We start from the raw sequence: 65,182 nt of genomic DNA on the forward strand, positions 1-65,182 counted from the left end.
CCGTAGGCTTGCCAATGAACAGGAAGGGCCGCGATATGAAACTCGCAATTTTTGAGGACGCTCCTTTCCATGAGTCAAACCATCCCATTCCCCTTTCCAAGACAACTTGGGAGACCGTCCAATTCCTGCAGGCAGGAACTCCAAAAGCGCGCGAGGACCTGCCAGCCACTGCCTCGCCTCGCCATTGGCTAGAAGGGCTGGGCGGACTCCCCGCATTCATGAGCTCTCCGGGCGTGGGAAGACAAGGGGGCCTATGAGGGGGGCGGCTCCGGGTGGAATGTGGGGGCGGGGCCGGGCGCCAGGCGCCAAGAATTACGGATCCCTGAGTTCTTTCTTCGGCCGGCTCGCTGTCGAGTGAGCAGCAACAGCGGCACGGGCTCCCCTCTCGAAGCATCCGCAGCTCCGCGCCTCCGCTTGCCGCAAGTCCGCCTCTCCGCCCGCCAGCACTTCAGACGGCTCCAGTGAGTGGACGCATCTCTTCGCCCCCTCGTTCCTTCTCCACCCCTTCTTTCCCCCCATACACACGCGCGTGCGCGCGCGCGGACAGACTCCACTCGGCGGGCGCCTTGCCTAGAACTGCCGGGCGAAGCGAAGTTTCCCTCCCCTCCACTTAATGAGGCTTCCCGCTGAGAGCTGGGAAGGGATTTTAAAAAAAGCAGCATTCCGTGGAAAGTATTTCTTTCCATGAGCACGTGGGGACAGTTTATTTAGGCACGGGAGGTGACGGGAGGAGAGCAAGGCAGTGGAAAGAGGGCGCTCTTGGGAAAAGCAGATTGCGTGGCACGGGAGGGGGGGTGAATGGAGAGCGAAAAAGACCGGGCGTTGCTCACCAAAAGGCTGAAAAGCGTGAATGGGGTTAAGGATAAGGTGTGAATCACTTGCTGGTCTCTGAACTTTCTCCTTTGTCGCGATCCTGGATGTCACCGCATGTCGTCTTGTGCCAGTAATACCCGCGTGGCTGGCAGATGGACAGCTGATGCAATTTCTCCTGTCAGCGACTCTTTCCGCCAGGGAAATACCGCTGTTGAATCTGGGCTTTTCTTATGCGGCGGGTGTAAAAGAAAATCGGAACCCCACCCCCAGGAAAAGCTGGCTAGTTAGCTTAGGATCCCATGCAAAAATCCCTTTGATTGCACTTTCTATTCTGCTGCGCTGTTCCAGAGTCCTATGAAGGGATTCTGTTGCCAGGTACTTGTTTCAAAGTCAGTTTAGAGGAGAAGTGAAATGTATGAGGCAGGCACGCTAGTCCCCATGAAGGGCATAAAATGGTAGGAATGTTAGCAACTCAACCACCGCCCCTTGTTTACTTCTGCTTTGCCTGATCTATATACTGTGGGTGAGGTAAAGGACAGCTTGGGGTGATTTTGTCCTGTTCCAGAGATGAGTTGGTTCAAGCTGGTTGCAAGGTGTATTTATAGTTAAAACTTCATGACAGTGTGTGGTGTTTACACAAAGACAGGAAAAAGACAGGAAATCATGCGGTTGTCTGATTAAAAACAAAAGTTGTGATGCCTCATGTAAGAATGAAGTAAAACACCAGGGCATTTCACTTCACAATGGTTAAGTGTGAGTTGGAGAAAAAAGAGGCCAGAAATATTCTAAGCAAAGTTCAAAATTGCCTATCAAACTTATTTCATCCTTAAAGGTCATTTGAACTGCTTTAACTAGGGCTAAGTGATTGTATACATTGCTAAGAAGTGTATATCTGATCTGGGGAAAGCCTCTGGCTTTCTCTGGGCTCTCTCTTCCTCAGAGCAAGAACAGGATGCAGATAAACCCTTTTCCTTGTTAGAACTGGCTTTGCTGGAGGAGATGAATTCTCCTCATTCTCTCTCTGAGGTACTAGGTCACTTGGTCTTTGGGAAGCTAGCCCAAACCAGTTTTTTTTCTCTCTTCAAGCACAATCTTTCATACATACTTTAAATAAGAAAGAAATTAGTGAACACAGGTGGTATCCTTCTTAAGGGTCAGATGGGAAATCCCAGTAAATTGGTCTAGATCTGTTTTACAATAATCAAGAGTGATTAAGCATGAGAGAGAAGTGGATCAGTGACTATACATTGGACATCTTGCATTCTTCCTGTAACAAAAATACATAAAGAGCCAAGGTGGCGCAGTGGTTAAATGCAGCACTGCAGGCTACTGCTAGATCAGCAGGTCAGCGGTTCAAATCTCACTGGCTCAGGGTTGACTCAGCCTTCCATCCTTCCGAGGTGGGTAAAATGAGGACCCAGATTGTTGGGGGCAATATGCTGACTCTCTGTAAACCGCTTAGAGAGGCCTGAAAGGCCTATGAAGCAGTATATAAGTCTACTGCTATTGCTATATATTGCTATAATCTGTATTTACCATCACAGCCTATAACTTTGGTTTTTGCTGTTTAAAACTCTTTGGAGGATCACACTTCCTGCTAGAACAGGGGTGTCAAACTCGATTTCATTGAGGGCTGTATCAGGGTTGTGTTTGACCTCGGGGGGGGGCGTGGCCAGGGAGCGTGGCTAGCTGGACGTCACTTATGTTGGGGCGCCTGTGTCAGCCCAAATGATCTGCCAGTGAAAACGGGCTCATGAGCTCCATTTCCGGATGCAGTGGCCTCCTGCAACCCTCTGCCAGCAAAAACAACTTGGGAGGGCCACACGTTTTCATTGGCAGAGGTACCATGGGCTGCTCCTTTGCTGTTTCCAGCACCCTATGGGCCGGATCTGGCCCCCGGGCCCTCAGTTTGACACCCCTGTGCTAGAACATAGATTATTTTTAAAAGCCTTCATGTCTTAATTCATGCATGGTTTATAAAAGTGGCTGACTTCACATAGCACACTTTTCCAAAACTTGCTAAACAAAAATTGCAATGATTTCAATATATAGATATTCCTTATTCAGAAGAATTGAGCAAATAGTGCAGTGCCTTCAACACGCACACAGCTTATATTCACCTTCTTTGTATATGTGTAATTTTTTTACTTCCAAGTACTGTTTACAAGTCACGTCATTTAAGTTATGTTGGCCAATCATACTGAGTGGCATTTCAAGTCATATGGCAAAACAATGCTCTTTTGTTAAGGATTGCGTTACTTATGTTGACATTGCTTGGTCTGAACAAGGAACTCAGAGTAAAATCTAAAATCTGTTAAATTTGCTGTAAATCACAAAACTGAATAGCCAGTTTTCTTGAACACCTTGTTCAAGATGGTTCTCTCTATTCCAGAGTGCAGACCTCAGATTGATTTAAATTGGTCTGTGGGTGTGTGTTTTTGTGTTTAGGCCTGCCACATTTTCTACTGTGGGAAAATGGGAGGGGGGATTATATGGTGTATGAGTGAACACACACACAAACACACACACACACACACACACACCAGATTTGGGTTTTCCCAGATGTGCCAATATGACATCCCTAATAAAATGGAACTTGGAGGAAACTCAAGCCTCAGGAGTCTTCTTTCGTTGGGGGTATTACTTGGAACCCTGACAGGGACATCTTAACAGTAATCTAACAGAATGATATATAGCGACTATCTTCCCTTAAATTCTCAGAACAGAACATACAGATGTTATGTAATTTCCCTACCAAGGTTGTACTATACTACACTACTTTTACACAGTGTATGTTCCATTCCCCCCAGTTGCACTGGCAACCCAATGTAGGACAAAGCCTGTATTATGCATACATATTACTTACTGACATGAAGTAATATGCATACATATTACTTACTGACATCAGAGAGGTGTTCGGTTCCCTTTCATTGGATTTTTTTAATGTTAGATAGCGGACAGCTATTTGTCTTTGATGTTTTAATTTGTCTTCTGGCACTGAGAAAAGTATTGGCTTGTTTGGTGGCCTAAATAGACCATTGCATGTTCAATATAGTTTGATATAATTACTGGCCTCAAGACAGTCCTTTTCAAATATATTCTGTTGGCAACTATTCTGCTAGGAATGTGTTGCATTTGTTTATTTGTTTTGTTCTTCTGAAAGAATAACCACCTTAAACCATTACGGCAAAGCTGATTCTACGTAAATATGCAAAAACAAAGAAAGCACACATTTGGATCTAGGAGCATTTTGATCTCAAACAATTATAAACCCATCGTGGTTGCTTTCTGGTTATAATACAGCTTCTTAAAATTAAAAAAAGCTTAATTCAGAATGCAATGAGTTCCTTGGTTTTGTTGGGATTTACCAAAAGCATTTCTTGAACAGCTCATGTAGTTGGAATTGTTTAGGCCCAAATTATCATATTTAATACATTATTACAAGTTTTATATCTCACAAAATGAAGTTATGTGATTGTGATATATACCAACATTTATTTTGCTTTATGGAAAGCCAAATCCATGCTATAACATACAACATTGCTTGTTCAGTTGACTGGTATAAAAAACATGATTTCAGTGGGATTTCTAACACTTTGGTTATTTATTTATTTTATCCCTTGTATACTGACAGATGGGGGTTACACTTAGCCCAGTGAACCAAATTAATGAGCAGAACCTGCATTAATTTACTGTTGATGTTGCACTTTGTGTCTGCACACAAAGATGGTGCAGAACTAATCTGCTTAAAGTGAATGTTTATGCAGTATTTGTTTTTCCTTGGTGGCCTTTCAACATAATATTAGATGCTAGAGCTGGAGGGGACTCTGTGGATTGGTAAGAAATCAGGATGTGAAATCTGATGTCGATAATGTCTGGTTCTTTTTTAGATTTACAAACCACCACTGAGAGCAGTAATTTCACTATTAAGTTTTTTGATAGTCTTGTTGCAAATAGTTAAGGATGGCATTTTTAAAAAAATAGATAATCTTTATTTTTCACTGGGCTAGTTGGAATGAGTATTTCAAATCAACCCGCATTCTGTTTTGTATTGTACCTTAAATCTTTAGTAGAAAATGTGATATTGAACTGGTAGCTTTTAAAACATTCTTGCTTTGACAGCAGTGCCTTCTCTGTCTCATAATGAGGGATCCCTTTTCCCATTGAGAATTATTTCACTTCTCTCTTATTTATGCGCTCTGCTTTTCTAGGGACATTTCTATGAATTTTGTATGGTTCTGTAGCAGTCTACTATAAATGACAGTTTCATAAATCCTTTTGGACATAGGAAACAAAATATTTTTGGACATTGGCTAACGTTTTAAATGCAGTTATATTGAACCATAAGATAACTACACTTTAGTTAATTTTTTAGGCTAAAACTAACTGAAAGTGAACTTGGTAATCTACAGTTTCTGTTGTTAAAGATGTTTGTGTCAGAAGCATCACACTTAAAACAAGACATACTATACAAAAGTTAAAAGTACAAGATTAAAATATGTACAAGATAAACAAATCTTGCCCAGAAATTAACAACATTAATTGCGTTCTGTCATGCTGCCATGAGGTCCTCAAGTGTACACTGATCAGGACACATAGGACAAGTGTACACTCTACAAATACATTGTTGTCTGCCTGCCACCAGAATTGCAAAGGGCAGAAGAGAGCCCATTTGTTGAGGATGTCTCTGGATCTTGTTTGTGCGATCTATTCAATGATATTTCCATACTTTCCAGCTTTCATCAGGACCAGTTGCCAGTTCCTCCATTGGTTCATCCAGTATTGGTTCTTCGTTGCTTTCCATAGGTTCACTCTGCTTTCAAATTCTTCAGCCTAAGGAAGTTTTCCTGGATTTTAATCTCTGATGAGCTGGTTATAGGCCATAGGGAAGGTGTTGTCTAGATAGAGATGATTTCAGCCTCTCTCTGTATGCTGCTAATTCTTTGCGAACAGTAGGTGGGGCAGTGCCTTAGGCAGCGCCAGCTAGGTGGTAGATCTTATCTAGAGGAATAGATTTAAGGCAGGGGGTGTCAAACTCATGTTGTCACAGTGGCATCGTATGACGTATCTGGACTTTTTCCCCCTTGGCTAAACCGGGCGTAGGCATGACTAGCGCATGGTGTATCCATCCCGCAGGCCGAGAGTTTGACAGCCCTGATTTAAGGCATATCCAATAGCAATTTTGCTAGCTTCATTCAAAGCAACATCTTTTTTCCCAGCATGTGCTGATTTATACCAGACTAGGCAGGCATATTCACCTGTCAAGTAGTAAAGAGCCAAGGCCGTTGTCTTAAGGACCCTTAGAGCTCATTAATGTGAATGTTGTTTTGTCCACTGACTTTCAGTTTAGTGTTGGGGCAGTGCTGCTTTTATGTTAGGGCCCTATCTAGTGTGACAATGCTCCAATAACATCCCTTTCCATATAATATGCAGCAGCCTGCTTATTGTAATGATGAAAGGCGTATACCTGAGTTTTTGCTGGATTTGGTCTTAACTGATTATCGTAATAGTATTGTTTCACTTAAATGTTGGTCAACCTCCTCAAATGTTTTTCCCTGTACAACCATTGTTGTTTTTGATTAAAAAAACTATTGTTTAAAAGCTACAGCTTTATTAAAGGATGATTACATTTTTCCCTTGCTAAATTATGGTACAGTGCTCTATTTGGACAAGTTGGAAGAAGCTACCATGATGTGAAACAAGATAGTTCATGTAATTATCTTTGCTGAGTTTGTAGTAGATTGTACAGTTCTAATGGATTCCATTTCATCTTATCCATTTCTTCTAAAAAGCCCAAAAGCAGAGGAAAGGACCTGTACCTCATATAAATAATAATAACTACAAACTGATAGTCTTTGACTTATGGCTATAATTGAACCCAGAATTACAGCTTTAAGTCATGCCAGTCATTAATTACATGACTGGAGCCAATTATCTTTTGTGAGGTAACTCATTAAGTAAATGCAACAATCGTAAAGCAACACTGCAGCCCTTAAACAAATCAAGTACATGGCAGTTTCCAGCAAAAAATGTAAATTGTTTATATGTGATTGCAGGACACTGCAGACGGCCATAAATGTGGGCTGGTTGCTGAGAGCTCAGAATGCAATCCCATGACTATGGGTGGTGCAGCTGTCAGAATTTTGAATCTGGGTCATAGCTCTGGGGAGGCCCATTGTAACATCAAAGAGCCATTAAACAACTGGTTGTAAGTCAATGTCTATCTCAGGGGTGTCAAACTCAAGGTCTGGGGGCTGGATCCAACATGGGGTGTGCTTAGATCTGGCCCATGGGGCTGCCCTGGAAACAGCAAAGGACTGGCCTGTGGTGCCTCTGCCAGTGAAAATGGAGCTCGGGAGCCCTCCCGAGGTCCATTTTTAATGGCACTGGGTTGCAGGACGCTGTCACAGCTGAAAATGGAGCTCGGGAGCCTGTTTCGCTGGTAGAGCGCTTGGGCTACCACAGGTGCCCCCGACACGAGTGACGTGGAGCTGGCCATGCCCATCCTGGCCCCCAACTACAACCCTGATGTGGTCCTCAATGAAATCAAATTTGACACCCTTGGTCTATCTGCACATAAATGTAATAAATAAATAAAAACCATCAAGAAATACTTGAAGTTATATTTTTAGCACATTGGGAAAACTAGCAAATAAATGTGATATATTTATTTTTCTGTTACTATTTAGAATTTTTATGGTCATCATGTTAAAGACTGGTTTTGCACATTAAGCTGAATCATAATACAGTGAACATGCTTTGTGAAATCGAACAATATAATTTGTAAATCGCAGTTTATGATTGGTAGTATATTATATGAGTCCAGTTAATTGAATTCTTTAAAATAAGTTGTATTTAAATAAACTAATACACTGTATGTACCAAGTCGTCATCTATCTCAGATTAAAGGTAATGATGTTTAAAAAAAAGGAAACTATGTCATTGATTTTAATAGGCTCCTTTGCAACTTGAAGATTTTCCTAACACAGCTTGTCATGATTCCCCCTTAAGAATCTTGGATTAAATTGAATTTAATAAAATATACTCTTCTTTTTTGGTATATGTTGAATAGAAAAACTCTGCTTTCTGAAACACTAGGTAAACATCTGGAACGTTTGATATGCAGATTGAACAAATGACCTTTAAACTTTCCTCTATAACATTATTCTACAAAATTTGTGTGTTACTTACCTTACATTGGAATGCAAAAGAGTTCTTGACAGATTTCTAAAATAATTCTATGTTGAACCATATCATTAGCTTGTTTATGTCATCTATTACTAACTTTTCTGATGCATTGGACTTTGTCACAGAACATTTTCACTGTATTGGCTTTTGAGAATTTCTTTTATGTTAACAACTTTATATAATAATAAATTTATAATACGTTTAGATGTGTTTACGTTCTACAAAGCAATACACCATATACATATGTATGTATGTGTGTGTGTATTTGTATATGTGTATATAATTACAATACAAATGTAATCTTACAATTATTTAAGATAAATTGAAATTTAAGCATATTTTGAAAAACAAGTTCTCTAATTCAGTGGGAGATTGCTAAGATAAACTTTTGCAGAACACACACCCTGGATACTTCACTGTGAAATTATCACAATTAACAATAATTCAAAGTACAATTACTTTTCCATCACACTGATCCTGTATAAAATCTTACATTCAAATCATTATCTCCTATTCCTAATACAGCTGGCACCTTCCACCTGTATCTGGCACACACCCCTCCCCAGAAGACTGGAGAAGAGGAAGACCAGTTGAAGTAGTCCATTTTTCAGAATGTGTTCTTGTTCCTGTGCTTGGATTACTTAATTTCAACCTCTCAAATTTCCTATGATGCATTTATTTTGCAGAGTTAGCGTCTGACATTAAAAAAGCAGACATCCAATCCATTCCTTCACATTTAATCTGTAATCATCATTTCAAGATAATATAAATTATCCTTGGAAGTAAAAGAAACATGTATTTATATCTTAGGCAACTAAAGCCAGAGAGTTCCTTTTTCAAGGTGCATGCTTTACTTTAAATAGCACTTAATATATCAGTAACAGCATGGAGTATTTTCCTTGCAAGCATAAAAGCAATCACTTGAATGTTGCTTCCTATACAAAGTTAGGACAGCGTGGAAATTAAGTTCCACTCATTTTTAACTGTTCTGTGCAGGTACAATTATATGGCTGTTTATTTTAAACCATGTACCTTATGAAATACATTGGGAACTTGATGAGAGATTTTCAAGCCGATCACATCATGCCTGCGTCAAATGACCTTCTGCTAACCCAAGCATATGTTGCAACTTTCTCCACTGACTGAAATAACCATGGAACAAGCCTGTCTGGAGCCAAAAGAAGGTTGTGGGTTTGCATTCAACACATGCATAGAGAAAATACAATATTTGAAATCTTCCTGTTATGTGGCACTAAACATTTCATGAACCACATGTTGTAAGAATGAAGGATGTGGTACCTCCAAAAGTAGCTGAAAAATAATGCCTACTTTGAACATCCTGTTTACAAAAAGATGGTAATAACTGCAGGATCCAATCTGGGTCGGTTACAGGGACCAGAGCAGGACTTAAATGCTACCGGTTTGGACCGGTTTACCCAAACCGGTAGTAAAAAATGCTACTGGTTTAGGAGAACTGTTATTTCCGACGATCAGCTGTGATGCACAATTTATATTAGCTAGAAAGCAGATTTTCTTCCTTTCTAGCTAATATAAATTGTGTGGCACAGCGGATCCCCCCCCCCCGCTGTTCTACTTACCTTTGCAGGCACACCCGGTAGCAGGCTCCGCCCACCAACCCGGATGTCATCACATCCATTTTGACGCTCTGTGCATGCGAACCGGTAGCGAAGGTAAGTAAGATTTCACTCCTGAACTAGAGGTTTAGTGTACCACATTCTGGTAAAGAGAAGTTCCCTGAAGATGGGTTCCAGCACAAGTCTGAAAGATCCGAAGACTAAACCACTGATCCTGGGGGCTGATTCAGATTGGTATGCTGTAACATTATCCCGGGACACGTATATTAGCCTTCATTCGATAGTAACAACTACTAAATAAAGAAATCAGAATCTTATATTGTTTGTTTGTTTTTTCCTGCATTTATTATTTTACAAATAACTCAAGGTGGTGAATATATCCAATACACTTTCCTCCTCCAATTTTCCCCACAGTAAAAACCATGTGAGGTGAGTTGGGCTGAGAGTGAGGGACGGCTCAAGGTCACCCAGCTGGTTTTAATACCTATGACAAGACTTGAACTCACAGTCTCCTAATTTTAGATTGGGTGCCTTAGCCACTAGACCAAACTGGTTATTATGATAGGTTGTTATTTCTTCATGTTGGAATGCAGTTGACTTCTAATGATATTGCGTTGACATGGGTGCATTTGAGGGAAATAAATATTTCACTTGAATCAGTAAATGCTGTAAGTTAACCTCCTTAAAGCCCTTGACTTATGATCTCAATGGAACTTGGAATTACAATCTTAAGTTATTGTGGTCATAACTCAAGGCAAAGCCGATTTTATGACCATTTTTATCAATAGCAATAGCAGTAGACTTATATACCGCTTCATAGGCCTTTCAGGCCTCTCTAAGCGGTTTACAGAGAGTCAGCATATTGCCCCCAACAATCTGGGTCCTCATTTTACCCACCTCGGAAGGATGGAAGGCTGAGTCAACCCTGAGCCGGTGAGATTTGAACCGCTGACCTGCTGATCTAGCAGTAGACTGCAGTGCTGCATTTAACCACTGCACCACCTTGGCTCTATCATTTTTATGATAGTTGTAAAATAAGTCATCATGGTTAAATGACTCACATGGTCATTAAATAAATCCAAAATACTGGAAGGGCATTTTTTTGCCATTTTCAATCAGGAAACAGCCAAAAACTTGCAAATTGTAGTTTCCTGTAACAGGTTGTAAAATGTGAGCCTATTATCAAGTACCCAAAATGAGCACATGGTTGTAACTTCAAGGACAGATCATAAGTAACATTTTTCTAACCCATGGTAACATCAACTAGTCATGGTAACATCAACTAGTCATTAAATGGCTAGTCCTAAATCAAGCATTACCTGCATTGACATTTATGGCACCTTGTTCCTTAATACAGAACAACCCCCGTGCTGTGGCCCAGTCCAGGTTGTGGCCTATTTGGAACCAGGCTGCACAAATGCAGCTCAATGTGTGTGAGCGTCAGGCCGGCGTGATGCACATGCACAGCTCAACTTACGCAAATCAAGCTCCATGTGCATGCACATTAGTCCACCATTTGCGCAAGTTGAGTGTGCATGCGTGTGCATGTGTGCCAGCCCGCTGCTCATGCAGCCCAGTTTTCCTGTCCCCCTCCCACACCAGGCCACCAAACCACAAAGGTTGAGGGGAGGGACAGGGGAACTGGGCTGCCTTAATACAATGACCACAAATTCTTCTTTGGCATATTTGAGTTCTTACCTAGATTTTCATGCTTTTTGAATCACATGTGATCAGAAGGAGTGCTTTCCTTACTGTTTCCAAATCCAGCATATTTACAATGATTACCTTTCCCAAAAATCAATTTAAAATCTTGTTTTCTTAGCTATACATTACTGAGATTCTATAATTATTATCTATGATTTAAAAAAGGACCTAAGAATAAAACAAAGCTGCTGATCACAAAAATAAATTGCAGTAATGCTAACCCATGGGAAAAAAAGAAGAATTAAGACACTGGTTGATATTTTACCTAATTACCATGCAGATAAATCATCAGCTTATCTGGTTTATGGATAATGTCCATAAGTGCAGATAGAAGCGGTATGATGAAAATGCAATAAAAGCATGGTTTAGTTCCTTAAATTTGGAAGGACAGAAGTGATCTATTACTGACTTTATTATTTATTGCAGTGTCAATAAACAATACTGTGAAAACATTTCAAAAGCTGTTTAAATTTCATATTGACCACGCAATTTTAGGTACACAGAATTTTGTGGGTGTCCCCCCTGATGTATTGATATTCCCAGATGTTTTTCAAGAATATCTTTTCAATTATAAAAATGCCATTTTATAGAAAGACATTACAGTAGACTATTTTCAACTACTGTGTATTTCTGGGGAGGCAAGAATAAGGCAAGATCATAGACCTGTGAATGTTTTCTTATTGGCACATTTTTGTAGAAAATGTTTGCCTCTTGCAGCTGATCTCATATTGAAGTTTACCTTATTATGGGCGTAAGGGGGTAAACATAACAAGTTACTAACTAATTTGCTATGTGAATTTCGTAAAATTTGTCTCCATTATCTCTAATACTCTAAAATTCAACTTCTTGGAATCAGAATGCATTAGTCTCTCCCAAATCTTGATTGACTAAATAAAACAGTAAAAGGGTTCTAAAATGTTATTCTATTCTCTGAATAGGATGTTTCTAAAGTAGTTTACCCCCCCCCCCCCCGCGTCCTTCCCATCACTCAAACTTGCAAGTTTAAGCCATGGCATTTGCATTTTATTTGCATTTCTGTTTCCTGAGCTTATTTTTCTTTTTTGTACAAATTTTTGTATAGATAGTGCATTTTGGTTTTTCCCTCAAATAGATTTATTGAATGTTAACTACAAGATTTAATTTAAGCCTGTGCCTTTAAAGGCTGGTTCCTCCTCCAGCCTGTTTTTTTTTTTAAGTGGCTTGAGGTGGAGCTGAGTAGGGCACTGCCAAGAAAATTATAAGTAGTGGCCTCAATTTGCTTAGGAACATCCAGCACTTAGCGGATGGTACAGTAGTGGTCTAGATAGCTGATGTGGAAATCTAGAATAAATAACTGGCTTTTATGGTTTCATAGCTTTTAGATATGTCTGTGGAATACATACTCTTTTTTTCCTGTAGAGAAAAATCTACTGCCCAAATGAAATAATTTTATGAGATCACTTTTAAGTTGGAAGTATCACCTGTCAACAAAATTAAATATGCCAGTGTGATTTATTTTTGAAAACATAGCCAAGGAAAAGGAAACAATTTACAAAGTACTATTTTCCTGCCCTGCTTACGACTAAGAAAAATTTGAAAGTGCAATTGGTAAGTTTTGGTATTTATAATTTTGTTTGCTGTGTCTCACAAAATGCAGGCTCCTTTGGAAATGAAACACAAATAATTACTGTTTTTTTTTAAATAAAAGATATTGGGAAGAATGCTGTTTGTTTTATAATGGATCTGCACTAAATGTTCAAGCAACAATGGTGTATAAAAGATTACATGATTACTGTAAATGCTGTTTCTTCTTAGTTGATTTTTAGTATATCAGATTCTATATAACACATGATATACCTCTTTCAGAAATCATTAGCTTATTTACTGATTTTACAATGTACATTATAAATCACTGCTACTGTATTTTTAATGTTGTCCTCATGTATATGGGCATTGGGGTATATTCTTATTCAAGAGTTCTGATTTTTTTCGGTTTGTTTTAAACCTTAGCAGGAAGGCATATCCTTAGTGTGACTTAATTTTCACTTATATTGGGGGAGCTTGCTTCTACAGTATATACATCTGAATGTTGTACAGCAAATGTTGTTACATATTGGTATACTGTATTCACTGCTGTCTTCTGCCCAACCTAGCAGTTTGAAAGCACGTAAAAAATGGAAGTAGAAAAATAGGGACCATCTTTGGTGGGAAGTTAACAGAGTTCTGTGCACCTTCGGCGTTTAGTCATGTCAGCCACATGACCATGGAGAACGTCTTTGGATAGCGCTGGCTCTTTGGCTTTGAAACAGAGATGAGTACCACCCCCTTGAGTCAGAAATGACTAGCACGTATATGCAAGGGGAACCTTTACCTATTATTTACTGCTGTGGACATTTTAGTGGTACAAATAATGCTAGGTTTACCACCAAAACTGGGACCAGTGTTTATATTGCTAAGCAAGACAGTTGTTATGTGAGTTGCACCCAGTTTTATGACCTGTTTTTTATAGTTGTTAAGTGAATAATGCGGTTGTTAAGTGAATGTAGTTTCTTCCATTGACTTTGCTGTTAGAAGCTGATGAGGAAAATTGCTAAATGGCTATATGATGCTGTGATAGTACAACCATTGTAAATACATGCCAGTTGTCAAGTGCCCAAATTTTGATTACATGACTATGGGAATGCTGCTAAGGATGTAAATCACTTTTTTCAGTTCTGTTGTAATTTCGAACAGTGCTCAATGAATGTCTGTAAGTTGAGGACTACCTGAATTAGAAATTACATTGTGTTTGAAACAATCACTTTACTTTCAATACTTTAATGGTATGTTTTTATTGTATGAGATACAAAAAGGGTTTGGAAATACAATGGTTCTAGCACCATATTCTAAAATACAGTTTTGAGGTGGTAAGGGGTATTATGGATTTGACAAATCACATTAATACTCTAAGTTTGAATTATCCTTTTTGGGAAGGGACACAGAAGAGTTTTGTTGCATGTATTTCAGAAGTTGTATTCATCAGGTTCTGACCAGCTCTGGAGAACCAGTAGCGGAAGTTTCAGAGAACCGGTAAATACCACCTCTGACTGGCCCCACCCCCATCTATTCCCTGCCTCCCGAGTCCCAGCTGACCAGGAGGGAATGGGGATTTTGCAGTAACCTTCCCCTGTAGTGGGGAGGGAATGGAGATTTTACAGTATCTTTCTCCTGCTACTCCCACTAAGCCACACCCACAGAACCGGTAGTAAAAAAAATTGAATCTCACCACTGATGTATTTGTGGCAATGAAAGAGAGCAGCAAATAACTGTGCTAGTATTTTTTTTTCTTGAGAAAATTGTGGGATGAGTTGCACCAAGTGATATGGCTCATAGAAAAAAGAAAACTTTACTTATTCCACTGGCCAGTGAGGGAAACTGGAATCTGGAAGTCTTTCTTAAAGTGAGTCTGAACACCCTAGAAGTCTCCTATAGACAGTGGTTTAAACCAGGGGTCTCCAACCTTGGCAACTTTAAGCCTGCGGACCTCAACTCCCATAATTCCCCAGCTGGAGAATTATGGGAATTGAAGTCCGCAGGTTTAAAGTTGCCAAGGTTGGAGACCCCTGGTTTAAAGTCGTGAAGGTCCTTCTGGCATCCTTATATGCTGGTGTGTGCAGCTTTATCTTTCCAGGATGGTGTAAAAGAGATAATTTGAAAGACAGGGGAGGGGGGGAACCCAAGACATTGTAAGAGCAGAAGAGAAAAGCTGCAAATATGCATATCAGAAGCAGATTAGCTGAAGCTGTTAGTGAGAGGAAATACTTGTAATTTTTCCTTTTGTGTAACTACAAAGGCTATATAAAGGAGTGGACAACTTAATGGCCTAAGGCTACATGTCAAGTTCCTGATTGTCTGAGTAGCATCCTACATTCCCTTGTAACTATCTTTGCTGAAACGGGGGACACAAATCCTCACCCCACATTTAAGGAGGAAGCAGATTAAAATTCTAGTGCATATCCTACCATAAGGTTAATACTAATTTTTTTAAAGTAAGAAACCTACAAAAGCTCTCCCTATTCCAAACCAAGAAAAAAAATACTTCCATTGAGTTTGCCCTTCATTGCTTTTCTGTTGTGACCCTTGCATTTCCTAAAATGTCAAATTAACAGGAGGCTGGAGACTACTGTTTTAATGATTGGAACCAGCTTTCTAAACTTCAACTGCAAATGCTACAGCAAAAATAATGTCAGAGGTTCATGAGTTATTGGAAGAGACTGACTTTGAAACCTAAGTAACTGGGAAGATAAATAGAAATAAGTGTTGTTGACAGGTGACCTAAGTGGCTCAGTGCTTCTAATGTAGCCCAGTATAAATGTGAAGACATTCTTGAACCAGTCTGACAAGATATAAAAGTGGTGTAGATTGATTTCTTAAGGGTTTTCAAGAAGTCAACCTTCCTAGTCTACTTTACAATGAAAGTATGGAGTCCCATCCAAGTACTAACCATTCCAATCTTGCTTAGTTTCTCTGTTGTACAAAATCAGCTAGAGGCTTTCTCTTGCTAAGACCATTTTAAATATATACCAACATTTCAGGTTAAACTATGGAAAAATATCTGACTCTGACCCATGATGTATTTCCCTCTATCCCATAGCCTCTCTTCAACCTTGTACATTCTCAGCAGGCTACAATCTATTTCTTTGATATCCACAGCATGTTTAAGTTAGTCTGGTAGAAAAAAGACACACCCTCACTTACAAGCATAGAGGAATTCTGTATATGCATTAGTGCATGTGGGAATGGATCATGTATGTTGCCAAAAAGTCTATACAAACCTCATAAATCAAGTTTGACTGAAGAGACTTAGTACAATGAGATAAAGAGTGTAAAATAGGGATTGTGAAGTCTATTGTATATATTCTCCAGTAATAGTTATTTTTAAAGAAAGACATCATTGTTGTTCCAAAGGTCTGCTTTACAAACTTTATAAAGTACAGCAGGTATGATTTGCTAAGGGAGTGTCACATCTTTAAAAAAAAGAAAGCAGCAATGCTGTTGCTGATTAAGCCCAAAAATGTGATCTTGAGTTGGGATAAATTATTCACTTTATGTTGATTAATTCACAGCATGCATACTATACTATTCATGAACAGTTTTTCCAAAGGGTTCATTTCAGTGGTGGGTTTAAAAAAAAAAATTAGAACCTCTTCTGTAGGTGTGGCCTGTTTTGTGGGAGTGGCTCGGTGGTCATGTGACTTGGTGGGAGTGGCTTGGAAGTCATGTGACTGGGTGGGCATGGCCAACTTGGAAAATGTGGTGAAACTCACTTAACGACGCTCTTGCTTAGCAACCAAAATTTTGGGCTCAATTATGGTCATAAGTTTTCTTTCTTTCTCTTTCTTTTTCTTTCTCTTTCCTCCTACCTTTCTCTTTCCTTCTTTCTATTTCTCTCTCTTTTTCTTTCTATCTTTATGTCTCTTTTTTCTCTCACTCTCCTTTCATTCCTTCCTTTCTTTCTTGTGTGTATCTCTCCCACTTTCTTTCTTTTTCTCTTCCCTCCCCCCTCCTTTCTTTCTTTCTCTGTCTCTTTCTCTCTTTCTTTCTAAATCACTCTAAGGTTTGATGAAAGCAGTCACAAGTTAGGGTGAAATAAGTCTTTCTCCAAAACGTGAACCAGGATTTCAACAAAAACCTCTAGGTCAGCATCAAGCTCAGGTGTTGACTTTTATCCAGAGCATACCAGCTTCAAAAGTTTGGGACAGACCAGGTCTCTCCAGCTTAGATTTCCCAAATAGCCCTGGCATTTAGGAAACCATGGGTGTGTGCCACCTCTGAACCCTCAGCCACCCTTGATACTACAAGAAGACTTGAAGATTTGGTAGATGCTCAACTATCATGGGCTTTGGGAGAGTGGCCACCACAAGGGATGGAAGGCAAGCAAGGCTAGGAGGCATCACAAAGCTAGGATGAGGGATGTCTATTGGGATTCTTGGTCATCCAGGATGTCCCAGAAATGCTTTTTTTCCCAAGAGGCAGCTGGACTTTCTGCTTTTTCTTTGAAGACCTTTCACTTCTCCTCCAAGAAGCTTCTTCAGCTCCTCCAGAAGTTCCTCAGAGCTGAAGAAGCTTTCCTGTTCAAAGAAAAACCAGAAAGTCCAGTTGCCTCTTGGAGGAAAAAAGCCGCCTTTATGAGACAGATGAGGGCAGCTGGTCCTAGCCTGTGCTCCTCGTGTATGGGCATCCATCCAAGAAAGGACTCAACCCGGCTTCAAAAAGGGCCCATGCTGCACAGCCAGCCAATCTGCAAAAGCGTTGAGGTGGGCAGGGGGACGTGCGTTCAAGACCAGTCACGCCCAAGTTCCCCCAACGTAGTGTCCAGACATGCGGGGGGGTGTAGGTGGGTGGGCAAGGGATAAAAGTTGCGGGTATGGCATCCCCCCTCTCCCGCAAAAAGCTTCTCAGGCGGTTTCTTCAACCCTCAGCTGCGCTGTGCTTTTGCAAAACAAGCCTGCCCTCAACCAAAAGCGGGTGTGTGGGCAGCCGCCATTGCTACTCACATTGTTGCTGAGCCATGCTCATGCTGGCGATCTGGAGGGCAGGGGGAAGAAGTTTCTCTTCTGCTTTACGACTTCCTCTGTTCTTCCTTTACCCAAAGCGAGATGCAGCTAGCGGAGAAAACCCAGGGCCAAGGTGCCCCATTGTAAAGTTGAGCCCCTTTTCTGTGCCAAGCGGGAAGGGAGCCTAGGCAAAGGAGAAGGTGGAGAGCTGGGTGGAGGAAGGGGGAAACCTTAGCGAGGGCTGCCTGCCGCCAACTATAAGCCAGTTGATCAGGGTGGCATGCTGCTGCCCCTTGTGCCATGCCTTGCATGCGCCAGAGCTCCACGTGGACCTCTTATGGGCAACCTGGTTCTGGAATCCCCCCCCCAAAAAAAGACCGACCACCCATTGCTCTGGTTCTTGCAGCTTTTTCTGGAGTTTCTTTTAAAAAACGCCTCTCCAGACAATCTTGAAAACCTGCAAGGTTGCTTTGGGAGGGGGACAGACGGGCAGCATCATTTAAGTTCGTCTCGACTGTGTGGCCCAGAAGGATGTTTTCTCTGTCAGGGCACATTCCTTTGGAACAGCCTTAAGACCTGGATAGTTCTAACCCTGTTGGCCCACCTGGGATGTCTTGAAGATCTGGCTTTTCCCTCAGGCTTTGGGGCCAGAATATTATTGAAGCCTGGTGTGTATGTTTTGTTCAGTGCTGTGAGGCATCATGATGATCCTCAGTTATTTTGAATTGTGTATTGCTTTATGGCTTCTTACATAATTTATGTGCATATTTTGTTAGCTGCCCAGGGTGATTTGGTTAAAAATGGCAGACATATAAATAAGAATGAACAAATTTTTGTACATACCTGCAAATTAAATCTAGTTATATTCGAACAAAATACCCAAGGTTTCCCTGTAAGGTTACACTCATTAAGCAACTCTCTTCAATTAAATATATATAAGGATTAATTCCAGGTATGTTTGTTAACTATCTGGGTCCCTAGAAATGAGAACTTTTAAACTGTGTTTCACACCATGTATGTGTAATATGTGTAATACCTTCCTGCAAAAACTATATTCAAGATAATTCAGAGCATAAATGCATTACAATAGAAGATGTTTAAAATAATAGAAGAATCTGTATTGAATGGAAAGCATGCTGGAATGAAATGCTATGCTACATTGGAAGCATGCTGGGATAAAAATGTGAACATAATTGTGCAAGGATTTAATCTTAATGGAGGGGCAAAAACAACAGATGTTATTTTGCTACTCCCAAGATAAACATGACTGCAATGGAACATTTTGATAGTGTATGTGCAGTGGTGAGGTTGCTTTGTGACCTGCAGTCGTTTAACAACTTTGTCCACTGGAAAGGCTGTTTACTTTGTACTTAAAAGTAAATACCTAGTTAATAGATCATTTGCTTAGGTAAACTTCAGAACTGTTGAGGGGAAACCGTGTATTGAATTGCTCTGTAAAGCTGTCATTCTATACCATTTTCCTGAGAGTAATCTCTTTGCAGTTTGTGGGATTTACCTCTGAGTAGAATGCACAAGTTAAAATAAAGTCATAGAAGATAGAATCATAGGGCTGGAGGAGACCTTGGAAGTCTTCTAGTCCAACCCCCTGCTTAAGGCAGGACATCTTATATTTTCCAATATTTACTTGGAACTGTTGACTTAGGTTTTAGTTTAATGAATTTATAGCACTCAGGTTAAGTTTTTGGAACTGTCCCTGAAAATTGTGATGTTTCTTGTGACCTAGGTCTATATAAATAGCATTTATACAATAAGTTGCTCATTGAAGTATCTCCATTCATCACATGTGCTTGTTTGTTTGTTTGTTTGTTTTAAAAGGAAATGGTTGAAACCACTAGGTGTAAACAAAATAGGTAAAATTATACTGACCATAAAAGATAGTGCAGAAAGCTATATTGGATTATTAGGATGACATTTTTCAGATTATCTGCATTAGGGGTAAGCAGGGTCTGTTTAATATTGGGTGAGAGAGCATGAGGAAATGCCCAGTTGTAGATCAGAAGTTGGAAGAGCACTCTGGAAGAAGACAGTGGTAAGTAACATGTATATTATTGCCAAGCAAATGAAATGGATGTACCCATGCATCAGTCAGAAGTCAAGCTCAGTATGGAATATTTACTCTTATATGCTACCATAAAAATTTCCCCTGATCTGATGACCTTCAGAGGAGTTGGCCTAGGTTCTCATATTCTCAGTCAGTATAACAGTTGGCTACTAGGGTTCCTTTACACAAAATCTTAGTACCGAAACATCCTTATCTTGCATTCACTGTACTTATTCATTACATGGTAGTTCTTGTGTGGTCATTGAATTGCTTGTTCAAATCTCCCGAGGGCCTCATACAATTTGTAATGATGTCTTAAGGATTTCTACATGTTAAAATCATAGCCTTACTGAAAATTGGAGAAAGGGCCTAGCTGATTTTGTTTGTTCTGAAAATTGCTAAGCCATGTTAACCTGGTTGGCATTGAATGGAAGACCACCAGGAATGGCCTTCTTTGGGAATTCGGGGTGGGTGGGGATGCACAAAGCAGTGATGGGAAACCACTTCAGCATTGCTGCCAAGAAAACTACAAGATGTGTCCATGAAATCTTCAGGAACTGAGCTTGACTTCTAAGGTAGCATTGTTCATATATTGTGAAACTACAACTATAATTAGCTATAATATCTGTATTATGTGTGAGAGTTTAAGGCTGATTTTACGTTGCCTGCAATTGCACGTAGGCATCTCCGCATACCTACACTGCAAAAGTATTATTGGATAAGTATAGGTTGCAGATGGCTGCAGACTTGTCAACATCCCAATTGTATGTTGTTTGGAGATGCATATACCAGCCAATGTTGATTGATTGATCTGACTTCCGGTCCTGTGCTTTGCTGTTTGAGTGCCCCCTAGCCAGAACATTACATTTGCAAAAATATAAATGGAACATGTGGACCATTAGTGGGTTTCGGCTCCTGTTGCAACCAGTACACTGCAACGGGAGCCAGGCATGCACCATGGGCATGCGCGCTGCGCACGCATGCAAACCCACCACCTGCAATGCTCCAGATGCTCTGTGGAGTATTGCGCAGGCACCGTATGCTGTGCGCGCGTGTGCAGATGGCCCGTTTCCTTCAAATACAGGTAAGGAATGAGGGCGGGCGGGCCCTCCAAAGTACCGTTCCAGTACGGTGGCTGCTTCGTCCGGTAGGCACTGGTACGCGCAAACCAGGGCATACCGCCTGCAACCCATTACTGATGTGGACAACCATGCCTTATTAAGAGATGGATACCTTTCCTGATGTGTAGAAGTCTGCTCAACTCTTTCTTATTCTGTTTCATTAAAATAATCGGGGTTGTAGCTTTCTTTAGCATGGAAGATTGTCTTTCCCGACTAACTTGAACCTTTCTGCTTTTCTTCAAGTCTTTTCCCTGATCCCATACTTCATCAGAACTGAGATCAGGATCTGATGGCACACAGTGCAGCAACTTTTAGGATGCTAAAAAGTGATTAGTGACTAGAAAAACAATCTCTTTTTTTCTTCACCACATATAAGGGAATATCTACCTACCATATACATTTAGCATGGCATCAATATTTCAGAAATACTTCTTCCAAAATATTTTTGCGTGGAGAGTCATCATCACTCCACAGCATTGTCTCTATGGATAACAATGATCAATGACAATCTAACAATCTCAGTTGCCTCTATTAACAGATTTGTTGCTCTATAGCAAAATCCTTTACCTCTTTCTTGGTGACCCTTTATAGCAATAGAGTAAGGGATTAGCTTCCTTTTTCTGCAAATAACCATTTTGCTATCCATTTAGAAGTGAAATAGCTTTAGCAAACTTGGATGGGAAGATCTCATCTGGCCAGTTGGCCAGAAGATCTCCATCTCTAAATTAGTAATACGTAGAATATATTTATTACATCCTTACCTATACTGTAAAAATGCCAGTTATCCAAATCCATAGTAAAAAGAACAGCTCCTCAAATTTTAAAGGGATATCAAGTTAACATTTGGTAAGAGTAAACTCTTCCAAATAAAAATGTAATTAATTTAAAAATGTAATTAATTTAGAAAGAGAAGGGAGAAAAAGCCAGGATCTATTTACATGTTTGTTTAAATGACAAGGTTTTGCCTGATAGTTTAAGGTCATCAGCCAAGGACGATAATTGTAAAATCACATTATTTGTTTGATATTTTTTGAATCCTAATGTTGTTAACATTTTTCTTATAACTAGCATGGTAGTTAATAGGGGATAGTGTCATAGCATTGCATTGCTCCCCATGAGAAATTTATTTTCATGGTTTGGCACAACTGAGTATACATAAACCATTCTTTTGGTCATAATCCTAGGCTTGACTGACTTGCATAGTGTTTATAAATTTATGTGTTATGTTAATCAATATTAAACCTACAAAATTATTAGTCTGTTATTTATGGACATACATTTAACAGATGTCCAGCTTCCTTTTTTAAAGAGGAAAAGAAATTTGTGTGGTTGGTAAACGGTATAAATGAATACCATAACTTTTTTTATTTGTTTGCCAAAAAGGTGGGTAAACTCTGTATTATCCAATCACCTGTGGCTGATTTTTCTCCACCCCCTGAAGGCAAGCAGCTTCAGACAGCCTAACCTTTCGATTTTTTAAAAAGGCAGTTGTCTAAGTAAAAATTTCCTGCAGCCCGCATCTTCCTTACTCTCTCTGCTTGAGAAATACAGAACTTGAGTTAGGTAAGTAAAGGCTGGGCTCAAAATAAATCTATATTGAAACAAAATACTGGAGGTTGCTGGAGGTTCTCTTCTACTCACCCACTGAATGTGGAATGCTGGCCCCTATTAACAAATCTGTGTTTTTTTTAATGATGTTTTCTTATTAATGTAGATTAGAAATGTAACATATAGCATGTTAATATTCTAGTATTTTTGTAATGTAAACATTCAAAAGAAGCAAAAATTAATGTTTTAATCCTGGAAGTTCTCTAAATCTGCTGCAGTTAAACTTATTCAAAGAAATGATTTTAAAGTTCTGTGAAGTTTTTTTAATGTTACTTTCAATATTTTGTAAAGGAACATTTTAAGTTCACATTACGGGAGACTGACGTGATGGAGACTGTACTTCCAAGAACATTTACTTGGAAATATGTTTTACTAACCTGTGAAACTAACTGGAGATAATTTCTTTTTACAATTGCACAATAGATATTTTATAGTATCACTTAGGAAGGTCAATAGATGTGTTATAATGTACAAACAAATTTGTAATATTTTAAAAAGTCAATAGCTTAATAAATGAACTTTGTGAGTAAATTATTCATAACTTAAAATTGGGATTGGTGAGGTTGAAAGGTATGGGAAAGGAGAATGGTTAGAATTCAACTTTTTTTTTTAAAGATACAGATCGATGGATTATGGGAAGGAGAGAGTTGTTTACTAATCATACACATTTTATAGTAACACCCTTGATTCATAGAGCCATAAAACAGTCACATTATCATAACTTCCTTCCCTTGCAAAGAGTTATATGTAGAATTATGTGAGTGTTTGTACAATTAGATTTTACAATTAATATTTCCTTCCTTACTGCAGGATTGTGGGATCATTTGAGATATATAATGAAAGGGTGAGAATAAAGTATTTATTTGGGATTCTAGAAAAACCTTGCTACAAATACTATTTTTGACAGCAGGTATCTAAGATTTGGAAATAGAAAGCAACATCATTATTTAGTTTACATGTTTGGGAGTTCCATTCTAGTGAGAAAAAAGAAACAGTAGCTAAGCATTTTAAGGGCACTGGACTAGGAAGATGGAAATCTGAGTTCTGATCCAGATTTAGGGATGGAAGCCCACTTTGGGCCACTCAGTCTGTCTCATCCTCAGGAAAAAGACAGTGGCAAACTACTTTGAAAAATGTTACCTAGAAAACTTTATGGACTAATTGCCAGGAGTTAATACTCAAAGCTCCCTTCTAATTTTAGCTTGTTGTGATAACTGTGTAGATTATATAATAGCTAAACGCGATAACATGTATTTTAGTCATACTTAGATGTAAAGTTGCAATAAGCTTTAATAAGGTACAACAGAGAAAGGAATATATAAGCTATACATTTTGTAGTAGAATCATAGACTTTTCAGGTTATGATTGTGACATAAACTTTATCTCACTTAGCCACCCATTAAATGTAGTCAAATAAAGGAATCACCTGTTCTATAATCATAGAGAAATTGTAGGTAATTTCTCAATCACACTGTGATGAAAAGGAGACTGATGTGTGTGTGTCTGTGTGTATCAGAAAACATTTGTGTGCAGCACTGCATTCATCACTTTGATGAAAGGAGCAAGATCATAAAGACTCTCATGAAAACAGGAGTAATAGGGATCATTTTTCTTTGACCCCCCCCCCCCAATAATGAAAAAGAGCAGATTATATATTGAATATGACTAATCAAAATGTTGGTAATGGCTGTAGTGTGGTGCTTTAGCCTGGCCCATTTTGAAAGACCTTGGCATTATGGATTATAAATGTTTCCTCTTTCTGTACTAATTAATAACGTTTTGGTTGATGTATTTCTCTTTGTCAATGACGTATCTCCAAATGCAATTGCAAATAAAGCAGATCTTATAGCCATTTCCATATTGCTGCTTTTGGGGAGCATCTATAGATGCATACGTTGTAGGGGAGACCTGTTGGGATAGGTACAGTTGATTACTGCTTATGAAAAGGTTATGAATTAGAAAAATCACAAAAGGAGAGATTAGACTGAATGCTGATCTATCAGTTGTCTTCTTAAACTTCAACATATTAGTATTATGAAATACAACAAATGACATTTCATAATCATAATTTATGTACATTTTAAGTGGTCTGAGTAAAGGTAAGCATAATCCCTTAATTTTGTGCTATTTCTAAGTTATTGCATGTAAACTGTATTTTTTCTTAATTATATGAAACCTTTGATTGAAAGTTTTGGTTTAGCACACTTTGGACACAATGGATAAAATCTGCCTCGATATTAAATTGTTCTGCCTATAGATGTACAGAACAGTGAAACCTTATTCACCATTTCAAACTTGTACAAAATATGTCACATACTTTATGTAAAATCCTGTTTGATTTTAACAGAAATTTTGGTTTTACAGATACCCTTCTCCTCCATTAAGTCTGTTAGAACAAGGTTCACTGCATATAAATGGTTGTGCTATAATGAATTTGAAGATGATATTTTGGATTCTTTGTTTTACAGTCATCTCTCTTTCATTTTTAGGCTTTTTCATCCAACATGACTGGTGGCCCAGCCTTGTCATTTGCTCGGTGCCTGCTGAGGAGAAAAATTGTCACCGGGGACAGTCTTGAAGATTCCAAGCTATGCCGCTGTTTATCAACTGTGGATCTTATTGCTTTAGGAGTGGGAAGCACCCTGGGTGCTGGTGTTTATGTCCTTGCTGGAGAAGTTGCAAAAGCAAATTCTGGACCTAGTATTGTTCTTTCTTTCCTCATAGCTGCCCTAGCTTCTGTTATGGCTGGACTTTGTTATGCAGAATTTGGTGCTCGGGTCCCAAAGACTGGCTCAGCCTATCTATATACATATGTAACTGTTGGTGAAATCTGGGCTTTTATCACTGGCTGGAATCTCATTTTGTCCTACGTTATAGGTATGTCTGAAAGTTGTCAGGTTTATAAGGAAAGTCAACACAGCCTTTTGGCTTTGGATCCTGGCTGCTGTTGACTATTTTGGGTAAACCTCTGCTGTTTCTTTCTGATGAGAGAGCCAGAGAGAGGAAGAAGCAGAGGCAGAGCTTCTAGACATGCTTTGAAATGCATTTGACCTTTCTCTGTCAGTTGGCAATGGACAGAATGCAGCAACCAGCAATATGAGAGGGGTTTTAACTCACTATGTATTAGGATGATGACATAGAAATGATACGTGAACTAAGTAGAGAATACTTCAATCTCAAATATAGGTCTTGAATTCCAGTAGAAATTCTGGAAACCAAATACATTCAACAGGTTGACTCTCTTAGTACATAGGTTTGAATATAGCACGTAAGTTTGACATATATGATTTTTCAGGCACAGTGTGAATCAACAAATTGTGTGTATGTATGTAGGCTTTAAAGTATAAAAGTAGCAGACTGTAAAATATACCACTGTTCTTTCTAATTATTATTTGAGGCACAGCGTTCATGTATTACATGCCATGCTGAAGATGGAGTTGGGAAGCTTTTACAAAGAGTATGACACAAATCAGTAAAAATGTGGAGCTTTGCAAACTGCTTGATATATTAAATTTTTCTTTATCTTGATCAGTATCCAATCAAGCATTAATTCATCAATTTTAATTACAGACTGAACGATTATTTAATTCAGTCAGTTATTGAAGCTATTTGTTCTGGAATAGATGTGGATCATTCATTTACATCTTAGAAAAGATTCACCAATTATAGGTAGTGTGGTTAGTTCCTTTTTTCCTCCCCCTCCAAAATAGATAGAGCTTCACTTTTTGATATATATATATCATATATATATATATATATATCTATATATATCTATATATATCTATCTATATCTATCTATCTATCTATCTATCTATCTATCTATATCTATCTATCTATCTATCTATCTATCTATCTATCTATCTATCTATCTATCTATCTATCTATCTATCTATCTATATATATATATATATATATATATATATATATATATATGTTTAAAGTAAAGCTAAAATGTTTTTCCATTTAACATTACTCTTTTTTATACTTTAAATAGCACGCATTAGTTACTTGATAATTCTTCTGATAAAATAATTCTACTGATAAAAAAGACCCTATCCTGTTTGGATTAATCTTACTTCCCCAATATTTGGTCAATAAATTGCGATCTGTTAGGAAATACCTAGTTATGTAACCCAATGTGAAATATCAGAGAGGTGAAACAATGCTGTAAACTTATATTCTTTAGAGTGGGTTGTGCTTGTGTGTATATACTAAAGATAAGCAGTCTATTTCAAGTTTAAACTGATTTTTTATCAGCAGCATTTGTTTTCACTTTCAAAGTCAAAGTTATGCTTTGACTTTAAGAAGATTGCTTTGATATTCATCTGAATATATTGTATATTATAAAGTAAGATTGCTTTTTAAAAGTTGCAAGCAAGGACTATATTTATGCCCCTATCTACTAGAAAGCAGCTTTTCCTATGAAGTAAATTATTTCTATATACATTGGAGTGAATTACCTACAGGCTGCATGTAGTCCTCATAGCCCCTGTGCTATTCACCAATGAAATTTGATAGTGTAATTTGGTCTCAATATTTGACAATGACAGAATTGCAGTGTTCTACTAGAATTCATGATACATCCACGTTGTTTCCAGAATTTTGAGTTTTAATTTATTTATTTTCCCCATGACCACTTATGCAACCTTGGCCATATAAAAAATTGGGCATCTTTAAAATATGAATGAACAATTTATTCTTATTGTTTATTTGATATCATTTTAGCAAGATGGTGCAGGCATAAGTCTGAAAAGGTTTTTTTTTCAAATTAGTGTGATAACATAATTACAGGATGCCATACAACTTTAAAAGACTGTGAAGGGAGACCTGGAGGGACAGGACTAAAGCAAGTTTCTGAACTGGCAACAGAGAAAATCCCATTTTACAGCTCTTAATACTGTCAAATGGGGGAGCCAATAGCAACGCTTCATTCTCCCGCTCTGGCTGTCAAACCTTCAGCCAATCAGGGGCGAGAAGCGTCAGCAAGTTGGCGAAGCCATGGACACAACAGACTGGATGATGCTATGTAAATTGTACAGCATCTTTGTGCTATTTGCTATTGTGATCTGCCAAATATACCATATTTTTGGTTCTTTTTATCTCAAAGGTACTTCAAGTGTTGCAAGAGCATGGAGTGGAACCTTTGATGAACTTCTTGGAAAACAAATTGGTTATTTTTTCCGAACCTACTTCAGAATGAATTATTCTGGCTTAGCAGAATATCCAGATTTTTTTGCAGTTTGTCTAATATTACTTCTAGCAGGTACAGTAATTTTAATGGTCATTTTCCTTTGACAATATTCTTTGTTAAATGAAAAATGTGTTTTACAACATGTAATACTAGATTTACACAAAGTTATAGAGTAGTGTATACGAATATTGTCTGAGTTAGGTATTTGCAGTCAAAACCCTAATCAGTCCTTATTTCAAAGATATAATTACACCTGGATTATTCTTTTGAATTAAAAGTTATGTGGTTAATTTTGCTCTTAGTAGCACTTTTAGAGTAAGAGCTGTTTTAGGCCCTTTATTTGTCAATGACTGTGTTTGGGGTTTCTCCATATAATCACCAGAGGAATAATTGTACACAGACTCCTCATTTAGCAACCATAATTAGGACTGGCAACTTGGTGTTTAAGCAAAGCGGTCACTAAGTAAAACCACAGTTGTGTTTATGATCTTACTTCAGTTTTCCTTTGCTTTACAGATGTGCAAAATTCATAATGGAAAGATTGGTCATAAAGTCTTTTTTTTCCCCATCATGAATGAAAAAATGAATGATCATTATACAGGACAGTGGTTAAACAAGGTTTATTTGTATTAACTGCAACTCAAAACTCACTGTTGACTACAGTGTGAATAATGTATTATCTGCATCTGATGATACTAGTGGCCTACCTTGTTTTCCACAGTTCTTCTGGCTCAGAGGTAAAGTGGTAGTACTACAGGAAGCAGACACTATGCACATATAGGCCCAGTAGAGGCTTGCATTGTGCAGTGCATATAGATAGATATGTTATTGTATGTATGGTCAAGTATGAGATTTCGCTTATGACTAAAACATCTCTTTTATAGGACTTTTATCATTTGGAGTAAAAGAATCTGCATGGGTAAATAAAGTCTTCACCGCTGTCAACATCTTGGTTCTGCTCTTTGTTATGATTTCTGGCTTTGTGAAAGGCAACATTAATAACTGGAAGAGAACTGAAGAATTTCTAATAAACTACACTGCAGAAATAAGGTAATATGGCTTTTTCTTGTTCTATAGTCCCTTTCATCTTTTCTGTTCTGAGAGCATTTAGTGATGACACTAAACTAAGAATTAGGAACCTCTGTCCATAGCCTAGATGTAGCTCACGTAACCTCCCACCTGATACAGATGGCACACTGAAGACAGGGTGGAGGCTGTCAAATGCTATTTTTCATATTTGATGTCTGGTGACGGATAATGCAGGGAACAGGAATTGCACATAAATTAGAAGTTATGGGTCAAGGAGTTGGCTGTGATCCAATCCAATAACATTATTTCTTCTTTGACCAGACTTTCTTTGGAAGGCAGTGGTTTAATTCCGTTTTCTTTTCTAATCATCCAGAGATGACATTACTTTTTTGATGATTTTTTTAATTTGTATCATACAGAGTGGGAATTATAAAATAAAAGATAATAGTTCCTAACAAACTATAATAAGCGTGGCTTCCAGCTGACTGTGAGTGAAGGTGGAGAAATAAGGAAATCTCAGGGCTGAGAGCTAGGTTGGAAAATGTAAAGTCTCAGAAGAAGACAGTGGCAAATCATGTTCATATAATTGCCAAGAGATTACATTGACATGCCTGTGAAGTTACTGGGGTCATCCTTGAGCCAAGGAAGATTTTTTTTAATAATAACAGAACATGGGTTGTTTTGTAGGCATAATTAAATAATTAAAATCATGTTACTTTCCTGTCCCAACTTAAAAATAAAGGCAGAAATTTACATAATCTCAAATTTATTATTAGATATTTAATTCAGAAATTTACCCAAATGAAACTGTGGTTTGGTGCTTTGCTTCTAGTTTAATGGATGGGATCCCTCTCAAAAAATAAGAGGCAGGGAAATGTATTCCCATTTTCCTCACACAGCAAAATTTTGACTGAAGTTACCACCATATTAACCTGGATATGGGAAATACCCAGGACTGCAGACCAGGCAGACAATGTAACCGGGTTCGATCAGTCACTTTAGATCAGTGGTTCTCAACCTTCCCAATGCCATGACTCTTTAATACATTTCCTCATGTTGTGGTGACCCCCAACCATAAAATTGGTGTCTCAGTTCCTAAGACCATCGAAAATATGTGTTTTCCGATGGTCTTAGGCAACCCCTGTGAAAGGGCCGTTCGACCCCCCAAAGGGGTCCCGATCCACAGGTTGAGAACCACTGCTTTAGATCTTCTGCCTTTACTTGGGGAAGATACAAGCAGCACTAGTCTCTATTTCTCCTTTTTGTCATCTTATCACTGAAATGGGGAAGAAGCCTGAGGATTATAATACACTCTAAGCTTTGTAATGTAATTTTTTACATATATATGTCTTAAAATCACAGCTGTAATGAAAAATCTGCCACAGATCTGCCATCCCTTTTATGACAGTAATGTGTGGCCATCCATCTTAAGTAGGAAAGGTGTAAACTTTCAGGATTATAGAAAAAAATATTATTTTGGTGAGCACTGATATTTGGGAGGAATTGCTAGCTGCTTTATCAATAAGGTAAAATAAGCAACTGTCAGTAGATAATTTGAGTGACAAAATAAGACTTCTTAAATTGTTCATTACATGTATAAAGCAGCGTAGTTGTAAATAGTATGTCTTCTACTTCATACATTTAATTTTTATCATGAGTCTTTGTCAGTTATATAGCCTTATGAAGTGGAGTTTAAGATCTGTGAAGAAGGCAGGAAACTAATGATATTGCTGGACTAACACCATCAATCTATGTAATGCCACAACTATGGAAAGATAATAACGTTCTATATTGCTTTAGGATTGTTTGATAACGGCAATAAGTAACAAATATCTAAAATTGTTCTAAATTGTTAATTGTATATTTAGAAATCTATCATCTTCTGAGAATGTGACAAGTATATTTGGAGTTGGTGGCTTCATGCCATATGGGTTTACCGGGACGCTAGCTGGTGCTGCAACCTGCTTTTATGCTTTCATAGGATTTGATTGCATTGCAACTACTGGTAAGCTTTTAAAATTGTGATGTTTTAATAGAAATTGTTAGATAGATGTCTTATTAATCTCTACAACAGCCTTTGTTTGTGGCTGTCCTGAGAGAGATTGACTGTCCAAAAGTCAGCCAGTGAGTTTAGAGAGTAGAAATGATTTTAATTGTTCTTGTCCTGGTTATACATTCTAGATGTTTCTTATTAGCCTTTTGTCATCTGAATACTGTATCCCAACGTCTTCCTTATTTCATGTTTACTGTAGTTGCATTTATTGTGTCCTCATAGGGGAAGAAGTCAGGAATCCTCAGAGGGCCATTCCTATTGGAATTGTATCATCTCTACTTGTCTGCTTTCTGGCCTATTTTGGAGTTTCAGCTGCTTTGACTCTTATGATGCCTTACTACTTACTTGATGAAAAAAGTCCTCTCCCTGTAGCCTTTGAGTATGTTGGATGGGGCCCAGCGAAATACCTTGTAGCAGTCGGATCTCTGTGTGCTTTATCAACAAGGTAAAATAAGAAAAAATATGCAATTGTCAGTAAATACCGTATTTTTCAGAGTATAAGACGCACCAGTGTATAAGACGCACCAAGATTTTGAAGAGGCAAATTAAAAAAAAAAGTCTTTACACTCTGCAGACCTCCCGAAAATGGCCCATTTTTCATGAAAACGGGCTGTTTTTTGTCAAAAATAGGGCATACATTAAGGTGACCAGACATCCTGCTTTTGGCAGGACGGTCCCGCTTTTGAACAATTTGTCCCGCGTCCCGCGGCCTTTTAAAAAAGGCCCGATTTTTTTTTTAAGCACGAAAGGAAAAATCTGCAAAAAGTCATGGGGAGCCCCAGGGATTGTTCCTCGCAAAGCATCATGGTCGCAGAGAATGCAAATGAAGGTGCTTATCTTCCCACCCGGCTCCATGTGCTCGTATTCAAATCGGAGTCACGCTGAGTCCCATTCAGAGGGCGGAGTGACACTGTGCTTTTTTTTTTTTTTACTTGTGTTCTCACAACCATGCAAAGGTGGGTTTTGTGCTACAAGGATCTTTCTTTCTTTCCCTGTCTGCGGTTCCGATTGCAGTTGTCCTTTGCTTCGGATTAAAGCACCGTTTCTCATTCCTTGCAAAACTGGGGAAACGGCAGGGCCGCCTCCCTCCCCCCTTTCCTTGCAGCACCATCGGTTGCAAAATGTTCCTCTGATTTGGTTTATTCCCATTATAATTACTCTTCAATTGTTAATTGCCATCCTTAAGACCACCTGGAAACATCTGAGAGTTGGAACTAGCTATTACGCTGTTTGTCGCTGCTGAGGGGTTGCCGGTGGCGCTGGCTACCACTGGATGCAAGCGGAGCAGAAGCGTGAGTCGTTCACCTGGTGGCTGCCGGCGAACGGTGGGGGAAGGTGGGAGGCTTCCCAATCAGTTTTCCCCCTTCTGCATGTTGGAGCAGCGGGGAGCCTTCTCTAGGCTCTGATGAGTGAAGGTGGTTCTCAGTTAAACCAGCGGCCATTTTAAGAGTTTCGCGTGCTTTTGCCCAGCGGCTAGGGACAGGAGCGGCGGGAAGCAGTGGCCATTTTGGGCGCTCCCATTCAGAGTCGCGTGTAGCTGCGTGTGAGCAGAGGCATGAGTGGCGAGTTACAGCAGCCAAGGTAGCTGCGTCCACTGTCTCTTGCTTGGCACCGCTACAGTTGGGTGGGCCACCAGAGGACCCCAGCAGCATTGGCAGATCGCCGTCCAGGAGATCGGAGACTTGACTGGGGCGCCAGCAAGTTGCTCCTCCCGCGTCACACCAGTCGGAGGACTGTGGACGGCCTGAGGAAGGGTTCGGTCCTGCAGGCATCCCTATCCTCCACACGATCTGCGCTCGCAGCTGGCTGGCTTGTGCCCAATCCGGCCTGGTGACACAGTTTCCCTCATGATCCTCTCATCGGCTAAACCACCCTGCCAGATGGAGGTTCGGAGGTTCATGAGGCGCAGTCAGGGCCCTCAGCCAAGCGTTCTAGGCTGGATCATCCATCCCATGGGGGTAAAGGAAGCAAGGGCCCTTCAAGTAGGAACCCCACAGGGCCTTCAGAGGGCAATGAAAAAAAGGACAGTGCCAAGTACCGCAAGGCAGGGGGGGTTCCCCTAAGTCACGGGAACCAGATCCATCCCCGGAATGCAGGGAGGCACTTGATCCCACCCCGGGGCAGAGGGTTGAACAGGGGCCTGACTCCCCCCAGGCAAGCAGGTCTCCTTCATCAGCAGGGGTTACCTCTAGAGATTCCTCCCCTGAAGCTTCGTGTGGCTACCCTGATTCACCCAGTTCTTTCCTGAGGGAGGAACTGGCGCCATCTCAGGGCTTTCTCCCCTCAGAGGAGGGCACCACTTCGGGGAGTTGCAGAAGCCGGAGGACTTCTAACAGGCCTCATCGCAGAAAGAGTAGGAGGTCGGCCCTGTCTGCAGAAATGAAGGAAGTTATATCTATGGCCATCTCCCAGGGCATTGCAGAGGGCATGAAATATCGTTTTAACAAAGAGGCTCCTTCAAAACCTAAACAGGTGTCCAAGCAGACCGCTGAGCAGGCCCTGGCCTCCCCCAGCACTTCGGTGGCTACGGAGGAGTCTGCCTTGGAGGAGGGGGAGATGGAAGACTTCAAGTTATCAGAGGACGAAGACCTCCACCCCGATAAGCCGGCCTTCACTGGCCTTTTTAAGCCTTCTCTATTTAAGTCCATCCTACATAAGGCGAAGGTGGCCACAGAGTTAGGTTCTACCCCCAAGGGGTCCACCGCTGGGCCCTTGTGTACCAGGGACCACACGGAAGGCCTGTTTAAGGAGTCTGCCCCAGCACAGGAATTCATTCCAGTGCCAGATCTCTTCATGGACGTTGTCCAGAGGCAGTGGATTCGGGGAGGTCCTAGGAGGCTGGCCGCACCACACAAGCTACCGCCTGTGAGTGGTGACAGAACGGACGGGTGAAGTGAGCGAGGGGGCGGGGCAGGCGCTCTGTGACGAACCTCTTCTAACCGGTTTGGTAGATTTCTGGTACCTCTTCTACCGAAGAGGTTAGAACCAGCAGAAACCCATCCCTGAAAGAAACCCAATAATTCTACAGCTTATTGAAACCATTCTTCCTGTTTTAGTTTAAAGTAAATATGGTTTCAGTTGATATCACATAAAAATCTGAATTTGCTTTGGAAGATTATTTCCCCTATAAAAGAGATATCCGTTTTTCTATCTCATTACTAATTCCTGCCATATATACTTTAGGGTACTTTGGAATTTTTCTGAAGCAAGTTTTTGAACTTGGTGGTAGAACTGTATGGTTGTTTTTTTTCCTTATTTCAAATCTTTTGTAGCCTCCTTGCCTGGCAAAACACAACAAATCATTTTTTGAGATGTAATTGAAAGACAGAAAATCTGATAGGTTAAAGAGACAATTCTGCAGTGAAATACCAGAAATACACATCTTGGCTAGTTTTTAACTTGGATAAATACAATAACATCTACATTTACCACTATAGTTTCCCCAAATTTTTATTCTGCTTTGAAATGTTTTTTAAAAAACAACGATTTTCCATAACTTTCCCACACCAATACTTTAAATACTCATATGATATGTGCAAATTTCAATATCAGCATTTTGGTTAAAATAAGCAATATTGCATTGGCTTCTTAAAGTTTATATATGCCTGTTTGCTAACAATGCTTAGGCTATTAGCCAATATATTTTAAATTGGCATATGATGTCAATAGGTATAAGCAATTTCTTCAGCATGCTAATATTAATCAAGTGACTCATTATAATGTAGACATGATATTCCTAATATATGAGCCATAATTGGAAAATTACAATCATGTATAGATGTTATGATATAGTCTCCATTTCTGTTGCTTAGATTTTTCTAACCATAGTGTTTCATTTATTTATTAATATTAAGCGATATTATCCTTATAACCAGATTTTAATTGCAATGACCTTGTAAATTCTGATTACTTGACACAAATATTGTAGAATTCCATTGTATACCTTGGGAATGAGAGAATGGAAACATGCAAGTTTGTGTCATAATAGTCTTAATCATAGCTATTTTAAAATTCTTTTATTATTTATATTTCACAAACCACAGTAATTTTGTTGCTTTATTCCATTATATTGTATATATAGTACATAGACTTTTAAGATAATGTAGATGTTTGTATAGTCGCAGAATAAGACCTATAACTCTTTTCTTAATTATGCACTATTATCATATAAGCCATAATAAGGAGAAATATACATTAAGTGGAAATGCATAAAGTTTGCTTTTGGTAGAATTAATCTTTATTTAAGGTAATATAGTAGATAATTCTATTTAAATAGAATGGCAAATTATTTATATATAATTTGTTATTGATATATGATAAGGACTTAATTATTGCAGGGATATTTGTTGCTTGTTTTTAATTCTGCTGCTTGATGCAATTGTTCAAGATGTGGTGATGCTTAATTATATTATGCCAAGATATATCTTATGAGTACATTGCTCTGGAAAAACTACAGTGAAGATACAAGCTACCTGAGTAATTAAAATAAAGTTTTCATTTTAAGGATAAATTGGAAAGGTGGGTCTGTTGAAAATGAAAGTTGGTTAAAGCCGAATCTTTGTAATGTAAATTATCTAAATTTGATTTGTTTGACAGATCACTGTAAATTCTTATTTTGTCCATGCATCCCAAGATCTGTTAAATTGGATCCATGAAATTAAAGTTTTATATAGTTATCAGTGTTTTATTACAAACATTATAGTTGTGGAACCAGTTGTAATTCCTAAACATTATAGATATTATTCAACTTCAGAGAGTTATATCAAGATTTTTCTTCCCAATTTAAAAATATACCTGTGGGAAACATCTCATGTATCATACAGCATCTTTACAATAATTAATTGGGCTAATCTTATTTTTTTGTCCTTTTTAAAGCTGTTTGTGATATCGCAAGTCTGGTTGATATGACTTACTTTGTGTAGACTGGGGAGACAATAATTTGGGCTTGGTGATTGGTGCTGTTAGCTTGGGTCTTTGGTGATCTCTGACCTTGGTGGTTTTCCTGCACAAGTTTCATTACCAAACTAGGTAATATCATCAGGGCACTATAAGAAAACCAAGCTCAGAGAGCACCAAGGACCCCACTCTTAGCTATAAATGCAGGTAGTCCTCAACTAGCAGCAGCTCAATTAGTGACCATTCAAAGTTACAACAACACTGAAAATAGTGACATGACCATTTTTCATAGTTGCAATCATTGAAGCATCCCATGGTCACGTGATCAAAGTTCAGCCACTTGGCGACTGCTTCATATTTATGACGGTTGCAGTGTCCCAGGATCATATGATTGCCTTTTGTAACCTTCTGACAAGCAAAATCAATGGGGAAGCCAGATTCATTTACAAACTTAACAACTGTGGTGATTTGCTTAAGAATTGTGGCAAGAAATATTGTAAAATGCGGCAAAACTTGCTTAACAGATGTCTCATTTAGCAATAGAAAATTTGGTCTCAATTGTAGTCGTAAGTCGAGGACTACTGCATTCTCTTCTATCAGTACTGTTAGGTGGGTATTTATTTTGACACAAACTTTATTCCTAGGCTAGAATTATATAAGGCACAATATACTGTAGTAGATATTATGTATACTACAACAGCAGTAATAACTTACTTGATTTAGGCATCACCTGATTCCAGAATCAAACAAAATTGAAATACAATATAAATAAGGAAAAAAAGGCTAAATAAAATCAAGTATGAATGTATAATATTTTGATGGTGTTTGTTGTTACTCCAGAAATTGAGGACAATGATTATGATCTATATGATATAATCTGTATGATGAATGATATTGACATGAATTAATAATATCCATAAAAATGAATGATCTACATGAGATGTTGGAAGCCCACTAGAAGTGCTTCCAAAAAAGTCTGCATATTAATATGGTATTTTGTACCATTTAAAAACCAACAGATTCAGGGAACTTGTATCTTAACTGTAGTTATCACCATATACCATCTCACCTCCTTGCCAAAGTTCCATATTCCGGAATCACTTCCTGTATTAGTATTGTGTCGCTTTTCTATCATAAATTGCATGACTTGGTGTTGGCCATGTTGCATGTTCTTTTGCTTTTTATTCAGTCTCCTTGGATCCATTTTCCCCATGCCTCGTGTAATCTATGCTATGGCATCGGACGGCTTGCTTTTCAAGTGTCTAGCTCAAATCAACCCCAAAACGAAGACTCCACTTGTTGCAACTTTATCATCAGGGGCTGTCGCAGGTGAGATCCTAAATGAATGTATTGTAAGGCAATGGATGCCTTCAGCCACAGACAATCTTCAGAGTGATACATGGAAAGTTATCACTGTATTCTATTACAATTCAAGGTCTAAATTGTGATTCTCTGAGTAAAAATTGTCGGTTGGAAAAGTAGGGTACAGATGCATTTGACATAGAAAATGCACCCATTTCTATCTATGTCTATATGTTGGGTTAGTTTTGGCATGTACTGTTGTTACTGCAGCACTTGAACAATTACATTTTTTGTTCTAGTCTTCTGGGCTCTATGTTCCCTTTGCCTCGCATTATGTTTGCCATGGCACGAGATGGTTTACTCTTTAGATTTCTTGCCAAAGTGAGCAAGAGGCAGTCTCCAGTTGCTGCCACATTGACAGCAGGGCTCATATCCGGTAAGCTTTATATATTGATGGTTCTTAACTGAGGCCTGTTTTCCCATGCATGGCTCTGTGATATGATGGGCCTTGCTTGCTAACGATTCATGCATGTAAATTGGGAACAGAGTGCTGACTAATCAGAAGACGTATTTCATTTCGATTATGATTATGGTGGTGGTGGAAGAATGAGTTCCTTAGAATTCTTCTCCAAAGCTTTCCTTCAGTGTGAACAATGATATTGCCTGGTATGTGTGCAAAATAAAGAGTAAGTTGGTTAGCTTGATAGTTTACTGTTTTTTTCAATGTTCCCATTGTGCTTTTTGTACAATTTCCATATACACTTTTCTACAACCAATCTCTGCATCTCCTCTTAAGCGATGCTCAGCAGCATATTTTGCCAAAGTAAAGTGGCATGAAAGCTGTGCCTGATCCCCTCTCCATCTGGCACAGTTGCAATTTCAGCATGTTTTATGTCTCTATTTTAAACAGTGTTAAGTTTTTACATGTTGAATTTTTCATAGAAATTGCCAGTTCAGATTATTTAGCCAGCTGAAAAAATGCTGATTATTTTTGCTCCCATAATATGTATGATGTGTTCATTAGTAACAAAAAAAAGATCAGGAAGTAATAATATAATAGAACTACAAAAAACATTTTCTTTATTTTACCAATTTGTGCATTCTCTAATTCCACTTGCAAATTGTTTTATATTTCTTCCCAATTTCCTTCTTTTGCCTTTAGGGGTAATAGAGACTGTTTGAAGTGAGATTGATGGCTATAGTAATATCATGTTTCTTTTAATCAACAGAACAACAATAAATTTTATGAAAAGAAATCACTCCTTGAAAATCTAGTTCATGTTTATAAACAAGTACTGTACCTGCAGAAGACAATGTGATTAATTTTCTTTTCTCTTAACAGTCTGTCTACCATGTCTTTAGTAAAACAATCCAATACAATTTATTTGTCTTAACACTGCTTAAAAAGAGTTTTTATGGATGCCTGGGAATTCAAAAATTATTTGCATGAGCTTTCTGCAAGAAACAGAAGATTAACCATGACCATAGTTATCAGAATACTTCATATCTTTCTGTACCCTATCAAAATAAATACAGTTTTATCCAAAATATTACTTAATTTGCTCAGTTGGATCAGTCACAATAAATTGCCTGAAACATCTGCATGCTTTTTAAAATTACTGTTACTTTCACAAAGTTGTTTGGGTTGTTTTTTGCATTGTCCATTTTAAAACCCAAACATTGCAAATGATTTGAGAATAATTTTAACTTAACAAAAGTTTCATGAATGAATTATTTATCGCAAACAGATTATAAAAGATTGCTATAATGAACAAACTTTAATGGTCATATAGCAATGATTTATCATATTCAAAATTTATATGATTATTATTTGTCAGAAACTACAAACAGTTTGCAAACTCTGTAAACAAATATTAAATGCTTAAACATATGATGCCAAGAAATATATATGCTTTGTCTAATATGTAGATACTTAATGCAAATGCTGTTTTTCCCATTTTTCTAGCTCTAATGGCTTTTCTCTTTGACCTAAAAGCCTTAGTAGACATGATGTCTATTGGTACTCTTCTTGCATACTCATTGGTAGCTGCTTGTGTTCTCATACTTAGGTAAGTTCTGAAATTGAGTTTATAAGCAATTTGCAAAGTAGTTTTTCTGTAAAATATTTTTTGTGTAAACAGTTTTGTTTCTGCTTCAATTATGGAAGACAGTATATTTAAATGATCTTGTGCATGAGATCATCATAAGATTTCAGGCCATGTGTGGTTCCTTTATTTCTGCAGATTTTAAAGTGAACAAAACTATGTTTTAGTGAAGATTCAACCCTGGGGAAGATCTGCATATTTAAGGCAATGGTTGTATTATCTAATTAGTGTGTCAGCAATCTAATGACACTGAGGTGTCATGCTGCCTCTCAAATCTGTAAGTGGCATCTCCTGGTAAAAAAATAAATTCCACAAATTGTCCCAAAGCTTTATGTTCTTATGTGAGATTTCATAAAACGATACCATTTCAAATCATCATATTAAAAAAAAAATTACATTATTTTAAATGGGATTGTCCAGAATATTGCAGAGTGGTCCTTACTCCTTGAAAATTAGGGTGATGCCTAATCAGTTAATACACTGTAACTAAATCAGCATTGAGTAGCATGTATTCCAGAGCTAATTTTGTTTTTAGACTGATTTTACATTAGCAACCTGTGTCTGCACACACAGGTACCAACCCAGTTTAAACTATGAGCAACCAAAATATTCAGCAGAAAAAGAGGCCCTCGCAGGATCAGAAGGTGAATGTAAAAGTGAATCTCAAATTAGCATGATACCAACAAAGAGGTTTAATCTGCAAATGCTGACTAATCCATCAAGTTTACCAACTGAACAGTCTGCTACTGTGGTGAGCCTTCTTGTAGGTCTTTTGGGTAAGTCCAAACCTATTGGAGTGCTTCTAACTTCTTTGAAATTTTAGCTATATGCAAAATGCAGTTAAAATTTATTTTGTAGTAAATTAGTCCTTCGATTCAAGTCCAAATAAGCGAACAGTTGTGTGTTCTGCATATAAATCTATGGTTCTCCTTTTTTAAAGACATTAATCTTTACTTTTTGTATATATCACAAATGTTCAGATTTTTGAAATACTAAAATAGTCTGTCTTTTTTTCTGTTTTCTTTGATCATCTCCACTCAGCTGTCCTGGTTTGTGGATTAAGCATTCTGACAACCCATGGAATTCATTCACTTGCAAATTTGGAGCTTTGGAGTATTTTTCTTCTTGCGTCTTTTTTCATACTGTTCGGGATGATTATGTTTATCATCTGGAGACAACCTCAAAATCAACAGAAAGTGGCATTTATGGTAAAGGGTGTGATTGTAAATATCAAGTTTTCAGTTATTAGTAAGGAGGAGGAAGAGTGTGGCTAGTTCTGCTATATTTTTGGGGGGGGGGGGAAGTTGCATGAAATCACCTGCAATTTTGGTGTGAAAATCAATACATAAATGTTAACAAATGTCATGACAATTTATTTTTGGCAACCTTGGATATTCTAGAAAAGAGCCAGAGGTGCATTTGAGCAACTAGAGATAAATCATTTTGGGCACAATCCTCCAGCAGATGGTCAAACAGCATGTTTCTAAGCACTTGGATAGGATGCTGCAATTAACAAAACCAATGATGATTTGTAGCAAAAAAAATCATGCCTGAGTAGATTTCTCTCCTTCTCTGAAAATGTTACTAGCTTTGTAGATCAGGCTAATTTGCAATAACGTACTTTGACCTCAGCAAATCCTTTGACAGATTCTCCTTAATAAAATAGTAAAAATATGGGATTGATGAATTTGGAGTTGGCTGAATGATGTTATCCAAAGAGGATTCATTCACTAATGGCTTCATGTCAGCTCAGAAGAACATCTCAACTGGAGTCCACAGAATTCTGTCCAGGATTCAGTGCTGTTCAATGTGTGAATCAAGGTCTTAGATGAGGAAATGAGAGGTTAAAGCTGGCACCAAGCTAATAATTTAGAGAAAGAAAATCCAAAAAGATCTAGACAGGCTTAAGCAGTGGCCAGAAAGGGAATAGGATAAAATTTTACAGGGAGAAGGATAAAATCTGGCACTTAAACAGGAAGGTTGGTTTCAAGAAGTAAAGGCAGAACTCATACAGGGACTGTTTGGTTTATTGAAGTACATTACTTGAAACCTAAGATTTTCCAAAGTAGAGCTTCTAACTCAAAATACACATTATAGTATAAAATGTAAGTTGGTAATATTATGCACCATCCCAGATTGTTACTCTACCTAGACCAACTTTCTAAACATGTATGCTGCCAACTCATGATTTTTCTACCAAGAACCAAGGGTGGTATCTTTCTATGAACATAAAGCATTTCTGAAATCTCCATGTGAGCCTGAGTCCTGTAACATGTCTTTGATGCTACTGTGAAAGGTCTCCTGACATTCAGAAGTGATTTATGAATCCTGAACATCCCAGTTCCTATGAAGGGCCTTGTTCATTAGCATTTGTTCCATCCATGGGTGTTACCTTTGCTATTTCAAGTAAAATATTTAGGCAATTGTTTCACTCCTCTACTTGGAGTGTAATTTAGATTGGGATCATATGCAAGTTCTATGGAGAAGAACATGGTTCATCTCTACTTGTTGTGTTATATTGACATAGATATGCTTCGATTCCATAGATTTTGAAACTAGCATTTCATTAAATTTTGCAAATGTTAATATAAAGTGTTAAAGCGTTGGCTCTGGTTATTCGCAAATACTGTGAAATATTTATTCTTAGGTTCCGTTTTTGCCATTCTTGCCATCTTTAAGTATCTTAGTGAATATATACTTGATGGTACAGCTGAGTGGAGAGACATGGATCCGGTTCAGCATCTGGATGGCACTTGGTAGGTATTACCTTGCCCTTTTTCTTGTAAAGTGGCTTCTGGGTGTTTCCATGTGTATACCTATGCATAAATATTTGCCCAGATGTCTTGTTGGGAGAGGAAATTTTCTAGGACTGGTTTCAGCTGACACTGACAATCATTTGCAACAAGTTAAGGAAACCAGTTATGGCAGAAGATTTTTTCCCCCTAGTCAGCTCTTTCTTTTTTGATCTATTATGTGTGTGTGATAAATGTACACTTATTTTTCTTCTTCATGAATACAAAAATTCTCTACGTACAGTTAACAAATTTTGATAATAAAATGTTTTGTAACAGCTTTCTCTTAATATGTCATATAGTGAGACAGTAAGAATTACAATTCAACAGTACATGGGGACTCAACTATAAATATTAAAATAATATTTAGTTGTTGTCTTGATATATGTGGGAAAGAATCTGTATATAACACTTAGAGGTCAAAAATCAAATTGTAATCTTCAGTAGAGTTGTAGAAAGTTGACTGACATATGGCGAGTCTACAAAAAATATTGGTTGTTTTGTTTTAAAAGGACTCCTGATTTACTTTGCATATGGCATCTGGCATAGTAAGGAAAGATGTCCCAAAGAGGAAGAGGAAGATGATGACAGCTGCTCAGAAAGAAGTGAAACCTTAGAAAAGAAGCATATGGGAGATACAAGTGAACTTGAACATGCAAGTGAAAGTGCTCAGTTTATTCCACATGAAAAGACAAGTGAATGTTAGTAGTCATTGATAAACCCGTTGTGTGCGCTTTTAGGCAGTGATGGCAGCAGAATAGAGTTGCTGGTGAAATGGTGAACTACTTGCTCCCCCCAAATTAACAGTAATCCACTTGTGCTTTACGGAAATGTCTAGTAGAATACATGAAAGATGATCTAAATTAGTTGCTAGATATCTCTTCCATCAGAGATTTACCTCAGAGGGTTACAATCTTTAAAAAACTGAGCAAGAAAGTGAAGCGAAACAAATTTTCCAAGGGGGCCAATCTGACTCATCTGTCATGTTAAATAAGTTGGTGATTTCCTTAACAGTATCCTACAACTTTAACTGGCATGTCCTATATAACTAATTCTTAAGGAGCATCTAAAGAAGAGTTGAATATTATGGTTTATAATACTGGAGATGTATTCTTAACTGCTTTTAAAAATAGGGTAGCATTGCGAAATAATCACACAACTATTTGATTTCCATCACTCTCTGTATCTTTACATACCTCGTTTCTAACTCAGCCACCTTTTGTGGTATCTTCTGTATTGTTGCTCCACATTGCTCCTGTGAGTGAAAGGCTGAGGTTATCCTTAGCTGTACATTATATCAGAGGCAGCCTCAGATATATAAACTCAGTTATACTTTGTCATGCAGAGTGAGGTCAGCAGTCTTGACAGGATGAGGCTGGCAAGAATAATAGAAAATATAATACAATACAATATTGCACCGATTTAAGGATGAGTGGAGATGAGCTCAATTCAACAGTGGGGAAAGGCCCCAGATTCATAGAAATTGCTGGCGGGGGAATACACAGTTATCTGACCTAACTTCTGCTTTGTTGTTATCCACAAGCAGTATAAATCATGACAATTCTTTTTAAAAATATTTAAGAATATTTGAAATTGATATATTTGATAGAAAATCTAGTTTGAAATTCTGTTTATATCAGTTTTATTTCCAAACTCTTCATCCTTGCCAATGAAAATGAAAAACATGGATGAATAATTAATTTAAACAAATGATGAAGCACTAGCAAAATGGTACTTCTGTGGAACTGAAGTTTGCAAAATGCTGATGCATCTGTTGACTTCCTAAGTATATGAATGTCCTGAGCACATCAGCTCTGCCAGAAACTGGGCTGCAGAAATGTGCACCCATATATTAATTTGGTAGATTATTCAATTAAATATGGGGGGGGGGTTTCTCTGTTCAAAAATTGGCTGATTTAAGGATGGTGAGTAGAGTAAGTGTTGAACTTGCATGTTTTTCTGTCCTGCTCCAGTTACAAAGGATTTGGAATGTTTCATTTAGGTCATTGGCTGCTGTTTGCACATTTCATCCCATTCTTAGCAGTTGGTGATTAATTTTAACTAATTTAAAATGTCAATTTCAAACTATGGTTTATAAAATAATTTAAATAATCCACAGTTAATAGGAACAAAAGTGAAACATGATGTTAAATTAGATATGAAGAACTGTCCTCTCCCATCACTTCAGGAGTTAGGACCAGGCAGTGCAAGTTTTGGACCTACTACCTCTTGTTCTCCTCACCATAAATCGTGGTTTCTCCACAATACCCAAACATAACCATTAAATTCTTCTTCGTCTAGGAAGCAAGTCTCTTCAAATTCTTTTGTTATCATATGTGATATAATATTTATTAAATTACTCATGAATAAATTTTTATTTTTGTGATGTTTATGAACATCACAAAACGGTTCGTGAACGGTTTATGAAATAGAGATACCATATGTGTGTATATATTGCAGAGAGGAGAGGAAAATGACAAACAGCTCAAATGTTTTACAAAAACTAAAGTGTGATAGGTCTTTCTTAAACTTTGAGAGAATGTGCTGGTACCAATTGCTGGCTTTTGGATAAGATTGTGGGTTGATACTATATAAGATGCTTATATAGTTAGTTTCCAGCGTATATGATTTGGGATAAGTCAAGGCACTGAATCTACTTTAAGAAGCACCATGTGTAAGTGACAGCAAGTCCCAAAGAATTTTTTTTTTCTTGAGTCCAAGGGGGTTTATTTCCATCTTTCTGTTTGGCCATGTAATGATTCTTTTTTAATTTTCAGGTTCATTTTCCTTAAACAACCAATAAAATGCTAACAAAGGTAATGAATAATTTAAAAACCCAAATCTAATTATGTGTTGCTTTAATATACTGTACTTACACTTGCACTATTTTTTCCTACTTCAGCCTGCTTATTTATGTATAACTTGTGAAACTAACATGTCATTGCAGTTTTTAGTATGAATAGCAGATGTGGGAGCACGATTTTTTTTTAATGTAAGCATACAAAGTTCATTTAGCTTTCTATGCTCAAGTTTATATAATTGGATACAAAACATTTACAAAAAGACATGCAATGGGAAGGCACTTTGAAGAAACAACTGTGCTGTCATCATTTGGTCATCTCAGATATACATGTGAATATTGAAATTCTATCTGCAAAAGAACTATACATGTGTTATTATTTAGAAAACAGGCAAACATACATGGGGTTTTTATTTAAATGAAATGTAGGGAAATAACTTTCTGAAGGAAAATTGATAAAATAGAGAACTAGATTTTAAATTTTTAGGAACTATCTCTGGAAAAACAAACAACCTTGTGACTGAAATTTTATGAAACATATAATCATTATTTAGAGTATACAGAATAGTTCTCCTCAACTAATTTCCAAACTGTTATAAAAATAGATGGATGATCGTTTAGTATGGGAAATGAAAGAATAACCAAGAAGTTCTTTTTAAATAGCTTTTCAAAGTAGTTACCTAAAGTTATTTTAGACTGTTTTAAAAATATCTTTTCATAACAAATGTCTTTAGCTTGTTTAATTTTAATAGAATATGTTGTAGATTATTTATACAAGCTGTGAGACAGAACAAAATTTACAGAAATCTTCAAATAGAATGTTCAAAATTTACATATTTTGTACTGAGCCCAAAACTGATAATGAAAGTGCTTCTTCTTAGACAAAATCCTTCTGAATGAGAAAAGGAATCTTTCTAATCAAATTTGTATATTTATATTTTAATATTTTTCTGCAAAAGACCACATTGAAATTAAGCATAGTGCTTTAGAAGTAAAGAATTATTATCAAATTCTAGATAATTATTAGAATCTAGTTGGTTTTAGATATTCATCATTACTTTTCATGTGCCATTGTGTTTTTATCTTAACCCAAATTGAAAAATGCTAGGGAATGCCAGGACACTTGGCATTCAGACCTCAATGCACACATAAACCATATTTAGACACCATTCCAAGAAGCCCTTTAAAAAACATAGGAAGGAAACAAAAAGACACATTCTATTCATTTGGTAACATTCAGACAATCAGACAGAAAACAATGTCCTAATCAAGTAACTACCCAGAAAACTAAACTCTCACCAAAAGTCTCAGGGAAAGGTACTTTATATATAGACAACAAACCTCACTTGCTCTAGTGATGTTACCTATTTGTGTAATAAATATGTTTGCAAGCAAATGGCCAAGCTCAGAAAGCACCAAGAACTCCACAGAAAATGTTAAACCTAAGACTGACATATAATCATCTTAGATCAAAGCAGTCATACAGTTCTTGAGCTTCTTTTGATAGATTCGGGTTACTTTTGGATGGCTTTACCATTCACTCCAGTGGTAAAAGCTGGGTGATTCCAAGACAGAAAGATCTTTAGGCCATAGTTAAGTGCATTCATGAGTAATTGCTAAATGCACGTAGACTTAGTGTTACCTAGTAGCCAACAGACTTTACCAACAACGTCAACAGACTTTGTTACACTACCCTGAGAAAAAGCCCCATTAAAATTGAAGGTATTTACTCCTGAATCAACATGCAGTCCAGTAAATAGCTTTCATGTACTTAGGGCTGAGTTAGTCAATGGTAATAGTGTCACTTTTTTTAATAAATAAAAATCTAATGCTATTTTTCCTGTGGTCACTCTTAAAATACATAAGTTTAGTTGGATGTGATCCCTTGCAGTTAGATGTGATCACTTTCAGTACTTATTTTGAGGTAACTATTTCAGTGGTGGGTTCCGGATCCCGGTGCAACCGGGCCGGGCGTCCACCAAATGAATGCATGCAGCACAGGCACGCAGCGCACGCATGCGTACTTACTACCTGCGATGCTCCGCAACGCTTCAGGTGCTTGGTGGAGCTTCATGCAGGTGCCATACACTGCATGCGTGTAAGCCCCAAACAGCTCAAATATAGGTAAGGAGTGTGGAGGGCGGGTGGGCCCTCCAGAGCACTGTACCAGAACGGTACCTGGTGCTCCCAGCAGGCACTGGTACACCCATACTGGGGCGTACCGGTCGTATCCCACCACTGCTGTACTTACTTATTTTGAAATATGTAGGAGCACTATAAGGGAGCCTAAGTAAAATACATGCATAGACATAAAAATCTGAGTATGCTATAATTTTTCACAACTTTTGTCCTATATAATATAGCATCGAATGAAAAAGAGTATATGGGTAGTCCTTGAGTTGCAACTAATTATTTAGTGACTGTTCAAAGTTACAACAGCATTGAAAAAGTGACTTATGACTGTTTTTCACATTTATGACTTGTAGCATCTTCATAGTCACATGATTAGAATTTGGACACTTGGCATCTGGGATAAATTTATAATGGTCTCAGTGTCCTGGGGTTATGTGGTCACCTTTTGCGACCTGACAAAGTAAAATCAATGAGAAAGCCAACTTCACATAACTGTGTCCTAACTTAACAACTTCAGTGTCTTGACTTAACAACTGTGGCAAGAAAGATCATAAAATAAGTCAAAACTCACTTAACTGCCTTGTTTAACAATGGAAATTTTGGGCTCCATTTTTGTCATAAGTCAATGACTACTTATATTGTATTTGCTATATAGACTTGTGTTGGCTGAATCCTTATCCAGTTACAAGCCATTTATTCAGAAGGCCCAAACATTTTTAGAAAGATCTGAATTATATAACACCTTTTTGTATATTGTATATTAATTTTTAAATTTGTTCTCTAGAAACAGTATTGTATATATGTACTCCTATCAGTGGTGGGATTCAAGAATCTTTACTACAGGTTCGGTGGGGGTGGCTTGGTGGGGGTGGCAGGGGAAGAATACTGTAAAATCTCCATTCCCTCCCCACTCCAAGGGAAGGTTACTGCAAAATTCCCATTTCTTCCTGATCAGCTGGAACTCAGGAAGCAGAGAATAGATGGGGGGTGGGAGTCAGCCGTGGTATTTACCAGTTCTCTGAACTACTCAAAATTCCCGCTCCAGAACTGGTCAGAACCTGCTGAATACCACCTCTGACTCCCATGTAGGAGGTTTTCAGTGTAGACATTTTACCATAAAGCAAAAGGTATTCAAATGTATTTTGGAGAAAAAATTACTATAATGGACTTTGGGTAGGGTAACTTTTAGTGAATCAATGTTTCTGTAAATATTTTTTTTCCTTTCTGTTCCTGTCAACCTCCCATAAAACTAAAACTTGAGTGGGAAATCTAGGAAACTAGAATAAATCTCATAACAGGTCACATGTCTAACATTTTATGCAAAATTAGCTGTATCACTGCCTATGTGTATATTAAGTAGATAGATGATTATATCATTATTACTGTGTATATGTTTCTTGTTTACGAAAGGGGAGAATCTTTTTGTAAAAGTCCAACATGACATTATGTAAACAACTAAAGGGGAAAAAAAACCATCTTTATTACTGTATAATCACTTGCAACATGTGAAATAGTTTTTAAAAAAGGTAAATCGGTACTTTGGTCTTTTTCACTTTTAAAATGATAAGAAAATGTTCTTGTTGCTGCTTACTGTAAAATACTGCACTGCTTTGAAGAGGGTTGTGCATTTGTTCTCTATTTTTTAAAATAAAACTGAAAAAATGTGCATAAATGACTTTGTTGTCCTTATTTGTGTTTGGGGGGAAAAAGTTACACAGCAGCAATTGAGAGAAAAACATTATGTTCAAATAGTGTAAAAAAAAAAGGTTGTACAATGTTCAATAAGTTCATGATTATCATTTTAAAAGTTTGCTGCCCAGTAAATAAACAAGACTTATGGAAGCACATAGTTTCAAAGCTACTATTCTGTTACATTTATACTTCCATAATTAAAGGATTCCTGCAGTGTCATCCATCCATCCATCTTGGTTCCTATCTGAATTTTTTTGATATCAATTTTTATTGCTTTTAAAATAACAAATAGTGAAAAAGGGAAAAAACACAAAAATACACATACTGTCAAAAACATCTATGTGCTTCAAATTAAGTTTAAAAATATGATAAAAATCTATGTAGTTTATCGTTACAATAGAAAACTATTCTAGATATATTTATTTAAAGCAATTTCTTACAACAGTTCAATGTTGTGAGGAATTGGAAGGCTTGAAGCGCCGTCTCAGCTTTCACGGGTCATCTTTCTGGCTGCCGCCCTGCTTTTTCCTCGGTGCTCGCCACCCCCATGAAATTGGGGGCGCCCCTGGGATTCTTGCTGGGTCGGAGAGAGGCTCAGCCTGTCCTGGGAGGCCTGCCCAACAGTCAGGGGAGGGGGGAGGCTTGGGGGGCGGGAAAGGAAGGAGCTGCTCCCCCTCTCCGCTGTAGCCCAGACCCGGATCAGGCGGGGGCTCCGGCTGCATCCCTCGTGGCAGGCAGCGAAGAGGCTCCCCCCGCCACCTGCCATGAAGCCTTGGCTCTTGCTCAGCCTTCTGCTCCTGCAGCAAACGCTCCAGAGTGGTAAGTCCCGTGGAGCCCCACTCGCTCTCCTCCTCCGATCTGCAGCCCCGGCTCTTGCTTTCCTACGGGCGGCATTGCCTTAAATATATATGTATATCACCCCCTTCTATGCCCACGTTTCAGATTTTTTTTTTTTTAATGAAATTGACGGGGGTGGGATGGGGGAGACGGCTATTTCTACCGTGCCAAGAGAGCAAAGGGCGCCCCGGGCTCTCTTGGCCTCAGACCCTCCGAGGGGACCCCAAATCCTTTCGGAATTGCACGGGAGCGCCTATAAGTAATGGAGCCGGATGACTACAACCTCCGCCCCATTAAAGAATTTAAGGACTTGGAAACTTTTCATTGATGTAGTTGAAAACAGACTGTGCAGTAATACCGTACTTCTCGCTTTAAAACTCTATGGATGGCTGTGTTCTGTATCGTTTTAAAGTCCCTCAATACAGCTGGAAAAGCCTGCAGCTTACAAATCAATTCAAGCAAGAGAGTCCCTCTCCTCAGGTAACAACAAAAAGGAAAAACTCATAGGGAAGGAAGAGGAATTCAAGGGAAAGAAGCATGTTATCCAAGGCAGGGAAAACAGGGTTCGTAATAACAGAACTCAGAAAATCTGACATCTCCTGGGATCTTGAGAATTGATAGGTAGTTCCTAACAAAATAAAAGTATTCTAATTATTCAGGTTTTATATGCACAAGTTTTAATTATATAGAATTCTAAACCAAACTTCTATAAGCTCAGTGGAGTATTTTTTGCTATAATTTCATATACAAGGGGAGAAAACACTTTTATGTTGTTACTTCTTCTGTTTATCCCTAAGGGGCAGTGGTGGGTTTCAAATTTTTTAGAACCTCTTCTGTAGGTGTGGCCTGCTTTGTGGGAGTGGCTTGCCAGCCATGTGACTGGGTGGGCGTGGCCAACTTGTAAAATGTGAAACTCACTTAACAACGCTCTTGCTTAGCAACCAAAATGTTGGCTCAGGACATTGAAGTGTGCAAGTCTTAAAGCTGTCAAGTTACAAGACTCTTGCACCCCTAACCCTTTAGAAAAAAAACCCCCAAGGGTGTTCAAACTTGACAGCTTTAAGACTTGTGAACTTCAACTCCTAGAATTCCTCCTCTCGCTCTTCATCTTGATGATATGCGGACGGGCGGGGGGAGGGAGCTGGAACCGGTTCTAAATGACACTGAAGATTTGTGGAACCTCTTCTATAGAAGAGGTTAGAACTGGCAGGAACCCACCCCTTCATATGTGTGAGTTTAATTGAAATCAATGCAGCATTAAAAATGGCCTGTCTCTGAATGTCCTAGCTGATGTGGCAGACTTAATTGTGGTTAACAATAAGTTGCTTGCAGTTTAGGCCCATGTAAAAACACAAATTTTAAATCAGATTTTTTTTCTTCCATTCAGTGTACCCATAAGAAAATACAATAACAGAAACATTCTTATATGTTTCCTAGATCACGTGAAGTGTTAATACCACTTTATAATGCCTTGGTAAAGCCTCACTTGGAATACTGCATTCAGTTTTACCACAATGTAAAAAAGATGTGGAGACTCTAGAAAGAGTGCAGAGAAGAGCAACAAAGATGATTAGGGGACTGGAGGCTAAAACATATGAAGAACGGTTGCAGGAACTGGGTATGTTTAGTTTAATGAAAAGAAAGACTAGGGGAGACATGATAGCAGTGTTCCAATATCTCAGGGGTTGCCACAAAGAAGAGGAGGTCAAACTATTCTCCAAGGCACCTGAGGGTAGAACAAGAAGCAATGGGTGGAAACTAATCAAGGAGAGAAGCAACTTAGGAGAAATTTCCTGACAGTTAGAACAATTAATCGGTGGAACAACTTGTTTCCAGAAGTTGTGAATGCTCCAACACTGGAAGGTTTTAAGAAGAAATTAAATAACCATTTGCCTGAAGTGGTGTAGGATTTCCTGCCTAAGCGGGGGGGTTGGACTAGAAGACCTCCAGGGTCCCTTCCAACTCTCTTACTCTATTTTATTCTATTAATAATGTACTGTGTTATCTTTTCCCATCCTGCCCTCTCTTTGTAATAGCTGTTGGTCAACCTGCAAAGAGCAAACGTCCGAAGGAACCTGGAGAGAACCGGATTAAGCCGAGCAACAAAAAAGTCAAAACCAGAACTCCCAAATTAAAAGAAAGAAACTCCACAGAGCCTTCCCCAAAAGTCAGCTCCATAATGACACGAGTGATGGAGAAAGGTCACTTCCAGAAACCCACAGCTACATTAAACCTTTCAACAGGTCAAAGTATAGAGCTTCGGTGCAAAGGGAATAAAATTGGATGGAGCTACCCTCCTTATCTTGACACCTTTAAAGACACCAGGCTTAGGTAAGGCTTGCCAGGTAAAAAAGGATGAAATGGCCCTGAGGCTTCATTGCAATTCTTTCTGAACAAAGCAGACAAATGTGGATGATATTGTTCAGGCAAAACACATGAGACAGATAGAAAATCTGCTTGGTTTAGGAGAGAGCATCTCCCACATAGAATTAGATACAACCCTCTTCCAGGGGCCATGATAACCAGGGATTGTGGGAATTATAATCCAATACAACTGGAAGACATCTGGTTGGGAAAGGATCCCAAAGCCTTTCACCTAAAGCAATGAGAGGTCCTTGGTTTTCTCTGAGCTTGGTTGTTTTCTTGCAGACATTTCATTGCCCAAATTAGGCAATCACTAGTGACTAGCATTGATGATGTTACCTAGTTTGGGTAGTGAAACATCTGCAAGAAAACAACCAAACTCAGAGAAAACCAAGAACTCGTCATGTCAACCGTAAGCTACAAATATTCTCCTTTATTAGTACCTAAAGCAAGGGTGAAATTCAGCAGGTTCGGACAGGTTCTGGAGAACCGGTAGCGGAAATTTTGAGTAGTTCGGAGAACCAGCAAATACCACCTCTGGCTGGCCCCAGAGTGGGGTGGGAATGGAGATTTTGCAGTATCCTTTGCCTGCCACACTCACCAAGCCATGCCACACCCACTCAGCCACACCCACTAGTAAAAAAATTGAATTTTACCACTGATCTAAAGCAACATTTGGGTTGAATGGTGAACAATTGCACCATTCTTTTGGCTTCCTCTTGTTTCTAGAAATCTCAGACAAAGTTAGACATTTACTATTTCTTTCCTAGTGGGCATGACTGCACCATAAGCCTTGAGGTACATCACAAACTTCAATTTTACAAAGCAGCCATGAGCCACCCCAAACCCCTTTATATTCTAGTACAGGAAAGCATAATTTCTCAGTCCAGTGGCAATACCAGGTACTGTTTAGCCGTTTGAAGGCTCAATCCCATTGGGGGGGGGGGGGAATGATGTTTTCAGGAATCAAATGTGCTCTTATCTCTGGAGATTCTCAATCATGTAGGTCTTGGTTGTCCCAAAGGTGCTTTTCCAAAAGGCAACTAGATTTTCTTAGGTTTTTTCTTTGAAAATGTTTTGGTTCTTAGCCAAAAGTTTCTTCAGTTCTAAATGACAGGAGGGTTCCACACCCTATTACTCTCTGATTCAGATGATTCTGAGGACACAGATAAGTTGTTAACCCTCATAGTGTTAACAACCAGATGACTGCAAACTCTATAAATTCCCCACCAGTCAGAACTGAAGAAGTTTCCTGGATGAGAAGCAAAATGTTTTCAATGAAAAAAATCCAAGAAAACCCAGTTGCCTTTTGGAAAAAAAAACACAAGTTAAGGCACCCATCTTGCCCCTGAGAGTCCGACCAGCCCTCCAAATGGAAAGAATGGTATCAGGTTTTGTCCCCACCCGGTCTGGATGGATGCTGGCAGGGACCAGTTGGTCAAGAAACATCCTTTTTCAACTCTTATTTGTTGAAAATTCCTATCTTAAGATATGAAACCAGCTGTTCTTATGAAGCCAGCTGTTCTTATTTCAACTGGAAATGTTCTTTTCATGAGTGTTTTGTAAAGGAGGTCAGTGCTAAGATAGGGTTTTACTTTTTAAGGAGTCAGCTATCACTCTGGGGAAAATTAAATATAGGCTTTAACTGTATAACTATAGAATTCATGACCAACCTTACTGGATGAATTTATTTTTCTTGATTTGGCATTGCTCCTGCATCACACCAATGGTAAGGAACTATTACCACCAATGGTAAGGAACTATTTAATGCAAATCACAGAATTGTAATTGAAGAATTAAATATGCCCAGACATTTGAAATTAATGATAACAGCCCTAATGTTAGCAGAAACATACAATTTTAAAATCTCTTCTAAATATTAACAGAAAGAGGACCAGTTTGTGTTGGGGACCAGCACAACAGAAAAAAGGACATTTCTATACCCCTATTTCTCAATGTGTGAGAATATATTTCTTACGTTGCTGAACAGTTTTGTAGAATAGTGCCAGGCTTCAACTGACAGTTGCACTGGATGCACCTTTAAAAGTTCCTAGGAACCAAGAATTTGTAACAACTAATATTTGTTGAAGAAAGTTAGTAAGCCATGATGAGAAATGATATAACTACCATGATTCAAGAATAATCTCCCTCCTCCCCACTCTCCCTCCCTCCATCCCTAGCTCTCCTTCCCTCCCTCCCTCTCCCTCCCTCTATCTCTCTTAATCACCATTATCCTATTTTGGGGGCAGGCTGGCCTATTTTTCTATCTTCTCTCTATCTATTTTAGCAACTATTAGGCAGGACATGTTTTAATCCTCTTACTAGACTTTGTATAATAGGTGTGAAAGTTCAGAGCAAAAAAGAGTAATGTTCTTTTTAAGCTGCTTCAGACATACAGTAGGTCCTGGTGAATAGGTGTAAAACTGACTCCTATAGGAATGAAATTTTCTGAGCAACTCAAGAATATTCTGTTGTGTCTTTGGAACCTGCAGATGTTATAAGGTGATTGAGTGGTTTTTCCTTCAGTAGTAAGTATAATCAGTGACCAGCAAGACAATAAGGGAAATAAAATACAATAAAAGTACAAATATAATACAAATAAAAATGAGATAAAATAAAAATAAAAGCCCAAAATGAAATAGAGAGTAAAAATAGGGGGTAAATAGGGGGTACACTGTCCGCGTAAAACCAGTATTTTCCTTATGATTGAAATAGCAGCTAATAAAAAGTTAATATTCTATTTCTAGCATTTACCTCAAAGGAAAATTAACTCTATAAATGAGAGGTATTAAAAGAGCAGAAGTTATAGTATCATAGAAGAGACAGTGAAAAAATGTGGGTAAGCATTTCAGGCAAGAATGGATTCTCTAAAGAGGCTCTTGTGAATCTCCATTATTTCTATGGAGAACATAATCTCTGAAGCAGCATTCTAGAAAAAATGGATGGTACCATACTGACCACGTCAGATTGCTTTCAGCTCATACAATCATGTTCTAGAAAATGGCAAACCCACTCTCCAAACATCCAGGTTAACATGGTCTGGAGGAAGAATGGAGGTGAAGTTTTTTGGTTCTGTTTGTTCTTGGAATAATACATTTTCCATGTTCCATGCCTAATTATTTAATGCAATAATATGGTCTGAGACAGTAAACAATATTTCTGTTACTAATTAAAGCAGATGAAAACCTTTGAAGAACAACTGTACAAACATCATATATTTTTAAAAGTAGTATTTTTAGAAAATAGGGACAGCAATAGATTTATTTATTTATTTAATTTATAACCTGCCTTTATTATTTTAACAAATAGCTGAAGGTGGCAAACATATACAACACACTTTCCTCCTCCTATTTATCACACAAGAACAACCATGTCAGGTGAATTGGGCTGAGAGCAGGTATAGGATTCAGCCGGTTCAAACTGGTTCAGGCAAACCAGATGCTAATTTTACATCTGGTTCGCCAAACTAATAGTTGAAAAGACTGTCTGGCCCTGCCAACCCTGCTCTGCCTCTCCCAGAAGTCTCCAGAAGGCCCTTTTTGAATGTCAGGTAAGTGCAGGCCTCGTGCGGAGGCTCTGGGAGGGTGAAAAACGGGCCTCCCAGAAGTCCGGAAACAAGCCCGTTTCTGGCCTCCGAAGGACCTCTGGGGCCCATTTTCGACTTCCCGGAGGCTCAAAGAAACACTTCGGAGCCTGTGGAGGGTGAAAACACCCACCCACGTCGTGGTTCAGGAGGCCAAGTAGGCCATGCTCACCATGGCCACACCCACCAGCAACTGGGCCAGTTGCTAAAAATTTTCGATCCCATCCCTGGCTGAGAGAGAGGGACTAGCCCAAGGTAACCTATCTGGCTTTAATGGGTTTTGCATACTACAACTCACAGGGTCTCACTTTATAGCCTCGTGCCTTAAACCATTAAACAAAATGGGGTCTCTTTGTAAAACTCTTTGCAGCATCTCTTTGTAAAGCTTTTGTATATTTGTTTATTTAATATATATGGCTGCTCATTTTACAAATACAGCTCTGGAAGGCAGACAATACATTAAAACAATAATAAGCAAAATTAGCAGAATTAAAAATACAGCCCTGGTCACTGAGGATGACTCCAACAAAACCATGGACAGATTTTTTTCAGTAGAACATCCTTATAGTATTCCTCATCTTCTCCTTTTCTTTGAAGCTAAATTAGCCAGAAAGCAGATCTAAAGTAAATTAAATTACTGTCTTGCAAACCTTTGTCCTAAATATATGTGCTTTAGTCAAGGTAGTTATTGTTATTTCATAAAAACATAAACATGAGCCAGAACATGTAGCCCTTTTCCAAAGTGTTGTACTAATATTATGTAGACATTCAACATATCAAAACCAAAGAAATCATTGTCCCAAAGGTGCTTTTCAAGAGACAACTGGACTTTCTTGTTTTTCTTTAAAGACGTTTCGCTTCTCATCCAAGAGGTTTCTTCAGCTGGTGACCTGAAGAAGCTTCTTGGATGACAAGCAAAACATCTTCGGAGAAAAACAAGAAAGTTCAATTGCCTCTTGAAAAAGCACCTTTGGGACAACCATGACCTGGAGGACTGAGAATCTCCATAAGCAAAGAAATCATTAATATTTCTGAATGGATCTCCAAAGAGATCTATAGTTTATTTTGCTGATAAGTGAGCTATAGCATAATGGATCACTAGATGGCAGATTTCACCTATAATACTAATCAAATCTGCCTTCAACTGGAGGGAATGAACCTAAAACAGCTTTGTCTATTTGATGCCTACTTGGAGGTGGAGCTGCCAGAAATTCCAGCAAAGGACCATATGGTTTAGTGATTCTCAAAGTGACCATTATTCTAGGAGGGATTTAAATACTAAGGGCACAAATCCAGTGAATATTAGCCAAGATTACCAGCAATTGAAAGATGGAATTACATTTGTCTGTCTTGTGTGTAAGTCCTATTGTTTTAACAGGAATTCAATTTCAATTAATTTCTTCTGGAATGTGCCTATTGACATTGCATTGTTCTAGGCAATAGAATAGAATTCTTTATTGGCCAAGTGTGATTGGACACACAAGGAATAATTGGTCTTTGGTGCATATGCTCTCAGTATACATAAAGAAAAATAAAATACATTCATCAAGAATCATAAGATACAACACTTAGTGATAGTCTTAGATTACTAATAAGCAATCAAATCATACTAGAAAACAAATAAAACAATATAAATTGTAAAGATGCAAGCAACATGGTTATAGCCATAAGTGGGAAGAGATAGGTACTAGGAAGGATGGGAAAAAGAAGAGTAATACAGTCATTAGATAATTTGACAGTGTTGTGGGAATTAGTTCTTTAGCAGAGTGATGGCATTCGGGGGAAAACTGTCCTTGTGTCTTGTTGTTCTGGTGTGCAGAGTCCTATAGCGTAGTTTTGAGGGTAGAAGTTGAAACAATTTATGTCCATGATGTGAGGAGTCTGTAGATATTTTCACAACCCTCTTTCTGGCTCGTGCAATATACAGGTCCACAATGGAAAACAGGTTGGTAGCAATTGTTTTTTTCTGCAGTTCTAATTATCCAATGAAGTCTGTGTCTGTCTTGTTTGGTTGCAGAGCCAAACTAGACAGTTATAGAGGTCCAGATGACAGACTCAATAATTCATCTGTAGAACTGAATCAGCAGCTCTTTGGGCAGTTTGGACTTTCTGAATTGGCGCAGAAAAAACATTCTTTGTTATGCTTTTTTGATGACGTTTTTGATGTTAGGTGTCCATTTTAAGTCTTAAGATATGATAGAAACTGGAAGGATTCTACTGTTGATATTGTGTTGTCTAGTATTGTAAGATGTGCTAGCTAGGAGGGTTTCTCCTAAAATGTACCACCATTTCTATGGTTTTGAGTGTATTTAGTTCAAGATTGTTCTGGTTGCACTACAAGGCTAGTTGTTCAACCTCCCATCTGTATGCAGATTCATTGTTGTCTCAAATGAGACAAATCACTATTGTATCATCTGCAAACTTCAGTACTTTAACAGAGGGATTTTTTGAAATTGGTGTATAGAGAGAAGTAGAGAGAGCAAACAGCCCTGGTGGACTCCTATGCTAATTGTACAGGTATCTGATGTGATTTTGCCTAGCTCCACCTGCTGCTTCCTGTCTGTTAGGAAGCAATAATTAAAATGTTACAATGCTGTACCTTTATTGGTTCCTGAATTTTTTTTGTCTTAGTAGACATTGATTTTGCATTTATCCAAAGGGCTGATGGTATCAGTTGTATGTACTAGACAAAGAGGATTGGAACTTGTCAGGACAATAGAAGAAGGGAACAAATGGTGCAACAAAACTGAATTTCTTGCATTTGTCATTTTTACAAGAGGGCTCTGAAAATAAATGTTGAAGTACAATTCTCATTTGTACTTTGCTAAAATGTTACTGATGGAAACTGAAATTCATCCATATCCGGACAGGCATGTTTAAAGCATTTCAAATGAATGTTGGTTTCAACTGTCTATGATAACATACTTTGTAATTAAAGCTCAAGAATAACAAAAATGTAGATATACGTTGAACAATCAATGTCTCTCACTTCTGGCAGACACCTATGTTTTTATTTCATATACCTGCCCAATGTATTTCATCTCTTCAGCAAAATAGATTAAAAGGATATTGCAATATGGCAAGTAAATTCTCAGTTAAAAGAGGCCTACTCAGGCTAATTTTTTCTTGTACATGTATTTACATTTTCTTTTCTGAAGATTATGAGAATGCTGGCCTCAACATAACTGTATCAGATGCCAAAAAGTGAATTTAATGTCTAATGTAGTGGTCTTTTTAAATACATAGTTTGTAATAGAATAACCAGAGTCGATGTACATGCTGAAAAATTAGATTTTTTTAAACCAAGAAATTAATAATGTTTGCAATTTGATATATATGTAGATTCAGACATTGTAGTAACTCATTAATGCTGATCTTGTATCATCTAAATTATTCTAGCCATATTTAAAAGATTCTGCTAATATATGTAATCAAAATTCCTCAGGCACAATTGAATCTCTATAATATAGTTATTGTCTACCGACTGTCAGTCATGCGTCCTGTAAATATGGATCCATTAACTTCTATTAAATTATTTACTGCTTAGCTTGTTCCACAATTTTATATCTGTCCTTTTGCCATCTTTGCAGAATTCACTCCAGTTTTCCAGAAGTTGTAAACAGGCACTTTGAAAAATATCCTTTTTACTGTCTTTGCTTAACATCATCTACCCTTTCTAGCTTGAATTTACAAATGCTAAATTGTCTGATAGCTTCTGCCAATTCAGTCATTCAGATAGTTATAGGCTATTTTTCTTCAATACTATATAAAATCAATGATAGCTATTTTGGTCTATCTGTAGCACTACAGTGGGAATGTATATCATTCCTGTTTATACTGAAAGTCTGGTACCCAGTGACGTGTGGTGAGGATTATGGTTGGTGAGGCAAGAGCGTGGCAGCAGCAAGAAGCCGCTGTGTCCGACAGGCCAGGTGTCTCACGTTTATTCTGCCATAAACGGACACAGCGGTGGGGACGTCCCTGCTGCTGCCGTGCTCTGCTGCCTCGCCCCCCCACCTCCTCCGACCCCACCACTGTGGCGGGGACAGAGGAGGTGGGGGGTAAGGCGGCAGCAGGCAAAGAAAGGGGAGAGGAGGAGGAGAAAAGGGAGAGGGGAGCAGGACGGGGCTCCCAGTGGGGGGGAGAGGGCTGCCCCTCTCTTCTCAAACAAACTCTCTCTCAAATTGAGAGTTTGTTTGAGTGAAGTGAAGAAACACATGCACACACACACACACATTACTCACAATAACAAATTACAAATTAAATTACAATAATTTTTAATTCCCCCCCTCCCTCCGTCCGATCCACATACCTTTTCCAGCTATTTCAACTCCTCTTGTCCGCCCGCCATGATGATAATGTAAAAAATGTAAAAATAAAAAGGCACCTTAGGCAAGATTTGCTGCTGCCAGATCAGGAGGCAGAGAACCACGTGCCTCCTTTGCATAAGGAATTTGTAACTCTAAGCAAGGGTTAGAAGGCGAAAAATTCCTTAAGCAAAGGAGGCCCGTAGTTCTCTCGCCTCCTCCTGCAGTTAGCACTAAGGAGACCCAGAGTCATCCACTGTGACTCTGGAGTCTGGCAGCAACTACCTTGGCCTTTTTCCTTTTAATTTTCCTTTTCTTTTCCTCATGACACTGGTGAGGCCCCGCCTCCCCTGACTGCACGTCCCTGCTGGTACCTAAAGAAAAGTGAAATGTCAAATGATTTTCCTACCAATTTTTGTTCCACCTTTTAATTCATTTATGAGTTAGTTAAGTGGATTAAAGTTATAGAAGGAAAATCAAAATAATCAAACAAGGCAAGAAAGGAATCTAAGATCAGCGCCAGAAGCTGAAATAGTCCTTTGTCTCTGTTTTTGCTAGCATCAAGCAACATGAAAGGTACAGTCAGCTGATCCTGGAAAATGCCACTGCAGCAGACACCGGTGAATATAGTTGCTGGCTCCTGCTATGCAACGGCTACAATTGCAAGAAGGATACGTCAAAAAGAGGTTCAACGTACATATTTTTTGCAGGTAATAAACTGGGTAACAATTACCAAAGAAACCAGGATTATTTCTGTTTTTCCCTCTCAAATATCCATCTGTCCACTTCTAGAGATCTGGTCTATCATCAGGTTGTCACAGCGGAAACTACAGCTTCCTTTTTCTTGGGTACACTCACTTAGCATATTGCATGAATAGAAATGATGAAAATGTGTGTCTGGATTTACCAGTTTACGATATACAACATATGCTTTCTGATTTCCAACAATAACAGCACAAAAATGTTCCTTTTTTCTCTTGACCAAATTATGCTGCTGGGGGGGGGGAGGTTGTGTCAGCAGGAGTGGGATTTTGGACAGAAAGATTCTAAATTTCATTTTTTATGCTTAAAACAAATTTGTAGTCTCATTTTTTGTATTGCTTTGAGTTTTGTACTAGGCCAGTGATGACAAACCTTTTAGGCACAGAGTGCCCAAACTGGAAGGCGCACACGTGCCAGAGTGCCAGAAACCTGCTGATCAGCTGGACAGCGCACATGCACGCCTCAGAAACCCGACAACCAGCCGGCCGGGGTGCATCCACATGTTGGAAACTAGACAACCAGCTGGCTGAGCTGGGGCGATGGCACACGTGCCCACAGAGAGGGCTCTGCGTGCCATCTCTGGTATGCGTGCCATAAGTCACCATCACGGTATTAGCTTATGGACCTTAGCCATCTGGTAAAACATAAAGCAAAACAAAGCCGATCCCGGGAATCTAAAGTCTGCTCACATTGTTTTAGAGGGAGGGAGGGAGGGAGGGAGAGAGAGAGAGAGAGAGAGAGAAGGAGAGAGGGAGAGAGAGAGAGGGAGAGAGATGGTCCAACCACATATCTTGATTTGGCCAACTTCAGTCACTTAATCTTTTCTTTGTTATAATACTGGAAGAACTTCTTGGAAGTAATATAAACCAATCTTAAATTTCATTCAATTCCTTAAATATTTAGCAGATACATTAACCAGAACGAGCAGCAAATGTTCATCAAATATTCATTGTTTGTTTTTTCCAACCAGACCTGCTTTCACTCGATACATTACAGGAGGTTTTTGAAATGAGATGGTTTTAAAAACTTCTGATAGGGAAGCTGCAGTTCTGAGGAAACCATGTGGAATAAAAGACTCACGTTGGGGTTGTAACTATGGCTTGCAAGACATCACTAAAGCCTATTTCTTTCATCACTATTGCATTGCCTTTCTTTTAGATCAATAAACTTGAAGAACTGGTGTTCCATAGGTTAAAAAACTTATTGTAGGTTAATAATGCATGCACAAAATGACACACTCACACAAACACACATACAAACCTTCCCACTTGTCTAAGATTACAAAACAGGATTTATCAAGAACCAGACAGGACATAATAGCTGGCAGACTGTTGTTGCAAGCAAGTCAAGCCTGAAAGTTGCCTTTGAATTTGAAAGTAGTAGACTTATTTATGTCCCTGAGATATAATAGGCATTTTGCCCATGGTTGGTCACTAAATTAGAAATGTTACTGTTTAGGATATCTTTGAAAATTTCGCTGTATCCTCAGATTTAATGTTGATTTCATTAAGATTTAATCCTCAAATTTAATGTTTAATATTGTCCAGAGTCTATGCACTCTTGGTGGTATTAAACATTAAAATGACTAAGAACAATCTTAAAAACTAGAAAAGATTATGTGCATCCAGAGAAAAGAATTCCAGTTGACACAGAAAATATTTAAAGGACTCACCACTAGCTTACTGCAAGATCTGAGGTTACAGCGAAATTTTCAAAGATACCCGAAACAGTAGCATTTCTAATTTAGCAACCAACCATGGGCAAAATGCCTATTATATCTCAGGGATATATTTATACAAATATATAGACTCTGGGCGATATTAAACATTAAAATTACTAAGAACAATCTTAAAATTAGAAAAGATGATGTGCATCCAGAGAAAAACAATTCCAATAGTCATAGAAAATCTGTTTGTTAAATTTTTATCCACCACTTACTGACTTGCTCTCAGTGCTTTGGAGAATAGGTTGATCCTTTCCTCTCTATAATAGCCCCTCAAATATTGGAAGACTGCTATCATTTCACCCCAGCCCTCCTCTTTGTTAGACTATTCCTAGTTTCTGCAACCATCCATTATACAGTTTCGCCTCCAGTCCCCTAATCATCTTTGATGCTCTTCTCTGCACTATTTCTAGAGTCTCAACATCTTTTTGGTACTGTGGTGACCAAATATGGGTTCAGTTTTCCAAGTGCAGTCTTACCAATACAGTATAAAATTAAGGAGAAATTTCCTGTTACTGTTTCACATAATCTTGATATAATTCTTCTGTTAATGTAGCCTAGGATCGCATTTGCCTTTTTTGCAGCTGGCACACCACAGTGGCACACCACTGGCTCACATTTAAGTGATTGTCCAGTGATTGTTCTAGAACCCTCTTACAGTTACTGCTGTTGAACCAGGTACTACCTATTTCTATACCTGTGCATTTGGATTTTTCTTGCCTAAGTGTGATAAATATGTTATCTGTTCAGTCAAGTCTGACTCTTGGCGATTCTATGGGCCAGGTCTCTCCACATCTTCTGATCTTGCACTATTTCTTTGAGTTGTACTAGGCTCTGGTTGGTGTCAGGTTTGATAGTGTCCAGCCACCATGTTATTTGACAACCAGGTTTTCTTTTCTGCTAATCCTTCCAAACATAATTGCTTTCTCCAGTGAATTCCAAAATAAGTGAGACACAGTTTCATGATTTTGCTTTTTAGCGATATGTCTGGTGTTATGTGCTCCAGTACTTGCTTGTGAGTCACATTTGCTGTCCAAGAAATAGGAGAAAGAGTATGCAGGAGCCTACTCCAACACATCTCAGATGAGTCAATTTTCTTCCTGTCCAACTTTCACAGCCATAGGTAGCTTTTGAGAACATAATACAATAAACTAACCTACATTTGGTTGCCAAGCTGATGTCCTTACTTTTCCTTATTTGGTTCATGTTCATTGTTGTACGACCCAGTGAAATCCAACATTTTATTTCTGTAGTGCATTGACTGGTTTGAGCTATCTGCAATCCTAAGAAAGTGAATTTTTCCACACATTCTATCTCTTCACCACTAGACAGTTACTGGTTCACAGCCTGGGAGTTGGGGACCTCTGTTCTAAAGTGTTGGCTAACCCTCCCAGTTTGGTGTTATCTTCAAATTTGATAAGTTCCCCTTCTGTCCTCTCATCTAAAATGTTTATGAAGATGTTGAAGAGTACTGGGTCTAAGATAGCATCTTCAGGTATCCATTGCATGCTTCCCTACATGTAAATGTAGTTCCATCGAAGACTTTGAATGCAGTTGGTCAACCAGCTAGTCACAAGTCTGCCCACATTTTTCTATCTTACCAAGAAGCAAGCTGTGGACTAGTTTGTCAAATGCCTTACTGAAGTCCAGATATGCTATGTCCACAACATTTTGTGAATCCACTATTTTAGTCACTTTCTCAAAGAATGTGGTGTTTGCCTGGCATGATCTATTTCTGACAAATCCATGTTGGCTTCTTGTAATAGTTATGCTTGTTTCTAGGTTTTTGCAGATCCATTGCTTGATTATCTTTTCCTGGATCTTTTAAGATATTGATGTCAAGCTGATTGGTCTGTAGTTTCTTGGCTCCATTTAGCGCCGCCCCCCCCCCATTGTGGAAGCCTAGAAATGCATCACCTGTTCCCTTTTAAAGAAAGATACCATTAAATATTACTAGATATTTATTGTTAATAAAATTCAGAATGGTATAGTAATTACTTTCTTATGCAGAAATTTGAGCTGACCTGCCGTTCATCCATCCATCCATCCATCCATCCATCCATCCATCCATCCATCCATCCATCTATCTTCTTTCTTTCATATCTCTCCCTCCCTCCCCCCCTCTCATCTATCTACCTACCTATTATCCATCCATCCATCCATCCATCCATCCATCCATCCTTCTATATACCAACCAACCCTGCTTACAATAATACATTGGATTGCTTTTTTATACAGATAAAGAAGAGTTCTTTGTTCCTGCTCCCAGCTATTTTGAAGTGGTCTACCTCAGCCCAGATAAACCTGCTGTGATTCCCTGCCGAGTCACCAACCCATCAGCAAAAGTAACTCTGCACCAAGAGTTTCCAGCAGAAGAGATCAAAGTGGATGGAACCAACATTATATATGATGCCAAGAAAGGGTTTATCTACCAACATCCAACCTCTGATCAGAAAGGAGTGGTTTACTGCAAAGCTGAATCACGGGGGACACCTCAGATTTCTATTAAATACCAATTGCTTTATGTGGAAAGTAAGTTAATTCCAAGAGACTTGGTGCGCAGTAGAATACTTTCAATGTCATTCAGTTGAAGCAGTAAGAAGTCACACTTTGGCTATGTTTTCTTTTTTCCCCCCAGAAAATTTTTATTTTTTTATTCTCTTATATACCATTTTAAATATACATTCACATAATTATTTTTCTTCTTTACATGTATCATTCTTATACATTTGTTATTCCATTTTATATGTTATAATATACATACACAGTTTGGGTTGTTTTGTTTACCATCCCTTCCTCCTGTTGTAACATCACCTTATTTTTCCTGTCTTTTCTCCCTCCCTTCTCTACTTTCCTCCTTCCTCCTCTTCTTTCTTCCCTTACCTTTCTCCTACTCCTACTCTTCCTCTTTCCCTACCTACCCTCTCTTTTCTCTTCCTCTCCCTTCCATTCTCCTCTCATTTCTTTCTTTCCCCCATAGTCCTTTCATTTTCTCCTCCTCTCTCTC

The 65,182-nt window shown here is 38.4% G+C and overlaps 2 protein-coding genes across 4 annotated transcripts in view; both read left to right on the plus strand.

Moving 5' to 3' along the window:
- Positions 1-309: 309 nt before the first annotated feature.
- Positions 310-45,136, plus strand: SLC7A2 (solute carrier family 7 member 2). 3 transcript variants are annotated; one of them, XM_014066485.2, is made up of 12 exons: positions 310-461; positions 25,096-25,483; positions 27,714-27,869; positions 28,682-28,847; positions 30,695-30,831; positions 31,102-31,324; positions 36,965-37,104; positions 39,044-39,146; positions 39,756-39,958; positions 40,224-40,390; positions 41,830-41,938; positions 42,487-45,136. In XM_014066485.2, exons 2-12 carry the CDS (start codon positions 25,111-25,113, stop codon positions 42,678-42,680), a joined length of 1,971 nt encoding a protein of 656 aa, XP_013921960.2. In that variant the 5' UTR covers positions 310-461; positions 25,096-25,110; the 3' UTR covers positions 42,681-45,136. The 3 variants fall into 3 exon arrangements, with proteins under 3 accessions (XP_013921960.2, XP_087580597.1, XP_087580596.1); XM_087724471.1 differs by lacking the exon at positions 36,965-37,104 and adding an exon at positions 37,377-37,513; XM_087724470.1 differs by lacking the exon at positions 310-461 and adding an exon at positions 12,761-12,887.
- A 4,135-nt stretch (positions 45,137-49,271) lies between these two features.
- Positions 49,272-65,182, plus strand: part of PDGFRL (platelet derived growth factor receptor like) — a 21,227-nt gene continuing 5,316 nt past the window's right edge. The window contains exons 1-4 of the mRNA XM_087724472.1: positions 49,272-49,418; positions 51,473-51,767; positions 60,249-60,400; positions 64,414-64,707. Coding sequence (XP_087580598.1) covers positions 49,364-49,418; positions 51,473-51,767; positions 60,249-60,400; positions 64,414-64,707 — 796 coding nt within the window. The 5' untranslated portion in view covers positions 49,272-49,363. The remainder of the gene's footprint in view (positions 49,419-51,472; positions 51,768-60,248; positions 60,401-64,413; positions 64,708-65,182) is intronic.

This window comes from Thamnophis sirtalis, unplaced genomic scaffold, assembly GCF_051295495.1.
Source record: "Thamnophis sirtalis isolate CommonGarterSnake01/CBP01778 unplaced genomic scaffold, rThaSir2_p1.2 scaffold_10, whole genome shotgun sequence".
Classification (NCBI taxonomy): domain Eukaryota; kingdom Metazoa; phylum Chordata; class Lepidosauria; order Squamata; family Natricidae; genus Thamnophis; species Thamnophis sirtalis.

Excerpts from the sequence above, each read along its gene's own strand:
- SLC7A2 (XM_014066485.2), top strand. The coding sequence starts at position 25,111 with ATGACTGGTGGCCCAGCCTTGTCATTTGCTCGGTGCCTGCTGAGGAGA. Across the intron at positions 28,848-30,694 it reads AACTACACTGCAGAAATAAG|AAATCTATCATCTTCTGAGA; the intron begins GTAATATGGCTT and ends TTGTATATTTAG. Across the intron at positions 37,105-39,043 it reads ATCATCAGGGGCTGTCGCAG|CTCTAATGGCTTTTCTCTTT; the intron begins GTGAGATCCTAA and ends CCATTTTTCTAG.